Genomic DNA, 72,089 nt, shown 5'->3' on the forward strand with positions numbered 1-72,089 from the left:
ATTTATCTGCCACTGAGTTCACTGTTAGTTCTGTGCTTGTCAGGGAAGAAGGAGCCGACCAGAATCCAATATACTATGTCAGTCACGCCATTAGAGGAGCATAATTGAAATACAGTGAGGTGGAAAAAATAGCACTGGCCATGGTGATGACTGTCTAGAAGCTGAGGCCTTATTTTCTCTCACATCCCGTTGTTGTGACACACGCCGAAGTCTCAGGAAGAATGGTTAAATGGACTGTAGAGCTCGGGGAATATGACATCGAATATAAACCTCGAGTTGCTATAAAAGCCCAAGTATTAACAGACTTCTTAATAGAAATGATTCAACCGGGAGAAGAAGAGGTATGGAGGGTTTTTGTTGATGGTGCATCAAATTTATCGGGATGTGGAGTTGTGGTGGTCCTGATTGCCCCATCAGGAGAGAAGATCATGCTGGCTCTGAGGATCGACTCCAGGGTCACTAATAATGAAGCGGAGTATGAGGCCATTCTGGCAGGGTTGCAGGCTGCCCGAGAAGTCGGTGCTTCCCGGGTCATTATTTATTCTGACTCTCAGCACACAGCAAATCAAGGAAACGTATGAGGCCAAGAACGAAAAAATGCTCAAGTATCTGAGGCTCATCACGGCCCATGCAGCAGTCTCTGACCTACTGGAGCATCGAGCAAATTCCTAGGGAGTAAAATGCAGAAGCTTATACCTTAGCCAAATTGGCTGCTTCCATGTCAGATATAAGCACTCGAGAAGTTCTCTGTTTTACCCGGTTAATGCTCTCTATTGATGAAGAAATGCCCCCGATTCAGAGAAGCTCGTGGATGACCCCTCTCGTTGAATATATAATCCATGGCAAGCTCCCAGAAGATCGGGCCCGAGCCGCAAAAATCAAAAAACAAGCACCTAGGTTCGTATTTTTGAATGATGTTTTATACAGGCGATCATATCAAGGCCCATTGCTCAAATGGTTATCAGAGAATGAGGTAGAGTATGTCCTCCGAGAAATACACGAGGGGTGCTGTGGTGAACACCTCGGTGGGACTGCCCTGTCTCGGAAAGCTATATTGGCCGGATTTTGGTGGCCCCAAATGAATCACGATGCTGCCTGACATGTTAAAAAATGACAGGGTTGCCAACACCATTCTAATTTCAATCATCGCCCACCTGCTAACATGCAACCACTCTCAACATCATGCCCTTTTGATCAATGGGGTTTGGATATTGTGGGTCCCTTCCCAATAGCCCGAGCACATAAAAAGTTCTTTCTTGTGACTGTGGATTATTTCTCCAAGTGGGTACAAGCCGAGCCATTAGCCAAAATTACTGAGGAAGAGGTCATGAAATTTCTTTGGAAAAATATTGTTTGCAGATATGGCATCCCAAGAAAATTAATTTCAGATAATGAGAAGCAATTCCAGAGAAAGAAAATCACCTCATGGTGTCAAGAAATGAAGACCGTTCAATCCTTCACCTCAGTAGACTACCCCCAAGCTAATGGCCAGACTGAAGTGACTAATAGAATCATTGTGCAGGCGTCGAAAGCCCGGCTCCATGGAAATGGTAAAGATTGGGTGGAGGAACTACCGAGTGTATTATGGGCATATCGAAGTACACCACGATCATCTACTCGGGAAACTCCCTACAGCCTAGTCTATGGATCAGAAGCAGTCCTACCTATGGAGATTGGGCAATCTTCTACTCGGATAGAATCTTATTAGAGCAACAATGATCAGTCCCAGGCCATTGAACTTGATTTAGTTGATGAAAGGGGAGACCGGGCAGCCATTCGAATGGAAGCTTATCGCAGCCGGGTGATGAAATCCTACAACAATTATGTTCGATCACAAGATTTTCGGGTCGGGGACCTAGTCATGAAAAGTTCAAACTAGTGGGTGATGTAGGGAACTTAGAAGCAAGGTGGGAAGGACCCTTCAAAATAGTTCGAAGAGTCAGCTCGGGGGCAGCTTATTATCTCAAAGATTCTCAGGGACACACTCTTAAGAGGCAATGAAATGCTTTTCATTTGAAGAAATATTATATTTAAAAGCACTTGTATCTACTGTTTCTACATCAAATAAAGAAATTATCCTACGAAATGTCTACTAAGTCCAAGGACACGCACTCTGGCCCAGGGACCCTCACCCTGGCCCAGGGATCCGCACCTGGTTATATACAAAGTCCAGGGACCCGTACCCTGACCCAGGGACCCGCACCCTGGTTATCTACAAAGTCCAGGGACCCGTACCCTGACCAGGGACCAGCACCCTGGTTATTTACAAAGTCCAGGGACCAGTACCCTGGACCAGGGACCCTGCACCCTGGTTATCTACAAAGTCCAAGGACCTGTACCCTGTCCCGAGGACCCGCCTGGTTATCTACAAAGTCCAGGGACCCGTACTCTGGCCCAGGGACCAGCACCTTGGTTATCTACGAACTCCAGGTAGCCGTACCCTGGCCCAGGGACCCGCACCCTCGTTATCTACAAAGTCCAGGTACCCGTACCCTGGCCCGAGGACACGCACCCTGGTTATCTACAAAGTCCAGAGACCCGTACCCTGGCCCAGAGACTCGTACCCCGGTCGTATATTAAGTCCAAGGACCCGTACCCCTGTCATATACCAAATCTAGGGACTCGTACCCTAGCCCGAGGACCCGCACCACAGTTATCTGCAAAGTCCAGGGACCATTACCTTGGCCCGGAGACCCGCACCTCGGTTATCTCCTAAGTCCAGGGACCCGTACCCTGGCCCGTGGACCCGCACCTCGGTTGTTTAAAGTACCCGCACCTCGGTTGTTTAAAGTTGGGATCCGCATCTTGGCTAAAGGAACATGTTCCTTGATTATTTATCAAGACCAATTTCATATTAAACCCCCGGGCTTATGCCCCCTTTATGAATGTGTATTAGTGAAGGTGGGATAAAATTCACAAAGTTATTAAAGAATTCAAGTCAATTCACAACACTGGAAATATTTTGAAGCAATTATCAAATGCAAGAAAAGGTAATATTTCATTGAAAAGGAAAATATTTACAAGGTGCCTGGAAGCCCGGGAATAAAAAAAACAACAAACAGAGAAATCCTATTCTACTTTGGGATCTTGCTCCTTAATCCCCTCTCCTCATCTGGAAGAGAGGCTGCAGCTTTAACTAAGTCTGGGAAGTCCTCCCGGTCAGCTGGGACAAGGCCCGCCTCTTCAAACTGCTCCAGGCACTTATTGAAGCCTTGTTCGAAGTAGGGGAAAGCTTTGTCAGCCACCATCTTCTTGAACTCAGGGGACATCAGGAATTGAGCCATTTGTTCTTCCTGGGCAGTCTTTATAAGGCTTATAGCTGCCTGGAAATCTTCGGCCCGGACTCGGGAGGAATTTGCCTCTGCCCTAAGCTGGCTTTACTTCTGCCTGAGCCTCAACAAGCTCCGCCTGGTCCAGGTCCATTTGCTGCTGCCAGCAGGCTTTCTCCCGGGCCAAGACATGCTCATGGAGGTCTTTCATTCGGTTTACTTCCTCTTGGAGCTTGGCATGAGTCTCCCGGGCAGAGGTGGCTTGTGTGTTGGCCCTTTTGGCAGCCTGAGCTACTCGCTCAAAGGAGACCATAAGCATTCGCAAGCCCTATAAACATGGAAAGTTAAAAATTTTATACATAATTGAATGATAACAAGTAAAGAGACTTAAGGAGAAGGACCGGGCCACTCCTTCACATAGCATCTCGTTTGAGTGGAGTCCTTGTAGATGCACCACCTCATCAGGACACAGAACTCCAAAGATCATCTTCACGAGATCCGATCTGACATCGTCCCTGAAGATATTAGGGAGGATCCAGGGTCTTCCACCGGAGGGACCAGCAGATGACCCGGTGAAAGGAGGAGACCAGACGATCTCCTCGGGTACATCCTCCACCACCGCTGTCTCTAGGGCCGGCTAGGTTACGGCTTTTCTCTTGCAAGTATTCAGAGGAGCCGAGTCCTCCTCATGGGCGGTCTCCTCCCGAGGAGGGGTCGTCTCTGCCCGGGCCTTATTATCCGTCTCGACCCGACGCTCCTCAAGTTCTCGGGCCTCAGCCTCAGCCTCCGCCCGGGCTCGACGTTCTTCATTCTCCTGGACATCATTGGCCCTCTTATCTGCCCGGGCCTTTTTCTGCTCGGTCTTTTTCTTGGCAACAGCCTCGAGTAGACTTGCCTTTATCATGTATTCTTCTACTACATAAAAGTCAAGAGTTAGAAAAATAAAATACAAGTTAAAGAGACAGAGGGGGAAGTAATTTACCGGCTTGTGACTCTGCTGGAACAAATGCATCTATGACCTGGTCCACAGGGTCTTCGGGCCGGGGCCCTATCCCATAATGAACCAGATTCCCCGCCCCCCCAATTAACACGGATGAGAGGAAGGACTGACTTTCCAAGGCTTCTCGGGTATGAACGAAAGGGGTAAAAAGTTTAAAATCCCAGGGGAGCTCTGGTTGCTTTGGCATTGAATGTAGAAAGCCAGTCGAGCAAGTAAGGGGAGTTGTGATTTGCAAAAAGAAATTTTTTTTCTTCCACCCCTTCATGGATGAAGGGATGTCGGTCAAAAAACAGTAATGCATCCGGACCATGAAGGAAAAGACCATGTCATTGAATCGGCAAGAATAAAAATAATGAGAAATAGAAGAATTGATGGGGATGTTCCTCATGCGGAAAAGGATGAAGGTGGCAGCCATAATCCTAAAGGCCTTAGGATGGAGGGGATTAATCGGGAGCTCAAATAACCGGGCAATCCCTTCAAAGAAGAGATGAACCGGAAAACGAAGACCACTCTTAAGTTGTTCTAAGAAAAAGGTCTGGAAGTCGGGCGGAGGGGTGTCCGGGTTACGTTCGGCCTAGGAATTTTGATTATATAGGTGGATGGGATGGAGCCTAAAGATCTTATCTCTTCTAAGCTACCCGAGCAAAGGGTAGAATTCATGGTAGAGAACCAGAAGGGCCCTGCTACCTTGTGTTTCCCCTTGCCAGGGATACTAGAGGGTCGAGAGGAAGAGGCCTTAGCCTGTTTTTTAGAGAGAACTCGGGAGGAAGGGATGGGGATACCTATGGGAATATGGACAGAAGTTTCAGAAGGGGTCGGGGAGTGATCCTCCGATTGACCCCTGACATTTTGGCAGAAGTGGAAGATGTGGAGTGGGACATGGTGAAAAAGGATAAACGAAAGTGAGAGGCACTTACGGAGTGAATGTCGTGGTAAAGAACTGGTCGCAAAGATCGCCGGAGAAAAGATTTGCACACCGGTAGGTTCGAGAGAAAAATTGGCAAGAGTTGGCCGCTTTTTTGAATTTGAAGATGATTTTCGAAAGACTCTGATGCTATTATATATAGGCGGTAGGAAGTGATCTTGATTGTTGATGGGAGGACACGTGGACGACCTAGATATGCCTCGGAAGTTGTACCGGGCAGTCGAAAAGACAAGTGCGGGATTCGAGGTGTCATGATGATTTATCTTCTCGGAATACGAAAAGTCTCTGACAAGAACTTAATGCTAGGGCTTACGTCAGCATCGATAGGGTGATGCTATCCTTAATATCTCGGGAAAATCAGATAGCAACATGTTGATCGTGACCTGGCACATAAGACTGATCGGGACAACGAGTACACTCTAGCTCGACTATTTAAGGAGGGAGTGATGATACCCTGGGATGTCCCGGGCCATGCATAGTGCCCGGGTCAGGAGAATGGAGTATTCCCGGGTAAACCTTCCTGGGATGACTTGGCCATGGAGCCGGTCAGTGGAACACCAGGAAAGTCACCTGCCCGGCCTATTGGATACCCGGACTATCTTATAATTTCCCGAGAAGCATCCTACTCGAGCCACCTCGATACGAGTGAAGCATTTTAATGGCGCCGACTTGATAGAGTATGCACAGCCGACCTATCTCTGACAATAACTTAAATGTTTGACAAAATCGAGTGGGCTGAATGTGACTAGTATGAGATTTGACATGTCAGAACAATAGGGTATAATCAGCTGCTCTACTACAATTAATGCTCAACACAAAAAACGAGGTCATCATTGCATCCTCTACTATAAATATCAGGTTTTTTACTTGCATTTACTCTCTATTAAGATATTAATTCACACATTGAATACTCTCATTTATTGCTCATTTACTCTCCACTCTCCACACCAATCCCACAGCCATCACTTGGCTACATTGGTTTTCTTGCTTGAGTTACCTGCTGACTTAAGCATCGGAGTGGTCACGCTAGACACCCCTCCGGCGCCCATTCACGTGGTTCTTTCTTGTTCACAGATCTCTCAAATTACTCAGGGAAGAAAGAAGTTCAGTTCAAACGTTCAACTCATACTTCATTCAACATCTTGATAGCAAATCTGGCAGAGTACCCGACCCGACTCGCCCTTTTTTGCCCGGGTTGCATCAGTCATATTTGGAGTCAATTGCATAGGTTCATGATTTAGTACATGTGAAAGGTTCGGCGTGTAATTTCGCAGCATCGATATATGGAACACATTGCGTACTCTAGATAGCATCGATGGCAATGCCACTCTATAGGCTAGTGTTCCAATCCTCTCCAAAATCTCAAACGGGCCTATGAATCTTGGACTAAGTTTGTCTATCTTGCCAAATCGCATAACATCCTTCAGAGGTGCTATTTTCACAAAAAAGTGTTCTCCTATTGCAAACTCTAGCACTCTTCGTCGCTTGTCAGTATAGCTCTTTTGTCGGCTTTGTGCAGTCTTCATTCTATCTCGAAATTTGACTACTAGCTCGGTTGTATGCTCGATGACGTCAGGATCAATTTCCCTTCTCTCACCAACCTTGTCCCAATCAATAGGTAATCTACATTTTCTTCCATATAGTGTCTCGTAAGGAGCTATCCTTATAGATGATTGATAGCTATTATTATAGGTAAACTCCACTATAGGCAATTTTGGTTCCCAACTCCCTTGAAAATCAATGACACAAGCTCGAAGTAGATCCTCCAAAATTTGAATAACTCTCTCTGACTGACCATCGGTTTGCGGATGAAATGCGGTGCTGAATAATAATTTATTCCCCATTGCTACATGCAGACTCTTCCAGAAAGATGCCGTAAATATCGGATCTCTATCAGAAACAATAGATACGGGAATCCCATGTAGACAAACTATCTCTGGAATATATAACTCAGCATACTGTGTCATGGTGAATGTAGAGCCCAAATTCAGTACACGTATAACCCATGCATTTATTTAATTATTAAAGCATATAATTAATTTTAAAATGAGCCTTAGCCATGATGATTTATTTAAATGCATCATTTTAAATTATTTATGATTATGAGATGCACGTTAAAAATGTTTTTCGAGTTTCATGTTTCAGGCGAATATTCGAGGCAGGATCGAGGAAATGACCGGTGACGATTTTGGCAATTTTAATATCGTATTTTATTTTAAGCTAAGTTTGGGGCGTTTTAAATAATTTATTGAGTTTTAGAATTTTTAAGCTTAAATCACTTATTTAGTGATTTTTAGAGTTTAAACTTTTAAACTTTTCATTGTGTGGGTGTTATTTTAATTGAGGAGCTATTTAAAATTAATGTTTATTTTACTTTAATTAGGGGAGAATTAGAATTTTTAAATTAGCATGTTAATTATTGAATTAAGCAATAAATCCCCCCCCCCCTAAATTAATTATTAACACACGCACACACACATTCTACACACTAGAAAGCGTGAAACACACACAACACACACTACACAACTCATTTTCAGATTTTAATTGAAAGAAAACTAGGGTTCTTTGCAAGAAAAGCAGCCGCCCTTCCGTTCGATTTTTCCAGCAAGTTCTCGTCGGTTTTATTGAAAGGTTTTAGCGTCACAATCGCCCCGGATCAACCTCGTTTCTATCTCCGCTTCGGTATCGCCTGTTCGGTATTTTTATATATCAAAAGGCACGTATAATCTCTCTTTTCTGCGTCGATCATGTCATAGTATGTGTTGCGTTGTTTTTATGCGTAAAATCCATGTATGATGTGTAGTAGTTCGAGCAGGAAATTTATCGATGCGTTTTGAAATAGTTTTTGGATCTAAAATCCCGTTTTTCACTGTATTTTGAGTTACTGCGATTTTTCAATCGAGAATCTGAGAAAACTTTCAACTAAACAAATGTATAAATTTTCGATACCTTCAATTTGATATAAAATTCGAGTTATTTGGATAAAAATTGAGTGAGTTATGGTGTTTTTCGTGGGACTGCTCAAACTGCGACTTTTACGTAAATTGTGTTCTTGAAGTTTTATTGTTGCAGGCTTCGTTGGAGATCGATGGGTGATCACTGCTGCGTGTAGGTATATTTTTATTGATGTGGGGATGGTTATTGACAATTCATTTCGAGTCGTTAGGCAATTGTGAGATTGAGTAGTCGTTTATAACCGTTTTGTTGTCAAAGATCTTGTTTACGGGTTTATTGTGTACTTGTAATTGCGTGGTTGTTTTGGAGACGTTTGGAAGGTTAGGTGGAGTCGAGTCAATGCCATAGTATCCTAGGACGAGTCTCGAAGCATTTTTCACAGTTGGTGTGATCGAATTTGGGGAGATTAAGTTTCTAAGGCGTGGAGCACAATGCACTCGGCGCCCGAGCGGTACTTTCTTACCGCCCGAGCGTCACTCCTTCTGTTCAATGTAGGCGGCCAGTAGACCTGGCGCCCGAGCGGTAATATATTATCGCCCGAGCGCGGCCCATTCTGTGGGGATGTTTCATTTTGCCCTTCTCTTCAAGTTCTAATAGTGAGTTCATGTCTTTTATGGTTGGGAAATGTTCACACGACATCTTAGAGTTTGTTTCAGGGTTGATGTCCTGGTTAGTATGATTAAACGAGGTCAAGTCCCGAGTGAACTAGAATGTCATAAGCTATTTATGCACTTCGGTGGTGAGCTCGAGTACCTACGTCTATGTTATGCAAGATAAGTTTTGAAATTCATGTTAGGGTGCAGAAACGGCCCCAAATGAAATCCAACGAATCCCTCAACGCCAAGTAAGTATGTTGACGTGAAAAGAAAATATTTTAAGTTTTTGAGGTATGCTAAATGTCTTGTGACCAAATTACGTTTAGGATTGGAAAGCGTTAAATTATGAACGGGGACCAATCCGCCCGTTAAATTATGAACGTGTTTAGATCATGGTTGGGAAGCGTTAAATTATGAACGGGGACCAACAAGCCCGTTAAATTATGAACAGGGATCTCATGTATGTGGCAGTGGATACGTATCTGTCATCCCGGTACTGTGGTTTGTCTGATCAGGCGTTTATTATATATGGGTCACATGCTTTGAAACATGCCTCTACGCAAAATGAAGTATGTATGTTTAAGTATGTTCAAGTATGGAATCATGTTTATGAAAGTTTCACGTTATGACACGTCTAAGATATGTACATATGTTCAAGTTAATCCAAGTTCAAGTTTAAGTATGTACGCTCTATTTTGAAATTGCATGTGGTTTTATTATTTAGTATTTGTTACTCCAAGTTTATACGTGTTGAGTCTTTAGACTCACTAGACTTGATCGATGCAGGTGAGGATGTCTATGAGGAGACAGTAGGTGGGGGACCAAGGAGCAGGCTTGGACTGAGCGGGAGGCTAGACCCGAGGACCGCCCACGTTATTTTAACATTTTTATGCAAGTTTAAAATACTCTAATTTTATGTTTTGATGTGAGATGTTTTGAGCCAGCTTTTCTTTTAGCAAAATTTTTATTGGTGATGGATGATTTCCAAGATATTTTTATGAACGATGAGTTGACGACCGTATGGATGTTTATATTTAAGAAAATCTTAAATTTTTCCGCAAATTTTTAAGTAGTAAAAAGTACGGTACGTCACAGTGAATGTCTTCTTAATAGGTAGCAAATGCGATATCACCTATATAGCATTAAACCCATTAATAGTACTCGGCAATCCCACAACAAAGTCCATAGTAAATATTTTCCCATTTCCACTCGGGAATTGGAAGTGGCTTAAGCTTCCCCGCTGGTCAATGATGCTCTGCTTTTACTCGTTGACATGTCAAACACTCGGTCACAAAACGCAGAATATCACGCTTCATGCCCGATCACCAATATAATAATTGAATACCTCTGTACATCTTCGTGCTTCCAGGATGAATGGAATATGGCGAGTCATGAGCTTCCTTCATAATGAGCTCCCTCAAAGAGTATTCACTAGGAACCCATAAACAATCTTGATAAAGAACAATACCATCCACCTCATAATACAAATTCCATCCCTTGTCTTCATCTCTCACTCTCCACTTTTGCAATTGCTCATCAGAAGACTGTCCCTCAAGGATTATATCTCTCAAATTCTATTGTAATGACAGAGTGGCAAGATTAGGGGTAATAATTGCCGCTTTTCGACGTAGCACGCACTGTAATCTCAAACCGCTGTATCTCAGACTCCAGTGGTCTTTGAAGTGATAAATGAGTAATAACTGCCGCTTTTCGACTCAATGCGTTCGCCACTACATTAGCTTTTCCTAGACGGTACTAATGTCGCAGTCTTAGTCTTTCACTAATTCAAGCCATCTTCGTTGTCTCATATTCAACTCATTTTGGGTGAAGAAGTATTTAAAACTTTTATGGTCGGTGATAATCTTGCACTTCTCCCCATATAAGTATTGTCTCCAAATCTTCAATGCAAAAACTACCGCTGCTTGCTCAAGATCATGAGTGGGGTAGTTCTTCTCGTGAACTTTCAATTGTCTCGACGCATAGGCTATAACTCGGTCATTTTTCATTAGAACTACTCATAAGTGCATTTTTTGCACTTAAATTATCCTTATAATGCAGATAGATTGTTAGTTTTCTGGGGCAGAATTATGCGTCTTCTGTTATTTTTGATGAACTTGCAGGAATATAGGTGAAGCTGCAACATGCGCGTGAAAAGGAACGAAAGTGGCGCTTTGAAGAATATGGTGAACAATGGACAAGCTTTTGTGGCAGGAAGACCCGCACATATGCGCGAGTCATAGGCGCGCATGTGCACGCAAGGAAGGAATGATGGATGAACAAACAGAGGACTCCGCGCATGTGTGCGAAGTAAGGGCGCGCATGTGTGCGTGCCGAAGAGTAGACTGCCCAGCAAGACAGAAAGATGCACACATATGCGTCGTGTTAAGGCGCATATATGCGCGCGGCGCGATTTTTCAGAATCAAATAGGTCTCGACGTGGGATTTTGAAAGAGATTCGGAAATTTTGAGATAGCCGACATAGTAGAGAGAAAGAGGAGCAAAAAAGTCAGAACACACGGACGACGGAACGCGAAAAACAGAGATAGAAGACGCTGGATCCGGACACAGATACGCGCTTTCATCTTTCCTCAACACTTTCCAAATTTGGTTCTTTACTTTTACGTTTTTAATGATTACAAACAGGTGTTGTATTGATTTATATTCGAGTATGAACTAATTTTATTTTCTAGAGATTGACGTAGTCTTGGTTGACCCTATGCTAGTGACGTTTTGAATTTTCATTGAATTAATTCATCGTGTTAATTTGTTATTTCTTGGTTTTAATGCTGTTGGATTACTGGTCATAATTCGATTGATCAAATCATTGAGATCTAACACTCGACAGAGGGGATTTAAATTAGGACAGTGTAAATTGCATCGTCAGATGTTTATAACGTGCGCAAGACGTATAACTCTGGTGAATCCATAAAAAAGAACAGTTTGCATTTATTACGTGTTACGTGATTTTGAATAGACATATTAAAATCAGTAATAGGTAGTACATTTCTATTTATCACTTGAAAAATGGAATAGGAGAATTGCGAGTTCTTGGTTAGTAAACATGATGTAATTTAATAATATGTTAGTCAATTTTAATTTAGTATAGGGGAAACCAGATGAAATCATATCTCTAGATTTATTTACTCATTGAATTTCTACTGCGTGCTAGAATTACAGGAATTGTTATTTTCTTTGAATTGATTATAAACCAACATTTTGATTTTCTAAATAAAGTTGAGATATGTCAATTATGGTACTTAATATAGAGTTATAAATAATTACTCCTCGTGGGATCGATATATGTTCTCAAACCAGTATTAAAACTGTTTAATTGCATATTAATATTGTTACTAAGTAGTCTTGACTTTAATTTAGATTTTATTTTATTTATATATTTTGTTACGTTATAATCTTTTCTGTTTTGCAGTGCATGTTAAGATCGCACAACCCTGATTTCCTTATCTTTGATCCGGAGATCGAAAGAACTATGAAAAGACTAAGAAAAGCGAGAAGGGAAGAAATCCAAACAATGGCTGAAAACAGAGAGGACGCGAGATATGACCCGCCAGACGCCATACCTATCAGAGACCACTTCAGACTAGTGATCAACAATCATTACTCTGGTATTGCAAGAGGGACCATCAACGCCAATAATTTCGAGTTGAAGCCTGCTATGATCAATATGGTTCAGAAAAATCAGTTTGCTGGAACTGCCACTTCTGATCCTCATGTTCATTTAAAGACATTCCTGGAGATCACGGATACGGTAAAAATTAATAATGTTTCTGATGATATTATTAGATTGCGCTTGTTTCCATTTTCTCTCAGAGACCGGGCGAGAGGATGGCTCCAATCACTTCCCTTGGGAAGTATCACTACATGGCAGGAGCTGACGACGAAATTTCTTTCTAAATATTTTTCCCCAGCAAATTCTGCGCAATTGAAGATTGAGATCAGTACTTTCAGGAAAACTGACTTTGAGCATCTTTATGAGGCGTGGGAAAGGTACAAGGAGTTGTTGTGGAGGTTCCCGAATCATGTTTTTTAAAACTGGGTACAGATTGAGCTTTTCTATAATGGGTTGAATGTTCAGACACAGACAATAGTGGATGCAGCGGCAGGTGGCACGATCTTTGCCAAATCTCCTGCTAAAGCCTACGACTTGCTTGAGCAGATGACTATTAATAGCTACCAATGGCCGTCTGAGAGGTCAGGAGTACATAGGACTACTGGAGTTTATGCTTTGGATCCTATCACATCACTCACTGCGCAAGTATCAGCATTGACTATACAGATAGCGACTACGAATAAAGAGGGTACATCAAACACTGAGAGACCGCCGGTTGGTGTTGAAGAATCACATTTTCCTGAAGAAGTCCAATACATCAAAACAGGAACTTTGGAGGATATCGAGGTAACCCTCCCCCTAATACTTATCACCCTGGATTGAGAAATCATGAGAAATTTTCATATGCAAATAATAAGAATGTATTGAATCCTCCACCGGGGTTAATTACATCAAATGGGAAAGGGAAGCCATCATTTGAGGATTAGGTTGGGACTTTTGTTGTTGAATCTGGCAAGAGAATGGCTAGGACTGAATCTAGGCTTGACAACCTAGAAACCCACATAGCAAGTATTGGTGCTACCTTGAAAATCCTTGAATCGCAAGCGGGGCAGATAACGAAGCAACTCACGTCTCAACCGTCAGGCGCAGTTCAAAAGACTGCATACCCAAATCTAAGAGAAGTGAATGCCATTTTTATACATCGTGAAGAGATTGGTGTGGTAAGCAGAGAAGATAAGGAGGTTGAACCCACATCTGTCCGGGATGAAAAGCCAACTCCTCCCAAAAGAGCCCGAGGTAAGAAATATGAGAGGTACGATTTAAAACAATATATTGATATTTCTTTAATTCCCTACCCCAGATATTTTTACAATTACAAGCTAAATTTCAAAAGAAAAAAGGCATTGAAGATCTCAAGAACCTACACACTAATAATGAGTTTGCATATCAGGTGGAAGGTGAATTTACCGAAGGGACACGAAGAAATCCTCCATAGAAGTTGCTAGATCCCGGTGAATTTATTATGCCATGTGAAATAGGGGGTCATTTAGGGGAAAAAGCTATCTGTGACTCAGGAGCGAGCTTAAATATAATGTCAAGTTCTATCTACGAGAAACTTTGATTGAGCAGGATAAAACCCACCGTATTAAGCTTGCAGCTGGCAGATAAATCGGTGAAGGTGCCATTGGGCATTTTGGGAATATGTTGAACTTAAGATTGACAAATTGAAAGTTCTAGCAGAATCCGTGGTACTCGATATGGAGAATAATCAGAACGTTCACGTCATTCTAGGACGACCATTATTAGCTGCTGTTGGAGCCATCATTGACGTGAAACGAGGAAAGATGACCATGGAAGTTGAAGGTCAAATGGTGGCAATAAGGGCATCTAAGAAATCATAAGACCCACCATGAACATGATTAGTTACAGTCGGGCTGATGAAAATAAACCAAGCGTTGTGTGGGACGCAACCCACATTTATTTTTAGCATCATTTTTATTATTTTATGTTAATTCCTTAGTTTATTAATTTTAATTTTCTCTATTCAAGTATTAATTTGAATTGTTTTATTTTTGCAGGTATATTAAAAAAATCGAAAAACTTATGGACAGTGTGCATTGCTCATATGCGCGATTTATTTTCGCGCACATGCGCGACACAGGCAGAAGGTACTGTGCATATGCACATGAAGACAACACCCCCAACTCAGAAAGCAGAGACCTTCACGAATATGCTCCACTCATGTGCGCGCATATGCGCGAAAGACCAAATGTCAGGCAGAGACATCGGCGCATATACGCCACTCATGGGCGCGCATATGCGTGCAAGACCGCACGCGGGACAGTAGCCTTTGCGCATATGCGCCGCTTTAAGACGTGCATATGCGCGCAACCTGTTATAAGAAAAAAAATGGGATTCGCGAAACCCTCTTCCGAATTTACACATCAACCCACCCTCCCTCTCAGCAAGCCTCAAAGCCGCCTCCCTCGGCCGAAACACCAAACGCCACCGGTGCCCCGCCCTACAAGTTGCACTCCGAAGCTTAATTCACCGCCACAATTTCCGACACACTCCGATTTCTTATCGTTTTCTCGTGCAAGTAAGGTGTTATTCAAATTTTTTTCTACTCTTCAGACTATTTGGAATTTGTGCTCGATTTATTTGGGGAGTGTTTGATATCGTCAATTTGTTACTTCTCGTTCTAAAGTAGTTTGTTATTTGGTTTGCACGTTCTATTGCTAACCAGATTAGTTGGTGGGTGAATTATATCTGCTATACACGTTGGAGTACGATTACCGGATTTTGAGCTTTTCAGTTGTTGAATTAAGTGTGTGGTGTAGTTTTGCATTATTAATTGATAGGGCACCGAAAAAGAAATCAAAGAAGTGTGCCTCTTCTTCCGCAGCACCGATTTTGGAATGAGGAAGCCCAACAAATTTATGAGAGCTCGATGACTCGGTCTATCATCCCGGAGAGGGGATTTAATTCATCGATTCCACGTGGTGTGATTGTGAATGAACTGGACGAAGACAATGTGTTGAATTTGCTCACCCTCCTCTAGATGTTGTGATCTCAGTTGTGCGATAGTTCTATGCTAATCTGTGAATACGCCATGACGAGTCGAAAGTATTGGTGAGAGGTAAATTGGTATCGTTTGACTCTCAAACGATAAACATGATCTATCAGATGCCTAGCGCCGACCAAGACGAGTACAATGAATTTCTAGAAGAGGGGGTTGATTATTCAGAGGTCATTCGGACCGTATTTCAGACAGGTGCTGCATGGAAAATGAGCTCGAGTGGTCCAATTTCTCTAAAGAACTCCGATATGGGCCCCAATGCAAGTGCGTGGACATCGTTCATATTAGCCCGAATTCTCCCGTCCTCGCACTACCACGATGTTACAAAAGACAAAGTTGCACTCGTCTTTGCTATTTTGATGGGCAAATTGGTTGACTTGGGGAAAATAATTTATGGATCGAATATGAGAGCGGGAAAAGGGTTAGCCACGGTCACACTTCCATGCCCTCATATTGTTACCGAGCAATGCCGATAGGCCGGCGTGGCATGGTCATCTGATGAGAAAGTTTTAAAGCCGAAGGCCCCCATTGTTTCCTTATTTGGAGCTGCCTCTTATATTCCCCACGAGTATCCAGATGAAGAGGAGCTCCCACAGCCACAGTTTCCACCGCCACCACCACTTGAGGCAGCTAGACAATGCAGGAGAGACCGATTTCGTAGACTTGAGACAGAGATGGAGGACCAGAGGATGTTACTGATTGAGCAGCGCCAGGTGCTGGATTCGCTTCAGCACCACACTGACTATTACATGGGATATATGATGAACTTCACTGCCGTGCTTGCTCAACGGTTTCCACCTATAGGTCCAGAGGATCCGACGTTTCTCCAGCGACCGGTTTGGCCACCATAGTAACCTGGAGCCCCTTACCAGCCCCCACCCCAGAACATGGACGAGGATGACAACGATGGTGACGGCGAGCACTGACGCTCGTTGTGGGAGGTATGATTGTTCCGTTCTTTCATGATTATACATTGAGGACAATGCATGCCTTAAGTTTGGGGGTTATTTAATTTTGTTGTTTATATTTTAAAAAAAATTATTTAATTTAGTCTTTATGTCTTTTTTTAGTCGTTAAATTGTTTTTTTTAGAGTGTGGAATTAAGGTAATAACCAAACAATGATGAGAGTTGATCCGAAACACATGTTGTTCCATGATTACGAAACTAAATGCATGATGTCTTTACTTACAGTTTACCCACTAATTCACGATTGCTATGACTGTTGATACATCCGATGTCAAGAGATTGTTCATGTGATTTGCGATTTGGAATGTATGAATGGACTCCAAAACCTGCATGTGATTACTTGTTGTTCAGTTACATGTTCACTAACACAAAAATGATTTAGGCAGTCTTTGATTTATGTTGGGCCTGTTTTTCCTTTAATAATTTGTCAATTGTTAGCCCTTTGAGCCTAAATGAGAATGAGATGTGTGATTTGTTCTATTTGAATACCCGAAAACATGATCTATCTGTATTTGTTGATTGGTAAATTGAAAGTAGTCTAGAACTTGGTTTGGCACTCTTCGAGGCGAGATACGGGTACTGTGTGACTTAGGGATGATTTTGGCACCCTAGTGTCCCATGTTTGAGCTTAATGAAAATCGAATGGAGTGTGCCAAGGCACACAAAAGCCCCATTCGTATTAATTCTAAATCCCTACGTCAACTACAAACTTTTGAGCATATACACTAGTACCTACCGAAAACTGAGAGAAAACGAACCTGTGTATCACTACAAATGTTCTTCTCCCTTGTGCGCGTATAAGAATTTCTATGAAAAGAAGAAAAAAAAGATGTTGAGAAAAGGGAGAAGAAAAAAGTTGAATAAAGAATAAAAGAGTATGACATATTGATGTGAAAAAGAGGACAAAATGGTGAATATGTTGTGGCAAAGCAAGTGGATGTGAAACAAGAGGAAGAAGGAGAAGCGTGTTGAAAAATAAATTGGTTTGTTTCTCTCACTTTTGATTCCCTATCTTCATTTGTAGCCATTAGCCATAGCCTAACGTTATAAGCTTAAAAGAACTATTAACCGAGTCACACGTACCCAATATACTAGTGGAGAAGAGTTGTCAAAGTTAAGCCTATGGACACTTGAAAAAGGCCGTCGATAGACATAGAATTTGATGGTGTAAATGTGCGCATCTCATGATATCGGACTTTGTTTGGTTAATTATTGTCTTCATATTGTCATTTTGTTTAACCAAATGTTACCCTATAAGTCCTGTTGATTTGTGAAGGTAAATGTGTGTCTCAATGGTTTTGCTAATTACATGTGCGTCGAGGAGTCCAGAATTTTATGAGATAAAAAGTTATGAACTTATCTTGGAATTTTGATTGGGTAAACAAGAATATCAAAACACACGCGCACGTGAACTATGAGTAATGTGGCATGTGTTTGATTCAATATGATGGGGACTGTAATCTTTGAGGCTAGTGGTCATCCTTTTATTCCACAATTCTTGTTCGTTCAGTTACTTTCTTTAGGATGTGTTGAGTCTAGTCTAGTTAATGTTTTATTTATTTTATTTTGCTCGGGACTAGCAAAAGTTTAATTTTGGGAGGATTTAATAAGTACATTTTGTGCAATTAAATTATCTTTATAATTCGGATAGATTGTTAGTTTTCTGGGGCAGAATTATGCGTATTTTGTTATTTTGATGAACTTGCAGGAATATAGGTGAAGCTGCTACATGCGCGTGAAAAGGAACGAAAGTGGCGCATTGAAGAAAATGGTGAACAATGGACAAGCTTTTGTGGCAGGAAGACCCGCACATATGCGCGAGTCATAGGCGCGCACATGCGCGCAAGGAAGGAATGATGGATGAACAATCAGAGAACTCCGCGCAAGTGCGCGAAGCAAAGGAGCGCATGTGCGCGCACAGAAGAGTAGACTGTCCAGCAAGACAGAAAGATGCGCGCATATGCGCCTTGTTATGGCGCGAATATGCGCGCGGCGCGATTTTTAAGATTCAAATAGGTCTCAACGTGGGCTTTTGAAGGAGATTCGGAAATTTTGAGAAAGCCGACACAGTAGAGAGAGACAGGAGCGAAAAAGTCAGAACACACGGACGACGAAACGCGAAGAACAGAGATAGAAGACGCTGGATCGGACATGGATACACGCTTTCATCTTTCCTCAACACGTTCCTAATTCGGTTCTTTACTTTTACGTTTTTAATGATTACAAACAGGTGATGTATTGATTTAAATTCGAGTATGAACTAATTTTATTTTCTAGAGATTGACGTAGTCTTGGTTGACCCTATGCTAGTGACGTTTTGAATTTTCATTGAATTAATTCATCGTGTTAATTTGTTATTTCTTGGTTTTAATGTTGTTGCATTACTGGTCATAATTCGATTGATCAAATAATTGAGATCTAACACTTGACAGAGGGGATTTAAATTAGGAGAGGGGAAATTGCATCGTCAAATGTTTATAACGTGCACAAGACGTATAACTCTGGTGAATCCATAAAAAAAGAACATTGTTTGCATTTATTATGTGTTATGTGATTTTGAATAGACATATTAAAATCAGTAATAGGTAGTACATTTCTATTTATCACTTGAAAAAGATAATAGGAGAATTGCGAGTTCTTGATTAGTAAACATTATGCAATTTAATAATATGTTAGTCAGTTTTAATTTAGCATAGGGGAAACCAGATGAAATGATATCTCTAGATTTATTTACTCATTGAATTTCTACTGCATGTTAGAATTACAGGAATTGTTATTTTTTTTGAATTGATTATAAACCAAACCTTTAAACCAAACCTTTGATTTTCTAAATAAAGTTGAGATATGTCAATTATGGTACTTAATATATAGTTTTAAATAATTATTCCTCGTGGGATCGATATCTGTACTCAAACCAGTACTAAAACTTGACATCGTATACTTGCGGTAGTGAAAATATGCAACAACTGCACCCAAACCAAGTTTAGAAGCGTCGGTATAAAGAGCATACTCTCCTTGCCCCGATGGCATAGATAACACTGGTGTTGAAATCGAGTCTTGCTTTAACTTGTTAAAACTGTCTTGGCACTCGGATCCCCATACAAACTTTGTTGTCTTCTTTGTCAAGGCGTTCATGAGTACCGCAATAGATGAGAATCCCTGAATAAACTTTCGATAATAGCTCACTAGTCCCAAGAAACTTCGGATCTCGGTTAGACTCTTCGGTACTGGCCATTCTTTCACTGCCTCCACTTTACTTGGATCAACCTCGAATCCATCTTTATAAAGGATGTGGCCTAAGAATGCCACGATATCAAGCCAAAACTCACACTTGCTGAACTTTGCATATAATTTCTTATCTTGCAGTATTTTTAGTGTTGTCCTCAAATGCCGATTATGCTCTTCCTTATTCTTCGAATAGATCGAAATATCATCAATGAAGATTATAACAAACTGATCTAGATACGGCGGAAATACGCGATTCATGAGATCCATGAAGATCGCTGGAGTATTGGTCAACCCGATTGGAATGACCATAAACTCATAGAGCGCGTATCGTGTCATAAACGTTGTCTTATGAATATCGGACTCTTTCACCTTCAACTGATGGTATCCAAAACGAAGATCAATTTTCGAGAATATCAATGCTCCTTGCAACTGATCAAATAAGTCTTCAATTATTGGCACAGGATACTTATTCTTGATAGTGAATCTATTCAGCTCTCGATAATGATACAGAGTCTCATACTACCATCTTTCTTCTTCACAAACAAAATCGATGTGCCCCAAAGAGAATAACTAGGGCAAATAGAACCCTTGTCTAGCAATTCTTGGATTTGATTTTTTAATTCTTTCATTTCAGCAGGTGCTATACGATAAGGTGCTTTAGAAATAGGTACAGTGCCTGGCATCAACTCAATAGAAAATCCCATCTCATGGTCAGGTGGAATGCCAGATACGTCCTCAGGAGAGATACTAGGAAAGTCTCTGACAATATCAACATCCTCTAACTTCTGACTGATAAGAGCATGTGCTGTAGTGATACATGCTAGAAAAGCTTGGCAACCTCATCTCATAAGTTTCCTCGCACATAGACAAGAGATAATGTGAGGCATTTGTTTGTTCCTCGCCGCCTCAAAGACAAAATAATTCCCTCTAGGTGGTCGAATAGACACTGATCTCTGACGAAAATCTATCGAAGCTCCATTCGCTTATAACCAATCCATACCAAGTATAATGTCAAATTCAGGCATAGGGAGTATGATAAGATCTGCCCGAACCATATCTTTAAATAAACGAAGCTCCAGATTCTTCACAATACTAGACGTGATCATTTTGTCACCGGAAGGAATAGAAACTTTGAAACCCAATCCCATATCAACAGGTATAATATTCAGTCGCTTAACGGAAGTCTCAGATATGAAAGAGTTTGTAGCTCCCGTATCTAACAGTGCATAGGTAGGTAGCTACACCTAGAATGAATATCCTCCCTGGGGCGAAAACGCTTTTAGATTTATTTGTGTTGAAGCTTAAGAAATTTGTATGATTAATATCCCCAAAATTTTTGAGGATGAATGATTGGATCCCACTGTTCCTAGGAAGATTCATAATTTCCCCCTTATAATTTATGATTAATTACATTTTTGACCCTTCAATTCTTCGATATTTACATTTTAGTCCCCAGAAATTTTTTGAAAATTGCAAATTGACCCTTAAAATTTCAGAAATTTTGATTTTTGATACCTTAAATTTTGGAAGTTGCACTTTTGGTCCTTAAATTTTTGGAAATTACAATTTAGCCCTTTAAGTTTTCGAAATTTTCATTTTTGTCCTCAAACTTTCGGAAATCACAATTTACCCTTTAAGTTTTCGAAATTTTCAATTTGTTCCTAAAACTTTCGGAAATCACAATTTAGCCCCTAAATTTCGATAGATTGCATTCGGTCCTCATATTTCAAAAATTTGCATTTTGGTCCTTAAATTTTTGAGAATTTGCATATTAGTCCCTCCAAAATTTCGAAAATTCCTAGTCATGACCTTGGTTTCTAATCTTCCTCAATTTAAGCCCTAAAACTTTCATTTGAAAATGATTACCTACTTGGCATACTTAAAGCTCAAAATTCAAGTTCAATTTTATAGTTTCCAATGTCATCCCTTAATTCCAACTAAGGTAGAGCATACAACCTAATTTCCTCTAGGTTATATTAATCCCAAATCAATTCTAATAACCAATTTAACATTTTGTGCAATAAAGGCAATATAAAAACGTTAAATAACTAGGTTACCGGTGATAAAGGTCGTGTCTGCCTCCTCTTTTCAGCCTCCTCGACATGCATAACATAAGCTCGTTCCACAGTGGGTGCATTCTTCTTTGGGCAATCCGCAGCTTTATGTCCTTCCTCCTTGCACATGAAGCATCTAAAAGATCCCCACATGCACTTGCCATAATGTAAGCGATTGTACTACTCGCATGGCAAACTCTCTGCAGGTTTTGGTGATCCAGGTTGTGGTGGCTTTGGTGGTCCTGGATTCTTAACTTGACCTTGGGGCTTTTGCTGCCCTTGAGGTATAGGAGGTCCCACATATGACTTCTTATTCGGCTGAGAGTGCTGCTGGTGTTGCTGTCTTTTCCGTTGCACCTCAAAATAAATATCTTTCAAGGCTTGCTTGGCTTGAAATGCATAGGCAGTGGCAGCAGCATAATCCAAGGGAAGCATCATCATCGCGTCATGACGTATAGTAGGTGGTATACCATCCAGAAAGTTTCTAAGCTTCTCAGCAGCATCCCTAGCAATAAGGGGTACAAAGTGACAACCCCTATCAAACTTTCTCACAAACTCAGCCACAGAAGTTTCTCGCTGACGGAGATCATAAATTCCCTCTTCAATCGTCCTCGGACGTCAGAAGTAAAGTACTTCTCATAGAATATTTCCTTGAATCGAGCCCAAGTAAGAGTAGGATACCATGCTCAGCTCCTTCCCACCATAGACAAGCATCATCTCTAAACATATAAGTGGCACACCTCACGTGGTCAACATCTCCCTTATTCAAATAGCGAAAGTGCACCTCAAGTGCTCGAATCCAAGCCTCAGCAGAAAATGGGTCAGTGGTGCTGTTGGAACTTTTCAAGTTTGCAATCTTGATTTCGATGATAACAAAGCTTGTTAATTGTGTTACTAATGATTTACCTTAGTTGTGCAGCATATAAGATCATTCGCAAGTTGTTTACATCGCAAAACTAAAGACCCAACTGATCGCACAAAATGAATCAGTTCAACTGGCTACGTCATTTGAGCAGTACAGCTGATTGACCAGTTGATAGGTAATTCAGCAGGAAAACCTCATAAGCCTGGCCAGCCGAAGGAGTGTTCAACTGATGAAGAAAACCAACTGATCAGTCCAACTGAACGAGTGTGAAATCAGTTCCACTGATGAGTCAACTGATTTCACCAGCCCAACTGAAATATCAATTCAAACAGACCAGTTCGAAGCATCAGTTAGAATCCTTCAGTTATGGACGATGATATATTCCTTCAAGTGGATTCCAGCTGTGCGAGAAGATACAAAGCCATTGTCCAGTCAAAGGACAATAATGGACGTTGCATCAGAGCATTAAAGACAAAACGCTTCAGATAGATAGTCAAAAAGACGAGACACATAGTCCAAGAAGATGATTCAAATGCAACGGATACAATTAATGAGTCTCACTGTACAATCAGCCTCTTTCGGCTATATAAAGAGAAGATCAGTGAAGACTCAACACATATATAGTGGTGAGACATTCTTGAGAGTGAAAAGAAAAACCGAAAAGGGCACGCTCAGCTTTAAATTAGCTTGTCGAAGCATTTAAGCCGAGAGGGAATTATTCAACGTGATATCTGCTTAGTTTAGAATCCTTTTATCCCTCAGTGTGTGAGAACGTTTCTATTCAGTTCTCACACACATTCACTCTCAAAACCACCCAAATACAGTCTTGCACAAAGACGTTAAACTTGTGTATATAGTCTTTCTCACACAGACGTTAAATAAGTGTTGACTGAAAGTGTTGTTTTCAGTCGTAGCTAGGAGTTCAGTTTATGCAGTAGATAAGTCCTAGTTGAGTGAGCTTGTACACGTAGTTGTATAAATCAAAGTCTTCTAGTGTATCCTATCCGTGGAGATAGAAGGGGTGACGTAGGAGCAGTTGAAGTCTCCGAACATCCATAAACATATCTTGGGTATTTAACTGATTAACTGTCGCTTTAAAATTGTTTTGATTAGTTAGACTGTTCGTGTGTTCAGTTGTTACCATAACTGAAATACAAGAATGCAAAAAATAATATGTGTTCTTTCAGTATGTCAGTTTACACAAGTTAAAATATTTTCTAACATTTCAGTTTTCTTTACGAAGGATTACTTCGAGTTTCTTCTGCTTGGTTTAAAACAAAACTCGATTTAATTCATCGGTGTTAATATTCTTAGAGCACGAGCTATTAAAGCTCATTGAAGGTTGTTGTGTGCGAAATGCCTTCGAAGGCGCTAACACACACGGTCCATCAGTTGGTATCAGAGTGGGTTGTTCTTCGAATAATATTTGAAGAAAACTGTGTTTTAAAAGGTATTACTCTAAAATAGTTTTAAAAGCTATTTGAAAACGTTTATACGATTTTAAAAACTATTTGAAAATATTTATATGTCGCTCTTCGGTAACGAGTTGAGAGGATTGGTCCTGCAATTTTCATTATGGCCACTTCTCCAATTTCCTAACCTCGGAGATCTTAATCAGCTTGCAGGGGACTGAGGAACATTTTCAAAGATGAACATCTGAATTGCTCACTGAACAAGAAATCAGTTGCAAACCTACCAAGTCATTTGTTCTTCAGACGAAACTCATCTATGTTGGGATGTTGGTCGATCCTATCACCAGCTGAACTCCACGTGAGCCTAGTCAGAGTCTGCTCGACCAGTTGGTTAAGCACAGAGGACAAGTTCAAAGCAGTTTTACTCGTTTCTCTAGCAAATTGAACTCACAACTGATGCAACAGTTCAAGCAGTCAAGACAACCAGCTGATGGTATATCCAGTTCTGTCACAGAAACCAACTGATATCTAATTTTATTTAAAATATGCTATTGTTGTAGCGATTTTTCTTTTCTCAACTGATGTATGTACTCATATGTAAATACATGGAAGTTTATTCAAATAAAACATCATGATTATTCAGTTATGTCTCGTTGTGATTGAATAGATATTCTCAGTTATCTTGTCTATAATGCTTGAATGATTAAATGACTAATTAAATAACTCTCAAATACGGGATTTCATTCAGTTCCTGAGGGAAGCGTTCTTTTTAACTGAAAACATAAATTAAAATCCAGTTACTCTCTCAGTCAACTAATAAATACTATTTTAAAATTCTCTTTTTGTTTCTACTCAGATTTAAAAAAAGATTTTTCTTTTGTATTAAAATCTTTGTGATTCAGTTGTTAAGGGGGAGCTTTCGACAATTTGAAATTACTAACTCTTAAACTGAATATATTACGCTTAATTGCTAAAGTTTTGAAATCACCAAAAAGGGGGATATTTTTTGAACTTTTCATGTTCGCAATCTTGATTTTGATGATAACAAAGCTTGTTAATTGTGTTACTAATGATTTACCTTAGTTGTGCAGCATCTAGGATCATTCCCGAGTTGTTTACATCGCAAAACTGAAGACCCAACTGATCGCACAAAATGAATCAGTTCAACTGGCTACGTCATTTGAGCAGTACAGCTGATCGACCAGTTGATAGGTAATTCAGCAGAAAAACCTCAGAAGACTAGCGAGCCGAAAGAGTGTTCAACTGATGAAGAAACCCAACTGATCAGTCCAACTGAACGAGTTTGAAATCACTTCCACTGACGAGTCAACTGATTTCACCAGCCCGACTGAAATATCAGTTCAAACTGACTAGTTCGAAGCATCAGTTAGAATCCTTCAGTTATGGACGATGATATATTTTCGAGTGGATTCCAGCTGTGCGAGAAGGTACAAAGACATTGTCCAGTCAAAGGACAATAATGGACGTTGCATCAGAGCATTAAAGACAAAATGCTTCAGATGGACAGTCAAAAAAAACAGACACATAGTCCAAGAAGACAATTCAAATGCAACGGATACAATTAATGAGTCTCACTGTACGATCAGCCTCTTTCGGCTATATAAAGAGAGATCAGTGAAGACTCAACACATATATAGTGGTGAGACATTCTTGAGAGTGAAAAGAAAAACAGAGAAGGGCACGCTTAGTTGCAAATTAGCTTGTCGAAGCATTTAAGCCCAGAGGGAATTATTCATCGTGATATCTGTTTAGTTTAGAAGCCTTTTATCCCTCAGTGTGTGAGAACGTTTCTGTTCAGTTCTCACACACATTCACTCTCACAACCACCCAAATAAAGTCTTGCACAAAGACGTTAAACTTGTGTATGTATTATTTCTCACACAAACGTTAAATAAGTGTTGACTGCAAGTGTTGTTTTCAGTCGTAGCTAGGAGTTCAGTTTAGGCAGTAGATAAGTCCTAGCTGAGTGGGCTTGTACACGTAGTTGTATAAATCAAAGTCTTCAAGTGTATCCTATACGTGGAGATAGAAGGGGTGACGTAGGAGCAGTTGAAGTCTCCGAACATCCATAAACATATCTTGTGTATTTAACTGATTAACTATCGCTTTAAAATTGATTTGATTAGTTACATTGTTCGTGTGTTCAGTTTTTACCATAACTAAAATACAAGAATGCAAAAACTAATATGAGTTCTTTCAGTTAGTCAGTTTACACAAGTTAAAATATTTTCTAACATTTCAGTTTTCTTTACGAAGGATTATTTCGAGTTTCTTCCGTTTGGTTTAAAACCAAACTCAATTTATTTCATCGGTGTTAATATTCTTAGAACACGAGCTATTAAAGCTCAATGAAGGTTGTTGTGTGGGAAATGCCTTCGAATGCGCTAACAAAGTGACAACACCTATCAAACTTTCTCACAAACTCAGCCACAGAAGTTTCTCTCTGATGGAGATCATAAATTCCCTCTTCAATCGTCCTCGGACGTCAGCAGTAAAGTACTTCTCATAGAATATTTCCTTGAATCGAGCCCAAGTAAGAGTAACGTGAATAATACCATGCTCAGCTCCTTCCCACCATAGACCAGCATCATCCCTAAACATATAAGTGGCACACCTCACTTGGTCAACATCTCCCATATTTAAATAGCGAAAGTGCACATCAAGTGCTCGAATCCAAGCCTCAGCAGCAAATGGGTCAGTGGTGCCAAAAAATTCCTTCGGCCCTAGCCTCCGGAACTGATCATAGATATCATGTTGTGGCCCAGGAGCCTACTGAAATTGCTACTCAAAGGAACGAGCCATGTCCTCAAGTGCACGTGTAGCAGCATCCCCATTAGGAGGCATGGGTGCATTAACATGACGATCCTCAACATTCTCTGTCTGCCTATCAGCAATAGGTGCGCGTCTAGGAGGCATTATATCTGAACGTTTTTCAAATTATAAACGTAACCAACATGCATTTAAATCTAAAGTTTCAATCATGCAACATATACCAATCCATTTTATAATTTTAAGCATATAAAACATATATTCTCATAAAGCTTTTAAACATGTGACATAAACATATAATTCAGGTAATCATGCAGGTATCATCATAAAGATCATATAAAGCACAAAAACTTACAATTTAGAGGCTTGACGACTGAGCTTCCCGACACTGATGGTGGCACAACCGTTTACAGGAACATTGCTCTGATTTCAACTGAAACGTCCAGTACTCATTTAATTTAAAATGTACTAGAAATTATTTTCTTTCCTCTCATTAATCGGCCGAATTTAGAAATATATATGTATATATATATATATATACAAAATTTAAAATTCCATGCACAGTTTTAAAAATAAAACATCCAACCATACTTGAAATTCAAAGGAAATAGTTTAAAAACATAAAATCGTCATACGTTTACAAATCCAAACTTAGCAATAAAGCTAAAACTAACAACCTCTCAAAAACCACTCAAAATCATAATAAAAGTCGTAAAAATCCTTAACATAAATTTTTAAATCATAAGTGCGGAAAAACTAGCGCTGGTCTTAGGATTATATGCACCTTCAGTCCTGTCAGATCAACCATCAAGACCTTCAATATCATTATTATTAAACTCACCTGCATCGATCATATCTAGTGAGTCTAAAGACTCAGCAAACCATAATCTTGATAACAAATAATATGTATACAATCACATACAACAGTGAAAATATTTTTACGTAAAATAACATTTTCACAATCATGCATAAACATAAACATTTACATATCATCATAAACATATTCATATTCATCATAAATGTATATGTTTTCCTTTTGCTGAATTCAATTCATTAATTGTGACTTTCGTATTCGTATTAGGGGTCGATGGATTCATCTACATGTAACCATAGTACTGGGCGACGGAGATATCAGCGACACTCTCACCCGTCAACTGAGCCTTGGCCTTACGTATTCACATATCACCGTATTCGTATTAGTCACAATTACTTCACTTCCTTCAACATTTCATATTTTCATCACCTTATAAAATTAATGCATATAATAATCGTTTTTCTTTTAAACCAAGAATGAAAATCTCTTTTAACGTTAACGTTTCATCAAAAAAAATTCCATAATCATTTAAAATAATAATTTTAATACATAAAACAGCATTCAAGATACTGCCATGACGTTTACTAATTTTCAAATGTAAAATTATCATTTTACCCCTAGACGTAAAATTTAACGATTTTGACTTTTTTTTAATTCCATTGACTCAAGACCATCCCAAATAATTTTTTAAGCTTAAATTTAATTTATCATATTTTTATTTAGCTTAAATTCGAAGCTTTTTTATTATTCTTTAATTATAAATTTGTAATGCGTTTTAATCCCGAATTAAATTCAACCTTATTATAAAATTCCCAAATTTTAAACATACACCTTTTAAGTTTAATTAGCCCTCGTGAACCATGATTTTATCCATGTTGAACCATGTTTCAAAACTTAACCATTTCAAAATGCTATGACGAACCTTAAGCTAAAACCCATGAGCCAACTCCCGGTTTCCATGAGCAAAGCCCGAGCCACCTTGAGCCAACTTCTAACCAGACCTCCCCTGGACCCTACTGAACCCATTGGACCTCTAGGACTAGACCTTGGCCCGCCCGAAGCTCCCTGTACCAGGTGAGTGCTGTGGCCGAGAAACCTTACTAGACTATGATTCTTCGCGGCCCAACCAGGAACTTCCCCCTCGAGCCCACACCGAGCACAACCCCTATTGAACCTTCTCAAGACCCTCACTGACCTAGCCTTGACCCATGACCCCAGCCGGGAGCCCTCCTGCACTGATGTCACCCTCGGGTAGCTTGGGGAAGCGTCCTTGTTCGCTTGGACTCTTCCCTAGCTGACTAGCTTGAGTCCTAAAGTGGCTAGGACTCCTCTACTAACCCAACAATGTCCCAGCCCAGCCCTGGTCAAGCCAAAGCCAAGCCATGCATGGTTGTCCTCATACCCAAACCCTTGGTGATAATACATGCAACAATCGGTTAAATCTTGTTCTTAGCTTGGTGCTGCCTCAAACCATGCATCCAAGGACTCATAATTTGCGTAATAATGTTCCATAAATGATCCATAATCATGGCAACCCCTTCATATAATTAAATATCAAGTTTTGATGCAAAAATCACGCCTCAAACATCCATAAATGCATAAAAATGAAATGTTCAAAAGGGAAACTTGTTTTTCATGCAAAACATAATCAAATACTTATTATGGTGTGACGGATGATTAAAGGAAAGAATTATGGCATGTATTTGCGTATTTAACGCACGAAAATCTGTTGACGATGCGAAGAACGACGACGATAAAACCTTGGGCTGAATTCCTCAAGAAAAACCGAAACTCCCTTGCTGATGCTTCATGTATGCGTGTGTTATTGTAAGGAAAAGAGTCCTTGTGAATTGTTTAGGGGTGTGAGCGTGTATTTGATAAAAGATGGGATAGGGATTTTGGGCTTTATTATTTAATAAATAATAAGTGTGCAAGCTTGGTCACATTAGAAAGCTATACTAGGTCCAATAATCCCATTTGTACATTTAAAAATTATTTTGTTTAGGAAAGTCCATTTATTAGCCGAGTTGTCAAAACGTTCGTTTTTTTTTTTAAATCGAATACCGACAAAACTTGAGTCTCGGCCTATAAAATCATCTCAAAACTCTTTATTTTTAAAAATACAAAAAGCATCAACCTTATTTTAAATAATTAAAACAATTATTTAATAAAATTATTTTCTATTTTTCAGCCCTCGGTATGCATTCCTTGATCGTAACGTGAATAACATTTTTAAAATACATTTTAATACATTCAAGTAGAAAACTACTTAAAAAGAATATAAATATATCAACCTAATCAATTTATCAATTAAAATCAATTCATTAGTTATTTTTCATTTTCCTAGATTTGCATGCAGTTGGATTACGTCATCTTAATTTTGGACCTTGCAATACTATTTTTAGGTTTTACGTAGACGGTTTACGATTTTATGTTTTGCCCTGCGTTTTGGAATTTAAGTAAAATATTTGGTTAAGTTATTTTAAAAATTACAATAGCATATAATATATATGAATATAAATTTCTGTCGAAGCCTTAAGGATTTGGAAAAAAATAAAATTTTCTAGTATATTTTAAATAACAAAGAGAAGTAGGAATTTCAATTTATATCAGAGCAACGTTCTTGCAAAGGGTTGCGCCACCACCAATTCTGGATAGCTCAGTTTTCAAGCCTTAAGTTTGTAAGTTTAAATGGTTTAAATGATTTTTAGGATGGTACCTGTATGTTTACATGGTTTATATGCTTAACTTGCATGTTTAAATAATTTTTGAAGTTAATTAATATTTATGCTTAAGTTGCCCGATAAAGGATTTTTATATGGGTCATGGTTAGAATCTTAGATTTAAATGCATGTTGGTTATGTTTAGAAATTTGGAAAACGTTCAAATATAATGCCTCCGAGATGCGCACTTACTACCGATAAGAAAGCCGACACACGAGGATCATCAAGTGAATGCACCCCCACCTCCCAATGGGGATGCTGCTACAGGTGTTCTGGAGGGTATGACACATTTCTTTGAGCAGCAGGCTCAAAAGGCTCCGAGACCACATCATGATATTTATAATCAGTTCCGGAGGTTGGGTCCGAAGGAGTTTTCAAGCACCACTGACCATTTGTTGCTGAGGGTTGAATTAGATCCCTTGAGGTGCATTTACATTATCTGAATGTGGGGGATGCTGATCGAGTTAGGTGTGCTACTTATATGCTGCAAGATGATGCTTCTCTTTGTTGGGAAGGAGTTGATCATTGTGTCAATTTAGCCACCCTCACTTGGGTGCAATTCAAGAATAGTTTCTATGAGAAGTATTTTACTGCTGATGTCCGATGACACTTGAAATGGGAGTTAATGAATCTCTGTCAGGGAGACATGACTGTGACTGAGTTCATTAGGAAATTTGATAGGGGTTGTCACTTTGTGCCCCTCATTGTGAGAGATGTTGCCGAGTAGTTGAGGCATTTATTAGATGGCCTTCGACCTACTATACGCCGTGATGTGATGTTGCTGTGATTGATAGATTATGCAACTGCCACTGCTTATGCTTTCCAAGCTGAGCAAGCCTTGAAGGATATTGATTTTGAGATGTAGCGCAAGAGGCAGCAACACTAGCAGAACTCTCAGCCAGTCAAGAGGAAATTTACGGGACCTCTCAAAGCTCAAGGGCAACAAAAGCCCCAAGGACAGTGGAAAAAATCGGGGCAACATAAGCCACCACTTTCTTGAGCCCCATAACCTGAAGAGAGGCCACTGTGCAAAGAATGCAATCGCCCACACCATGGCAAGTGGGGAACATATAAATGCTTCATTTGCAAGGAGGAAGGACATAAATCCATTGAATTCCCAAAGAAAAAAGGTTCAACGGTTGGCAGAGCTTATGTTATGCTCGCTGAGGAAGCAGAGGCAGAGCCAGAGCCAGACACGACTCTGATCACTGGTAACCTAGTTTTTTAACATTTTTATATTGCTTTTATTGCATGAAATGTCAAATTTCTTAGTAGAATTGATTGCGATAATGAAGAACTTAGAGGAAACTAGGTTGCATGCTCTATTTTAGTTGGACTTATGAGATGACATTGAGAATTATATAATTGGACATAAATAAAAGCTTTAATAATGCAAAATAATGAACTGAACCAAAATAAGAATTTTGGAGCTTAAAAATGGAGAAAATTAGAATTTGGGGCATATATTGCATGAAAATCAAAATTTAGGGTCTAAAATTCAAAAAAAAAAAACGAGAGTTAAAGGGTCAAATTGCACTTGGCCGAAATTCGAAGGGGATAAGGTTGAAACTGAGTGAATTCGAAATTATTTGGGACTAGGATGCATTTTTTGAAAATTTTAAGATGATACATGAGGATTTGGATGTTGGCTTTAAAGTTTCCAATTTTCCTGGTGATCAGATGATTACCACGAGCATTGTGAGGAATCTGGAACTTTGTTTACTGAAAGATGTGGTTCGGGCAGATCTTATCGTACTCCCGATGCCTGAATTCGACATCATTCTTGGCATGGATTGGCTATCTTTGAATGGAGTTTCGATGATTTTCGAAAGATGTTAGTATCTATTTGACCACCCAACGAGAAATCTTTTGTCTTTGAGGCAGCAAGGAACAAGCAAATGTCACACATTATCTCCTGAATATGTTTGAGAAAACTTATGAGACGGGGCTGCCAAGCTTTACTAGCATGTATTACTTCAACACTTGTTTCTGTCAGTCAGAAGTTAGAGGATGTTGAGGTTGTCAGAGACTTTCCTAGCATCTTTCCTGAGGACGTTTTTAGCATTCCACCGGATCGAGAGATGGAATTTTCCATTGAGTTGATGCCGCGTGCAGTGCCAATCTTTAAGGCACCCTATTGTCTAAGAGACTAGCACCGGCTGAGATGAAAGATCTGAAAGATAAAATTCAGGAGTTGCTGGACAAGGGTTTTATTCGCCAAAGTTGTTCTCTGTGGGGCACACCAGTATTATTTGTGAAGAAAAAGGATGGCAGTATACGACTCTGCATTGACTATAGAGAGTTGAATAGGGTAACCATCAAGAATAAGTATCCCCTGCATATAATCGAAGATTTGTTTGATTAGTTGCAAGGAGCTTAGATTTTCTCGAAGGTAGATCTTCTTTCGGGATACCACCAACTGAAGGTGAAGGAGTCCGATGTTCATAAGACGGCTTTTGGGACTCAATATGGGTACTACGAGTTTATGGTGATGCCATTCGTGTTGACCAATGCGCTAGGATCTTCATGTATCTCATGAATTGCGTATTTCAGTCGTATCTTGATCAGTTTATCATAGTCTTTATAGAAGATATTCTGATTTACTCAAGGAGAAAAGAAGATCATAGTCAGCATGCACTTAAGAACGACACTACATATAATGCAAGATAGAAAAATTTTCGCTAAGTTCACCACGTACGAGTTTTGGCTCGAGAGAGTGGCATTCTTAGGCCACATTATCTCTAGAGATGGAGTTGTGGTCAATCTCAGCAAGGTCGAGGAAGTTATAGAGTAACCAATACCAAAAGAGTGTAACCGAGATCCGTAGTTTCTTGGATCTTGCTGGCTACTACCGGAAGTTCATTCATGGTTTATTTCCTATTGCATTACCCCTGACCGTCTTGATTAAGAAATATACGAAGTTTATTTGGTGATCAAAATGAAAGGAGAGTTTTGAGAAGTTGAAGCAAGCTTTGACTTCAGTGCCAGGTATATTGATGCCATTAGGGCAAGGAGAGTATGTTCTCTGTACAGATGCTTCAATGCTTGGTTTAGGCTCAGTCCTGATGCAGAATGATCGAGTGATATATTATGAATCTAGACAGTTGAAGGTTCATGAGAAGAATTACCCAACTCATGACTTCGATCTTGTAGCAGTAGTATTTGCATTGAAGATTTGCAGACATTACTTATATGGGGAGAAGTGCAAGATTTTCACTAATCATAAAAGCTTGAAGTAATTATTTACATAGAAGAGTTGAATATGAGGCAACGAAGATGGTTAGAGTTGGTGAAGGATTACGACTAGGATATTGGCTACCATCCGGGAAGGCTGATGTAGTCCCGGATGATTTGAGTATAAAGTCAACAATTATTACTCAATTATCAGTCCAGAGACTATGGCAATTTGCAAGCAAAGATTCCGCGATTCGAGCTTGCAGTGTATTCTAGGGGCGAGGCCCCTAATCTTTATACTATGACAATACATTTGACTTTGAGGGATAAAATCAATGAAGGTCAGTCTTCTGATGAGCATTTACAAAAATAGAGACTTAGATATGAATCTAAAGGCCAGGGTTGTATTCCGAGGAGGATGACATGGTTCGATATAGAGATCGACTTTGGGTTTCTAGTGGCGATTAACCGAGAGAGGTTGTTATGAAGGAAGCTCATAATACCCCGTACTCCATTCATTCTGGATGTAAGAAAATGTATAAGGATTTGCAATCATTATATTGGTGGCCGGGCATGAAACGAGACATCTTGCATTTTGTGTCCGAGTGTTTGACATGTCAGCAAGTTAAGGTAAAGCATAAGAGGCCACCCGTCACTACAACAAAAACGCCAAACGACAACGGATAAAATCCGTTGTCGTAGGCCATTTTCGACTGTTGTAACTGAGGGTGTTGTTAAAAGTGTCTTCAACGACAACGGTTTTAAACAGTTGTCTTTTCTACCAACGACAACGGTTTTGCAACGGTGTTAAACCGTTGTATTTTCTACCAACGACAACGATTTTGCAAGGGTTTAAAACCGATGTCTTTTATACCAACTACATCGGTAGTATAAAAATGCTATTAAAATTTGCGACGGCATTGAAAACCGTCGCAAATGAAAACCGTTGTCGTAGATGCATTTTGCGACGGTTTGTAAAAACCGTCGCTAATATTTTTCCGACGGAATTCCTCAGAAACCCGTCGCTAAATGTAGCGACAGTATTCATGTGGAAATACAGTCGCTATTTTGTGACGGTTTACAGGTCCGTCGCTAATATTTTAGGTAAAAAAAAAAATTAAGAATTTTATAAATCTGTGTTGTGAATTGGTACAATCTTGTGAGAGATAAAAACTTTAAGTGTCGTGAAGTGATAAAATCGTGTTAAAGATAAAATTTTAATTGTTTTGAAATGGTAAAAAAATCGTGTAAGAGATAAAAATTTTAAGTGTTGTGAAGTGATAAAATTGTGTAAGAGATAAAAATTTTAAGTGTTATGAAGTTGTAAAATCGTGTAAATGAGAAAAATTTTAAGTTTGGTGAAGTGAAGTGGAAGAAAATGGAGTGAATTTTTATGTATTTATAGAGAGTGGTGGAAGAAAATGGAGGGAGAATCAGGCGGGATCGAATTTTTGAACTTTGCGACGGGTGTTTGCTAAACCGTCGCTAATTTTAGCGACGGGAGTTTGCGTATCATCACTATATTCAATATAGCGACGGTTGTAAATGATACGTTCGCAAATAGTAGCAACGGTTCTTGTTTAAACCGTCGCCAATATGAATGTAGCGACGGTATATATTAAACCGTCGCTACAAATGGAGGGAGAATCAGGAGGGATCGAATTTTTGAATTTTGCGACGGATTTTGGCTAAACTGTCGCTAATATTAGCGACGGTATATTGTATACGGTCGCTATATTCATTATAGCGACGGTTGTAAAAGCTACGGTCGCAAATAAAACCGTCGCGCTTTTACAACCGTCGCGAATAGGAATTTAGCGACGACAAATATAAAACCGTCGCTAATATTAGCGATGGTTTTTTCAACCGTCGCTAATTAACGTTGTGTTTTGTCCTAAAACCGTCGCTAATTAACGTTGTGTTTTCTAAAACCGTTGTCGATTGTCCAAAAATACACGCTAATAGACAACAGTTCATTAAACCGTTGTCGTAAACGTTCTAAGACAACGGTTTTTAAAAACCGTTGTAGTGTATTATAATACTACAAATTATTTTAAAAAAATTCTACGACAACGGTTTTTAAAAACCGTTGTCGTAGCTCGAAGAAAAACCGCTAATAGACAACGATTTTTAAAAACCGTTGTCGTTGCCCAAAAAAACACAATAATAGACAACGATTTTTTAAACCGTTTTCGTAGGCCAACAAAAAACAAGCTAATAGACAACGGTTTTTAAAAACCGTTGTCGTAGGCCAAAAAAAACACGCTAATAGACGACGGTTTTTAAAAACCGTTGTCGTAGCTCGAAAAAAAATGCTAATAGACAACGGTTTTTAAAAACCGTTGTCGTAGGCATAAAAGGACACGCTAATAGACAACGGTTTTTAAAAACCGTTGTCGTAGCCCAAAAAACACACGCTAATAGACAACGGTTATTAAAAACCGTTGTCGTATACCAAAAAAACACGCTAATAGACAACGGTTTTTAAAAACCGTTGTCGTAGACATATCAATGACAACAGTTTTTAAGAAACTGTTGTCTATGAGCGGGTTTTTTGAGCCTACAACAACGGTTTTTCTTGAATCCGTTGTTAAAAGACAAAACACAACGCTTTTTATAAAAAATCGTTGTCGTTGATGTGTTGTTGAATAAAGATTTTCTTGTAGTGCGTGAAGCTTAAGCCACTTCCTATTCCCAGTATAAATGTGAAAATATAACTATGGATTTTGTAGTGGGATTGCCAAGAACTATCAGGATTCAACGCCATTTGAGTGATATTTGATCGTCTTACAAAATCAGCGTACTTTATACCTATTAAGACGAAATTCACCATGACTCAGTACACAGAGCTGTATATCCGAGAGATAGTCCGATTGCATGGAATCCATGTCTATTGTTTCAGACAGAGATCCTAGGTTCAAATCATGTTTCTGGAAGAGTCTGCATGCAGTGAAGTGAACGAAGTTGTTGTTCATCACAACGTTTCATCCTTAGTGGAGTTCCAAGGAAGTTAGGAAGCGAAGTCACCTCTAGTGGAGTTCACCTATAACAATATATACCAAGCGTCTATAGGTATGGCTCCTTACGAGGTATTTTTTGGGAAGAAATGTAGATCACCGATACATTGGGAAGATTTTGGTCGAAGAGGAGAATTCGGTCCGGAATGGCTCAAATAGACAACGGAGCTATTAGTCAAAATCCTAGATAGGATGAAGACTGCTTGTTGCGTATTTTTTTGATTGCTCGCAAGCGCACAACGTCAAGTTATAGTAAAACGCATTTTTGAGTGCAAGTGTCGATCCCACGAGGAGTGTGTATAAAATATATATCAATGCTTGTAATTAAAATAGTCAAGACTTTATCTAGAAAAATCAATAACTAGATTGGTTTGTTTGAACGAATTAAATGAAAACAAAGAATTAATCTAATCACAAAGTTGAAGAATAACAATTAGAGAAAATATCTAGAGAAATGATTTCACCAAGTTTCCACGACAATTATTCCCAGTTAAATTTATATTCCTGAATTCCAATTATTTAATGGCTAAGAACACTAAATTATGTTATTTTCCCTTTCCCAAGTGACGAATAAATTGTATCAATCAAACTTCGATTCCTAATAAAATTTAAGTTTAATTGGTAGATGCAAACGATCTTCTTACCTAAGCCTCACTAAAGTTATACGCCTTCCGGACGATATAAACATTCAACAATTTGTTTCCAATGATCTATAATCCTAGTCCCTCTCCCTAGTAATAGAATTAATTAAACAACACACAATTTATGGCCAGTAAATTGCAGTGAGAGAAACACAATTAAATATAAGAATGGAATTCGATCATATAAAATAACCACGTCAAATTATCGTATACACAAAGCAACATCATTCTTTAGACTGCAGAAATAGTTCATCACGAAATCCAAGCGAAAACAGGACATGTTGAACGTTTTAGACATCGTTAATAAAGAAGCGGAAGAAGAGATGAAAAATCAGAAGTGGCGTCTCCATCCCCGGATTCGTTGTTCTTCGTCTTCGTGATATCTCTTCGTCCGTCTTTCCGGTTGTGCGTGTGTACTGCGGTTCTCGTCTGTCAATTTCTCTCACAGCGGCTGACTTCTTTTCTGACCTAAGAATCGCGCAATTTATAACTTTCTGGAACGCGGCGCGCACGGTTGTGCGTGATCTCGCGCGGCCGCGCTCAAGCTTCTGGTCGCTAGCTCTTTTCTGCGCGCGCGGCTGCGTGAGAAGTGGCGCGGTGGCGTGCACCATTCTGCCGTGTGGCTTGTTGCTGCACGTGCGCTCGCGCGTGATGTGGCGCAGTGGCGCGCAAGCTGCTGGTCTCTCGCCTATGTTCCTGCGCGCGCAGTTGCACGTGAAGTTGCACGGCCGCGCGCACGCCTCTGCCTGAATTCTAGCATGTATGCGCGTGACATTGCGTGGCCGCGCGCGCACCTCTGTCCGATTGCATGCTAGCGGCTGTGTACTTCTTGGTCCCTTTTTGCCCACCGCTCTGTTTACTTGGTCCACTTGACTTCGTTTCCACTTTTTCTCCATACCTAAAATGACAATCAAAACAAGCCAAAAACGCATAATTTCATTCGAAACTAACATAATTCAATATTTTCAGGTATCCATAGGCTTTACTTGAACAAATTTTCTCCACTAGTATATTGGATAAATGTGACAAGGTTAATAGGTCTTGTAGGCTTGTAATGTTAGGCCATGGCTCACGGCTACAATAAAGGGTATGTAAATCAAAATTTGAGAGAAATAATCAAATATTCATCATTTTCACTATCATTTCATTCATCATCACTTTATTGTTTTCTTCCTAACCATATCCTTCATTTTCCAATTTTTCCTTTTTAAACACTTTTGTTTGATTCATTCCTTTGATTGTTTCTCTTTTCCTTCTTTTTGTCTATTTTCAACTCATTTTTGCACACTTCAATTTTTCTTTTTTCTTTTCAAGGAGTGTTTGAATCATTACAACACCCATGAACTTATTTCTCTCAAAATTAGGTAAGACAATAAGTGTATAAGCTTCATTAGGCAGTTGTTGTGGGCTTGCAGAATATATACAAGTGAGGGCTATTGTGTGTCATTGACACACACCACTTGATTCTTTAGTAGGCTCAAAGTGGGATACTAGGGATATTTCATTTTCGTTTGGTAGGCTCGAAGGCTCAAAACGGCTCCAAAGATCGCCTAAATCATTCTATAGTCACATATTATTCGTATTTCGCCTCGAAAAGTGTTCAAACAAGTTCTAGACTTCTGTCAATCCATTAGTCAACTCATACAAACCAGTCACATGCAATTTTCAATCAAAACGATATATGAAATAGGTGCACGAATAAAATTTAAGCATCTCAATTAACTCGAAGCTCAAAGGCTACAATTGAGAGTAAACAAAGAACACAGGCCCAAGGATATTGTGAAAAATTGCCTAAATCATTTCTATGATTGCAAAAGTGTCAATCAATGTCATGCAAGAATTACCAAGAATCAGATCTCCATCGTCTATTAAGCATCGAAGGCATGAAACTTTCTCTAAGCAACAATAGTATCAACAAACACGACAGTGCAAAATAATTGTGACTCCTAAGTTATCATGAACACATATATACTTCAGGACCACAATTCAATTTTCATCATCGGCTACTCATTTTACTTATCCATGACTCTTCCTAACAAATCTGGCATGCAAAAAATAAATAAAAAAACCTAAAGAAAGAAAAAATCAATTTAACTACTAAGCAGTAAAAAAAAATAAAAAAAAATTTCTAACAAGCAAGCAATTTCACCAAACACCCCCCCCCCCCCCCAAACTTAAAGTATGCATTGTCCTCAATGTATAGAAATAAAGAACACGACAACACATACCTCGCGCACGGGTGTCAGAACTCGGGGCTCGAGTCATCGTTCGCAGCATCTTCAGCATCATCGTCCATGGGCTGTGGCGGTAGATCTGGTGGTGGGTAAAATTAACAACTAAGGGAGTAAAATAAAATAAAATAATAAAAACAAAAAGAATGCTAAAAAATAATTATGTGTTGCCTCCCACACAGAGCTTAGTTTAACGTCATTAGCCCGACTCTCAATAGTCATGTTCATGGTGGGTCGTATGATTTCTTGGAAGCCTTGAGTTCTACCTTTTGACCATCAACCTCCATGGTCAGTTTTCCTTGTCTCAAATCAATGGCGGCTCCAGCAGTAGCCAAAAATGATCGTCCTAAAATAGCACGAACATTCTGACTGTTCCCATGTCAAGGACCACAAAATCTGCTAGAAGCCTTATTTTATCAATCTTAAGTTCAACATCTTCCACAATACCCAGCGGTGTCCTGGCCGATTTATCTGCCATCTGCAAGCTTAGTCCTGTGGGCTTTATCCTGCTCAATCCAAGTTTCTCGTAAAGAGAACTTGGCGTTTATATTCACACTTGCTCCTAAATCACAGATAGCTTTTTCCACAAATTTACCCCCTATTTCACATGGTACTACAAATTCTCCGGGGTCTTGTAGTTTTTGAGGAAGATTTCCTTGCTTCCCCTTATCATCTCGTCCAATAAATGCCACATCTTCCTGTTCTGCAGACTGAATAGTAGAGTGTAGGGTCTTGAGATCTTCAAGACCTTTTTTCTTGTGAAATTTATCTTGTAATTGTAAAAATATCTGGGGATAGGGAAGCAAAGCAATATCAATACATTGATCAAAATCATAACTCGTACCTTTCTTACCTCGGTTTCCTTTGCTTGGATTCGGCTTATAGTCCCGGATGGGTTTCCGATCAATTTTTTTCTCTTCTCCTTCTATCATCCCAATCTCCTCATGATGTATAAATATAGCATTCACTTCCCTCAGATTTGGATTTGCAGCCTTTTGTATTGCGCCTGATGGTTGAGACTTGAGTTGCTTCGTTATCTGCACCACTTGCGATTCTAGGATTTTCAAGGTAGCACCAATACTTGCCATGCGGGTCTCTAGGTTGTCAAGCCTAGACTCAGTCCTAGCCATTCTCTTACCAGATTGAGAAACGAATGTCCCAACCAAGTCCTCAAATGATGGCTTCCCTTCCCCATTTGATGTATTGAACCCCGGTGGAGGATTCAATACATTCTTATTATTTGCATATGAAAAATTCTCATGATTTCTCAATCCAGGGTTATAAGTATTAGGGAGAGGGTTACCTCGATATCCTCCATAGCCTCCAAAGTTTTTGTTGTTAATGTATTGAACTTGTTCAAGAAACTGTGGTTCTTCAACAACAAGCGGTGGTCCCTCAGTGTTTGATGTACTCACTTTATTCATGGTTGCTATCTGTGTAGTCAACGCTGAGACTTGCGCTGTGAGTGATGTGATAGGATCCACGGCATAAACTCCAGCTGTCCTCTTTACTCCTTACCTTTAAGACGGCCATTGGTAGATATTAATAGTCATCTGCTCGAGCAAATCATAGGCTTGAGCAGAAGACTTGGCAAAGATTGTGCCACTTGCTGCTGCATCCACTGTTGTTCGTGTCTGACCATTCAACCCGTTATAGAATAGCTCAATATGTACCCAGTCTTCAAAGCCATGATTCGGGCACCTACGCAACAACTCCTTATACCTCTCCCACGCCTCGTAATGCTGCTCGAAGTCATTCTGCCGGAAGGTACTGATCTCAGTCTTCAACTGTGCAGACTTTGCAGGGGGAAAATATGTAGACAGAAATTTCGTCGCCAACACTTGCCACGTTGTGATGCTCCCCAGCGGCAATGATTGGATTCATCCTCTTTCTTGGTCCCTAAGAGAAAAAGGAAACAAGCGCAATCGAATTATATCATCAGAAACACCATTTATTTTTACCGTGTCAGTGATTTCAAGGAATGTTCTGAGATGTAGATGAGGATCTGCAGTAGCGGTTCTAGCAAACTGGTTTTGTTGAACCATATTGATCAGAGCAGGCTTCAACTCGAAATTATTGGCATTTATGGTCCCTCGAGCTATGCCAGAATAATGAGTGTTGATCACTGGACGGAAGTGATCCTGATGGGTATAGCCTCTGGCGGGATGTGTCTGTCTTCCTCTCTGTTATCATCCATTGCTTTGATTTCTTCCCTTCTCGCTTTTCTTAGTCTTCTCGCAGTTCTTTCGATCTCCGGATAAAAAATTAGCAAGTCAGGGCTGTGCGATCTTAGCATGCACTATCAACCAGAAAAAATAAACAACCCTATAAATATAAAATAAAAATAAAATAAAGCTCTAAATTAAAATCTAGACTAATTGGTAACAATATTGATATAAATTTAAATTTTGACACTCCTCGGCAGCGGCGCCAAAAACTTGTTGCATATTTTCTTGGTAGCTTGCAGCGCACGACGTCAAGTTATAGTAAAATGTATTTTTGAGTGCAAGTGTCGATCCCACGAGGAATGTGTATAAAATATAAATCAATGCTTGTAATTAAAATAGTCAAGACTTTATCTAGAAAAATCAATAACTAGATTGGTTTTTTTGAACGAATTAAATGAAAACAAAGAATTAATCTAATCACCAAGTGGAAGAATAAAAGTTAGAGAAAATATCTAGAGAAATGATTTCACCAAGTTTCCACGACAATTATTCTCAGTTAAATTTATATTCCTGAATTTCAATTATTTAATGGCTAAGAACACTAAATTATGTTATTCCCCATTTCTCAAGTGACAAATAAATTGTATCAATCAAACTTTGATTCAATTATCCCTAATAAAATCTAAGTTCAATTGATAGATGCAAACGATGTTCTTACCTAAGCCTCGCTAAATTTATACGCCTTCCGAACGATATAAACATTCAACAATGTGTTTCTGATGATCTATAATCCTAGTCCTCTCTCCCGAGTTATAGAATTAATCAAACAACACACAATTTATGACCAGTAAATTGCAGTGAGAGAAACACAATTAAATATAAGAATGGAATTCGATCATATAAAATAACCACGTCAAATTATCGTTTACACAAAGATACATCATTCTCTAGACTGCAGAATTAGTTCATCACGAAATCCAAGAAAAAACAAGACATGTTCAACGTTTTAGATATCGCAACACAGTAAAATAAAGAAGCGGAAGAAGAGATGACAAATCAGAAGTGGCGTCTCCGTCCCCGGATTAGTTGTTCTTCGTCTTTGTGATCTCTCTTCGTCCGTCTTTTCGGTTGTGCGTTTGTTCTGCGGCTCTCGTGTGTCAATTTCTCTCATGGCGGCTGACTTCTTTTCTGACCTAAGAATCACGGCAATTTAGAACTTTCTGGAACGCGGCGCGGACGGTTGCGCGTGATCTCGCGCGGCCGCGCGCAAGCTTCTGGTCGCTGGCTATTTTCTGCACGCGCGGCTGCGCGAGAAGTGGCGCAGTGGCGCGCACCATTCTGCCGTGTGGCTTGTTGCCGCACGCGCACGCTCGCTCGTGATGTGGCGCAGTGGCGCGCAAGCTGCTGGTCTCTCGCCTATAATCCTGTGCGCGCGGTTGCGCGTGATGTTGTGCGGCCGCGCGTGCACCTCTGTCCGATGGCGTGCTCGTGGCCGTGCACTTCTTGGTCCGGTTTTGCGCACCGCTTTGTTTTCTTGGTCCACTTGGCTTCGTTTCCACTTTTTCTCCATATCTAAAATGACAATCAAAAAAAGCCAAAAACGCATAATTCCATTAAAAACTAACATAATTCAATATGGATTCTAACATAAACTAAGTGCAAATCTTGCACTTATCACTGCTCAAATTCGCGAGAAAAGATACGCTGATAAGAGACGAAAAGAGCTAGAGTTTTCATAAGGTGACCACGTATTCTTGAAAGTAGCACCTATAAAGGGTGTTATGATATTTGGCAAAATAGGAAAACTCAATTTGAGGTTCATAAGACTATTTGAGATTTTAGAGAAGATTGGGACATTAGCTTATAGAGTGGATTTGCCACCGATGCTAGCTAGAGTATAAAATGTGTCCATATCTCGATAATTTGAAAGTACATGTCGAATGCTTTGCATGTACTGAATTATTAACCTCAGCATCTGACTCCTAATATGTCATACGAGGAAAGGCCTACACAAATTCTAGATATGCTAGAAATAATGCTCCAGAATAAGGTCATTCGAAAGGTCAAAGTCAAGTTGCTAAATCATTCGGAGGAGGAAGCTACTTTGAAAATTGATATTAACATGAGGAGTCACTCCCGGAGTTACGTCCCCGACCAATCCACCATTCAATCGGCTTTAGGCTCCTCTGGGGCTTCGTGGCACTATTTCTGTAATTTTTAAATTCGACGAAGAAATTTCATTTAAGGGAGAGAGGAATTTTAAGTCCAAAATGCGATAACCTAATCCAACTGCATGCATGTCTAGGCAAAATGGAAAATGCTTAATTAATCATTTTAATTGCATTGATTAAATGTGGTAGGCATGTTTACATGTTTAAAATATGATTTTCTATGAGAGTGCATAAAACTATGTTTTTAAGGGATATTTGAGACGCAATCGAGGAACAGAGACTGGGGACCGTAAAAGGAAAATATTTTTATTAAATGATTATTTTTAATTATTTAATATATGGTATATTTAATATGTTGTTTTTAAAAAATAGGATATTTTGATGTGTTTTTAAATGTCGAGTCGTATTCTAAACCGGTAATCTATTTTTAACGAAAATAAAGACTTTTGGTAACTCGACTAATATTTTCTAAAACTTTCCTAAATGAAATAGTTTACCTATACAATAATGGGTCTATTGGGAATATTATACTAAGGTTATTTGGCTTAAACTATTATCCAATTATTTATATCAAGATTGATGCTTCCAAACCATAAACCTATGTTAAAACTCATGCCTACGTTAAAACTCACGCCTCCTACATCTAGAATCCTAGGGTTTCTCTTTATCAGCACACACAGACAAAAACACACACACACACATTTTCAAAGCTTTTCACGTGAACGTTGAGGAAGAAAACGCAACAAGACTCTCCCGTCTCTCCGCCAACGTTCTTCGTGTCTAAAATTGTTTTTCATGCCTGAAACACTCAAAGGCGCGCCTTAATCTTTCCTTGCTCATAGTTCATACCATATTATCAGTGAATATATATATGTTTTCATGAAAATTATGATCTCCTCTTATTTATTTTCGTTTTTATGGCATATACATGATAAAACTTGGGTTTTCATGCTTTCCATATCTTGTTATTGATGCACAAAGGGGCTACCGAGTTACAGCTATTAGGAGTGCCAATTTTGAGATGGTTTAGCGACTTCTAGATGCATGGTTAAGGGCTGGAAAAAGAGGATGAGAGGGGCTGTACGTTTTTGGGATTCAAAGGGGATTGGGGTTCGGCTTCCTTGATCCATGAAAGGTGCGATGTTGGACTATATACAGGGGCTGTACGTTTTTGGGATTCTATTATTAAATTATTTTGTATTTTAATTGCATGAATTAATTATGTTGTGCATATTTACATGTTTAAAATATATTTTTCTACATGGTTGCATTAAAATGTATTTTTAAAGGTTATTCGAGTTGCGATCGAGGAACGGGGACCGATGGCGGAAAAATAGAAAATGTTTTCATTAAATAATTATTTTTAATTATTTAAAATAAAGGTGATGTTTTTTTCTTATTTTTGAAAATAGGGGGTTTTTAGGTGATTTAATACGCCGAGACGTGATTTTTATCGGTGTTGGTTTTTCAGCAAACATATGAACTTATGGGCAACCTGGCTAATAAATTCACAAAGTTTTTTTAACAAAAACTTTGAAAACATTTTTAATTAAGGCTAATGGGCTTAATTTAGTGGCTTAATAGGCCTATCCTAATTAGCAAATTAAATTAGCTATTTAAAAGTTTTTAGTCACCCAAAACCCTACACAAGCAAGTCATTCTCACGGCCACACTCTTTCAATTTTTGAAAATTCTCCCCACCCCTCTCATAGACCCCACAGCACACACACCACACCAAGGAAGGAAGAATTCGAAGGTTGAAGAGAAATCAAAGCCAAGGTGTCCCTCCGTTCTTCGTCGTCAACGTTTATTCGAGCGTTTATAACGCAAAGGCACGCCATACATCTCCTTGTCTCATCCATCATATCATATTATTGTTTAAATATTGTATGCATGAAGAACAGATTTATTTTTGTAGTGACCCGTTCCAGAATCACCTACTAATCAGAACTCAAGCATGCAAAATTAACATTTAAAACTGAATCAGGTAAACAGCGGAAAAACAGTAATACAACCCAATCGAATCTGTAAGTACAAAATACTTAAACAACCAGATCGAACTAAATATCAAGAACAAATACCAACAACTATAGGTCAACCTCTGCCAGCTCCCTGTCCACTCCCTCTTGGACCGTCCAACCTGAGACCTGCCCCATCGAATAGGGTGTCCAAAACAGAGATAAACCGAGGACGTGAGCATAAAACGCTCAGCACCGAAAGCATGAGTATACAAGACTATGACATGCATGTATGCAAAATGTACTGGATACCAGGATCTGGGTATAACGAAATACTGCTCAGGTAAATGACGTCAAGGTATGTAGCACTCTGCGCCGTCGCACCAGGAGGTGGCTCCCATACCAAAATAAACCTGTGGATATACCGGTGACCTGACCACCGTCGGCCAACGGGGTCCAACCATCCACAACAAACGAGGGCTGAGCACCCTCTCAACAGGCTATCTCAAAGATAATCAGGCTCAACATGATTATGCAAATGCCGCATAATAAACCATGCATCATATGACAGATAATAATGCAACATATAAACATGCAACACATAGCAAAGTATACTCAATCCTGCTATCTCGGATAGTACTTTCGTACCTCAAACCAGTAGATCCTAGCAATCAGCCCTAGAATCAAGCCTGCGTCCGTAGTCAGCCCACTGATGCCGCTAGCTCCCAACTAGAGCACAACTCCGCTACAAAACCAGTAGCTCCCCGCTAGTGCCTAAACCTCGGGAAAAGACTAGAAACCCATCAGAAACGACTAAAACGCTCTGGAACACTCGGAATTGGCGAGTAACAAATGAAGCCTCGCGCCTCTATTTATAGACAACGATCGGTAGATCCGACCCACTTCGGACGATCCGATCCGGCACACTTCGGACGATCCGAACCCTGATCGGACGATCCGAATCCTGCATGTCTTCCACGTGTCCAGCCACCTGTCTTCGGACGATCCGAACCCTGATCGGACGATCCGAACTTTGCATGTCTTCCACGTGTCCAGCCACCTGTCTTCGGACGATCCGAACCCTGATCGGACGATCCGAACCCTCTTCAGACGATCCGAACCCGGTTCGGTCCTTCCGATCCCAACGAAATATAATTAATCCAATAATTAACTCAAATTAGGCATCGGGATACTACATTCTCCCCCCCTAAAAAGGATTTCGTCCGCGAAATCGAGTCTGAAAAATGACAATTTTGAACAACAATACATTCAACTTAAGAATGAATTACAACTGAAAGCACAACTGAAATTACAATCATAACTGAAAATACTACAACTAGAACAACTCTGGATGCTCTGACCGCATGCGATTCTCTAGTTCCCAAGTAGCTTCTTCAGTACCTCGGCGCTGCCACTGCACTAAGACAAGAGGAATAGTCTTATTCCGCAGTACCTTATCCTTCCGGTCTAAGATCGAAACCGGTCTTTCCACAAAAGACAAATCCGGATTCAGCTGAACTTCTGTCGGATGCAAAACATGAGACTCATCCGCTACGTATCGTCTCAACAAAGACACATGAAACACATTGTGAACACTAGACAGATACGGTGGCAAAGCTAATCTGTAGGCCAAATCTCCCACACATTCTAAGATCTCAAAAGGACCAATGAATCTCGGAGATAGCTTACCCTTGAGTCCAAATCTCAGAATCCTCCGAAAAGGTGATACCTTGAGAAACACTTTCTCGCCTGCATCAAAATGAAGAGGTCTGCGCTTGGTGTTCGCATAACTCGCTTGTCGATCCTGAGCAGTCTTAATCCGCTGTTTTATCACAAGAACTTTGTCCATGGCCTGCTGAATCAATTCTGGACCCTCGACTTGTCGTTCTCCGACTTCCTCCCAGAACAGAGGAGTACGACAACGTCGACCATACAATGCTTCAAACGGAGACATACCAATACTCCTATGAAAACTGTTGTTGTAAGCAAACTCTATCAGTGGCAAATGATCCTGCCAAGCTGGCCCGAAATCCATCACACAAGATCTCAACATATCCTCAAGAGTACGAATAGTCCTCTCTGACTGACCGTCAGTCTCTGGGTGATATGCAGTACTCAAACTCAAGGTAGTGCCCAAGGCTTGCTGAAAGCTGCCCCAAAATCTAGATGTAAATCGAGGATCTCTGTCACTAACGATACTCACGGGCACACCATGAAACCGTACAATCTCTTGAATGTACAACCGTGCCATCCGATCGAAAGTGAAATCTCTGTTATACGGAAGAAAATGGGCAGACTTAGTAAGCCGATCCACTACCACCCAGATAGCATCTCTATTCCCCACAGACATAGGCAAGTGAGTCACGAAGTCCATCGTGATATGCTCCCACTTCCACTCCGGAATAGGAAGATTCTGCAACAAACCTCCAGGTCGTCGATACTCAGCCTTCACCTGCTGACAGACTAGGCACTTGGACACATACTGATAAACATTACGTTTCATACCTTTCCACCAAAATCGAGTCCTCAAATCCTTATACATCTTGTTTCTCCCCGGATGAACACTCAACTTGCTACGATGAGCCTGGGATAAAATCTCCTCCCTCAAAGTGTCATCTTCCGGTACAACAACACGACCAGATAAGCACAAAAGACCCTCGGACTGATAGTGGAATCCAGAAGTATTATCTCCATCAGCCAGCCGAGCTAATTTCTGAATCTTAGAATCAGACATCTGAGCATCTCTAATCCGAGAATACAAAACTGGCTCAGACAAAATAGTAGCTATACGGATACTCTCCGTTCCCTTCCGATGCTTACAATTGAATCCCATCGAACAGAAATCTTGAATAATCCCAGATACAGCACAAGTCTGAAGAGCAGATAATCTCACCTTGCGACTAAGAGCATCGACCGTGAGATTCGCAGATCCTGGATGATACTTGATCTCACAATCGTAATCCTTGAGTAGATCCATCCAACGACGCTGACGCATGTTCAACTCAGCCTGAGTGAACAGATACTTCAAACTCTTATGATCGGTGAAAATCTCAAATCGCTCACCATACAGATAATGGCGCCAGATTTTCAAAGCAAAAACGATCGCTGCTAATTCCAGATCATGAACAGGATAGTTTTCCTCATGAGGCTTCAACTGTCTCGACGCATAAGCAATCACATGCTCATTCTGCATCAGAACACACCCTAGTCCCTGTAAAGAGGCATCGGTGTAAACACTGAAACCACCAGATCCAGACGGTAAAGCCAAAATAGGCGCAGATGTCAAACGTCTGCGAAGTTCCAAGAAACTCTCTTCGCACTCTGATGTCCACTCAAATGAAACATCTTTCCGAGTGAGCTGAGTGAGTGGCTTAGCAACCTGAGAGAAGTTGACAATGAAACGGCGATAATACCCAGCCAATCCCAGAAAACTGCGGATCTCGGCTACTGTCGTCGGACGCGACCAGTTCAATACCGCTTCCACCTTGCTCGGGTCAACTGAAACTCCCTTGCTAGAAATGATATGACCAAGGAATACAACCCTGTCAATCCAAAACTCACATTTACTCAACTTCGCATAAAGCTGATTCTCGCGAAGTGTCTGTAAAATAGTCGTTAAGTGTTGTACGTGTTCTTGCTGATCATGCGAATAGATTAAGATATCATCTATAAACACCACAACAAACTTATCCAAGAATTCCCGAAAAACCCGATTCATCAGATCCATAAAAACTGCTGGTGCATTCGTCACCCCAAAAGGCATAACCAGAAACTCATAATGCCCATACCGGGTCCTGAATGCAGTCTTCGATATATCTCCCTGATGAACCCGAAGCTGATGATAACCAGACCTTAAATCAATCTTGGAATACACAGAGGTACCTTGCAGTTGATCAAATAAATCATCAATCCGTGGCAACGGATACTTATTCTTTATCGTAGCACGATTCAACTGCCGATAATCTATGCAGAGCCGCATAGAACCATCCTTCTTTTTGACAAAAAGAACTGGTGCTCCCCACGGGGACACACTGGGTCGAATATACCCCTTGTCAAGAAGATCCTGCAACTACTGTTTCAATTCTTGCATCTCTGATGGAGCTAAACGATAAGGAGCTTTAGAGATTGGTGCCGTGCCTGGCACTAAATCAATGCCGAAATCCACTTCCCGAACGGGAGGAAAACCAGGAATCTCCACGGGAAAAACATCCGGAAAATCGCAAACCACTGGAATGTCGCTGATACCGACACTATCTGCGGACGAATCAATAGCATAGATAAGGTAGCCTTCCCCGCCCGACTCTAAAGCACGACAGGCTTTCAGAGCAGAAACCACGGGCATCGGGGGTCGCGCTCCCTCTCCATAGAAAAACCAACTGTCGCCCTCAACTGGACGAAAATGCACAAACTTCTGATAACAGTCCACAGTAGCTCTAAACACAGTCAGCACATCTATTCCCAGAATGCAATCAAAATCCTCCATCGCAAGAATCATCAAATTAGCAGTTAAAACATTACCCTCAAACTCTAGAGGACAACCCAAAACTAGACGTTTAGCTAGCACCGAATGACCCATCGGTGTGGAAACAGATACTACAACGTCCAAAGAAGTGAAAGGTAATGCATGACGCTTAGCAAATCTCGCAGATATGAATGAATGTGATGCACCAGTATCAATGAGAACGTAAGCAGGTAATCCACATAATATAAAAACACCTGCGATAACTCTCTCGTTCTCCTCAGCAGCCTGATCCTGGTTAAGAGCAAAGACCTGCCCTTGAGTACGCGGTCGGAGGTTAGAACCCTGAGTAGACTGTCCTTGCTGTGGCCTCTGATGAACTGAAGCCTGAGAACCAGATCCTGATCCTCCGCCCGTCTGTGGACAATCTCTCTTCATGTGGCCCATCTCACCGCACTTGTAACAAGCACCCGCAACCTTGCGACAACGCTCCATCGGATGATCCTTCCCGCAATGCTGACACGGGCCCTTCTTCTTCCCAAAATGGTGAACTCCTCCAGATCCAGAGGAAGAAGAAGTAGATCCAGCCTTCTTGAATGCTTGGGCGCGGGGACCCAAAGAACTAGTAGGATGAGCAGACTGCATGGCTCGACCTCTCAGCAAACTGCCCTCAGCCTGGCGACAACGGTTCACAAGGCCCTCATACGATGTCGGATCATCGCAGACAACAACCCGATCATAAATCTCCTGATTGAGGCCCTGGAGAAAATGGTTATACTTGGCCCTAGCATTGTCACTGACATGTGGAACATACGGAAGCAACTCAAAGAACTTCTGCTGATACTCATCAACAGACAAACTTCCCTGCTTCAGATTGATCAACTCAATCGCCTTGGTCTGCAGAAGGGCTGGCGGAAAGTAAAGCAGCATGAAAGCGGCTCGGAAATCGGCCCAAAGAACTCGACCCTGTCGCTGAACTATCGGTGCAGAGGTAGACCTCCACCACTTGCGCGCACCACCCTCCAGCAAGAAATCAAGGGTATCAATCTGCTGTTCCGCCGAGCACTGAAAAGTCTTGAAGCAGCTCTCCATCCTCTCAAGCCAGTTCTCCGCAACATCCGGAGTCTCACCGCCCGAAAGAGGTTTTGGCCCCATCTGCAAGAACCGATGCATACTAAAACTCCGAGGCTCATCACGACGGTGTTGACGACGTTCTCGATGCTCTCGACGACGCTCCCGATCGTCGCGGTCTCCCCAGCGTCCAATGCTGCCATGACTACTAGCATCGTCGTCAAAACCAGACATCTCTTAGCTACAAAAGTTACCAGAGATTAAACCCAAAAGAACAGTTCCTAATCCCAAAATCTTAATGCATGCTCTGATACCATAAATGTAGTGACCCGTTCCAGAATCACCTACTAATCAGAACTCAAGCATGCAAAATTAACATTTAAAACTGAATCAGGTAAACAGCGGAAAAACAGTAATACAACCCAATCGAATCTGTAAGTACAAAATACTTAAACAACCAGATCGAACTAAATATCAAGAACAAATACCAACAACTATAGGTCAACCTCTGCCAGCTCCCTGTCCACTCCCTCCTGGACCGTCCAACCTGAGACCTGCCCCATCGAATAGGGTGTCCAAAACAGAGATAAACCGAGGACGTGAGCATAAAACGCTCAGCACCGAAAGCATGAGTATACAAGACTATGACATGCATGTATGCAAAATGTACTGGATACCAGGATCTGGGTATAATGAAATACTGCTCAGGTAAATGACGTTAAGGTATGTAGCACTCTGCGCCGTCGCACCAGGAGGTGGCTCCCATACCAAAATAAACCTGTGGATATACCGGTGACCTGACCACCGTCGGCCAACGGGGTCCAACCATCCACAACAAACGAGGGCTGAGCACCCTCTCAACAGGCTATCTCAAAGATAATCAGGCTCAACATGATTATGCAAATGCCGCATAATAAACCATGCATCATATGACAGATAATAATGCAACATATAAACATGCAACACATAGCAAAGTATACTCAATCCTGCTATCTCGGATAGTACTTTCGTACCTCAAACCAGTAGATCCTAGCAATCAGCCCTAGAATCAAGCCTGCGTCCGTAGTCAGCCCACTGATGCCGCTAGCTCCCAACTAGAGCACAACTCCGCTACAAAACCAGTAGCTCCCCGCTAGTGCCTAAACCTCGGGAAAAGACTAGAAACCCATCAGAAACGACTAAAACGCTCTGGAACACTCGGAATTGGCGAGTAACAAATGAAGCCTCGCGCCTCTATTTATAGACAACGATCGGTAGATCCGACCCACTTCGGACGATCCGATCCGGCACACTTCGGACGATCCGAACCCTGATCGGACGATCCGAATCCTGCATGTCTTCCACGTGTCCAGCCACCTGTCTTCGGACGATCCGAACCCTGATCGGACGATCCGAACCTTGCATGTCTTCCACGTGTCCAGCCACCTGTCTTCGGACGATCCGAACCCTGATCGGACGATCCGAACCCTCTTCAGACGATCCGAACCCGGTTCGGTCCTTCCGATCCCAACGAAATATAATTAATCCAATAATTAACTCAAATTAGGCATCGGGATACTACAATTTTTCTGTATTTTCGGAATATGACATACACATTGGGGAAAACTTAAGATTTTTTATGCAAACTCATTTTTTTATCATGTAAACGGGCTGCCATGTCTTAGGTATGAACTAGTTGTGTTTATGCATGATTTAAGGTCCTAAAACACTCACTAGACTCACGGCAAGCACCAAAGAAACAACCCGCAACTGATAATAAAAACAAGTCGGGACCCAAATCGAAACGTCTTGATCATGGGGCTCGGTTTAAGGGAATATCGATGCATGTCCTAGCTTGGGTCAAAGCTGGGCTCGGCCAGGCCTGGTAGGGGCTTGGCTAGGGTCGTTTTGAGAGGATAGGAGGAGCCCTAGGGCGGCTGGGCACTGCTGCATGTAGGGGAGAAAGGGAGATGCGCGAGACCCACTTGAAGAAGAAAGTGGCGTGCTGCTGGTGCAAGCGCCTAGGCTGGTGCGCGGGTTCAGGCGATGGCTAGGGTGGTCTCGATGATGGCTCAGGGTGGTCCAAAGTGGGTCAAGGAGGCTAGGGCTCGTTGGTTGCTGCTGCAAAGAGTCCCACGCAAGTAGGACTCTCGCGCACACAAGGGGATGCGCAGGTGCTGTCCAAGTACAACACCTTCCTGCTTGGTTCAGGGGCTCAGGCTGGGGGTGTCTCGGGTCTGGGACTGGTCTAAGGTCAATAAGGGTCATGGGTGCTCAATGGTTAAGGGCTAGTAGTGTCCCAAGGCAGCTAGAAACCTGTTACGCTTAGGACACGGACACACTAGCAAAATTGGGTCAAGATTCAGTGGGTTTTTGAGCGGGCCAGGGCTGGTTCCTTAGGCTGGGCTTGGTAAGTAGGGTCCCTAGATGGGTTGGCTAGGTTTGGCTTAAGGTGGCTCGGGCGTGGCTCGAGTAAATTGGAAGATGGCTCGGGTGGTTCGTTAGGGTGTCAATTTCGAAAATTAAAAGGCAAAAATAGATCCAAGGGTCCACCGGGGTGGCTCATGACTTCGAAGGGTAGAATAAATCTTAAAAATGTTATGTGTAAAATTTGGGATCAAAATAACGAGTTTTGGATTTATTCGGGATTTAATCACCGCACAAAACGCTAATTAACGAATAAATTGAAACGCCTAGTTTAGGCTTCATAAAATTATGAAAAATTATATTTAAACTTAAATAATTATTATAAGTCTAACTTTTAATTTGGGAATTTTCTATTAAATTTTGGTTTAATTCGGGATTAAAACTCACTGATACGTCTTATTTAAATATTAATTTAAAAGTCCTCGATTTAAGCTAAATAAAAAATATGGGAAAATTCATGTAGGCTTAAATAATTATTTGGGACATGTTAGAGTCAATGAATTCAAGGAAATGTCAAAAACGGGAAATTTTATGTCCAGGGGTAAAACGGTCATTTTACACCTAGAAATTAGTAAACGTCATGGCAGTGCCCTAAATGATATTTCTATGATATTATGATTATTTGGAAATGTTTATGAAATGTTCATGATTAAATTATGATTTTTAAATGTCTAAGGGATTTTTATGATTTAAGGTTGACGTTTAAAAGACGTGTTGCATGCTTTGTTTCAAAATCAAAATGTTATGTTATGCATGATTTTTCTAAAGTGATGGAAATGAAAAATGTTGAAGGAAGTGAAGTGATGGTGACTAATTCGTTAATGATGGCGATGTCGTGAGGGTGATGGTCCCAGTGGGAGCCCGACGATCGTGTTTCTATTATTACCAATATGAGGTTACGAGGATATGAGGTTTGAGGTAAGAATGGGAATATCGTGTGGGGAGAAGGCCCCAGAGGATCCCATTTATGGGAGAAGGCCCCAGAGGGATCCCCGACGATCATATTTCTAATTGATCATGATAGGCCAGGGCCCAGTTGACCGGTGAGAGTGTTGCTGGTGTCCCCCGCCGCCCAGTACTGTAGTTACATGTAGATGGATCCATCGACTTTTGAGATTTGAGGAAAGTCACAATTAACGATCTGAATTCAACAAAGGAAAAAGGAAAATGTTTATGATCATGAAAAAATGTTTTATGTGATGTCTTGTGGAGGAAAAAAGGAAAAATGTTAAGGTTTATGAAATGCATGTCATGAAAATGTTTATGCTTAAGTTTATGCATCATGAAAATATTTATGAAAATGGTCATGTTTGAAGTGTATGCATCTTCATGAAAACGATATTTTAAGTACAAGTATTTTTCACTGTTATATGTTGACTCTATTACGAATTATTTGTTATAAAGATTATGGTGTGTTGAGTCTTTAAACTCACTATGTGTGATGGATGCAGGTGAGGTTGAGGGAGGTCTTGACGGATGATTTGACTTGACTGATGGCGCACACAACCCGAGGACCAGAGCTTCTATCTTTCCGCATTTACGATTATGACTAATGATTTATGTTAGGGATTTTTAAGATTATTTATTTATACTTTTGAGAGATTTTTGAGAGGTTTAGTATGGGCTATTCTTTTCAAATTATTGCTTTCTAGGTTTGGTACAACAGTTGACGATTTCATTTTATGACTATTTCACTTGATTTTAAAATTCTAGATATTTGGTATTTTATTTTAAAAGGGTATAAATATTTTCATGTGGAAAATGTATATGGCCGAAAATTGAGTGTTATAGAAAAAAAATTCTAGTACTTTTAAAGAAATAAAAAGGGCAAGATGTTTCAGTTAGTATCAGAGCAAAGGTCCTGTAAAGGGTTGTGCCACCATCAGTGACAGAAAGATCAGTCTTCAAGCCTCAAATTGTAAGTTTACATGTTTTTTATGATTTTATGATGTTACCTGCATAAGTACATGACTTATATGTTCACGTCACATGTTTAATAGCTCTATGTGGATATATGAATTATATGTTTTAGAATTTTTATACGTCATACGATATAAAATAAGATATTATTTGAATTCAACGCATGTTGGCTTCGTGGTGGAATTGGATTATGTTGATTTTTGGGTTTTAGTATTAATGTTCTACTTTTTGGGCTATAAGTTTATCATGAATATTATAAATGTTTTGGGACATGTAGATTTTCTAAGAAAATATTTAAGATTCATAGTTACTAGTCGAATTAATTTTTGGGATTAGACGTAAGGAATAATGATTCGAGGATTTACAACGACTTTGGGAATAAGAAAATGTATAAATTGAGATTTTAAGTTTTGATGAAAAAATAATATTGGTTATAGGAATTGATTTTTGGGTAAATAAGTTTAAATTTTTGAAATTATATTATGTGAAACCAATAGAAGGAAATTAAGAATGTCAAGAACTTATGGGTTAATCGTAGGATTTTCGAAGTTAAGGACCAATTAAGATAATTTTGAGGAAATTAAGAATTTATTTTGCAAATATTAAGGAATTTGTGGACTAGTTTAGCAATAAGCGATAATTAAATAGTTTAAATAATAAGAATTCTGAGGATTTAGACTTTTAAGAATATTTGGAATCTTGGGATATATGGTTTTAGTATTATAAGGAATCTGAATCAAGGGTTTTTAACTATGAATCGATATTAGACTTAAGCGTTAGCGGATGCGTTTGGAATTTTAAGATTAAAATTTTATAAGTTGATAATATTTTAGGTATAAAATAAGGAAAGTAATATACGATAAGCATGGTCATCTATCTTTTTATATTGGGAATTTTAAGAAAAGTTGAAATTCGAGGTTATAATAGTATATCACTAAGTCATTATGGGTTTTATTAAGTTGCAATTCACAAATAAAGATTTAGAAGGAAAATTTATTGGGATCAAGGAGACATAAGGACATTCTAGAATTTAAGTTTTATCAGAGTAGCAGCGGAAGCGTGGATTTTTGGGATACTAGAATTAAGACTAAACTTTGTTGTTATTAAGGGTAAGCGAATTTCGAGGACGAAATTCAATTTAAGGGGGGATATTATAACGCCCCAGAAATTTTAAGGTCCACGTAAACCACATGCATGTAATTATTAAATTATTTTGTATTTTAAAATTATTTTATTTGCGTGAATTAATTATGTTGTGCATATTTAAATGTTTAAAATATATTTTTCTACATGGTTGCATTAAAATGTATTTTTAATGGTTATTCGAGTTGCGATCGAGGAACGGGGACCGATGGCTGAAAAATAGAAATGTTTTAATTAAATAATTATTTTTAATTATTTAAAATAAGGGTGATGCTTTTTATTATTTTTGAAAATAAGGGGTTTTTAGGTGATTTTATACGTCGAGACGTAATTTTTATCGGTGTTGGTTTTTCGGCAAAAAAACGAACTTATGGGCAACCCGGCTAATAAATTCACAAATTTATTTTAACAAAAACTTTGAAAACATTTTTAATTAAGGCTAATGGGATTAATTTAGTGTCTTAATAGGCCTAGCCTAACTAGCAAATTAAATTAGCTCTTTAAAAGATTTTAATCACCCAAAACCCTACACAAGCAAGTCATTCTCACGGCCACACTCTTTCAATTTCTGAAAATTTTCCCCACCCCTCTCATAGACCCCACGGCACACACACCACACCAAGGAAGGAAGAATTCGAAGGTTGAAGATAAATCAAAGCCAAGGTGTCCCTCCGTTCTTCGTCGTCAACGTTTATTCAAGCGTTTATAACGCAAAGGCACGCCATACATCTCCTTGTCTCATCCATCATATCATATTATTGTTTAAATATTGTATGCATGAAGAACAGATTTATTTTTCTGTATTTTCGGAATATGACATACACATTGGGGAAAACTTAAGATTTTTTATGCAAACTCATTTTTTTTATCATGTAAACGGGCTGCCATGGTCTTAGGTATGAACTAGTTGTGTTTATGCATGATTTAAGGTCCTAAAACACTCACTAGACTCACGGAAATCACCAAAGAAACAAGCCGCAACTGATAATAAAAACAAGTCGGGACCCAAATCGAAACGTCTTGATCATGGGGCTCGCTTTAATGGAATATTGATGCATGGCCTAGCTTGGGTCACAGCTGGGCTCGGCGAGGGCTGGTAGGGGCTTGGCTAGGGTCGTGTTGAGAGGATAGGAGCAGCCCTAGGGCGGCTGGGCACTGCTGCACGTAGGGGGGAAGAGGAGATGCGCGAGACCCACTTGAAGAAGAAAGTGGCGTGCTGCTGGTGCAAGCTCCTAGGATGGTGCGCGGGTTCAGGAGATGGATAGGGTGGTCCAGGTGATGGCTCAAGTTGGTCCAAAGTGGGTCAGGGAGGCTAGGGCTCGTTGGTGGTTGCTGCAAAGAGTGCCACGCAAGTAGGACTCTCGCGCACACAAGAGGACGCGCAGGTGCTGTCCAAGTACAGCACCTTGCTGCTTGGTTCAGGTTCTTAGGCTGGGGGTGTCTCGGCTCTGGGACTTGTCTAGGGTCAGTAAGGGTCATGGGTGCTCAATGGTTAAGGGTTGGTAATGTCCCAAGCCAACTATAAACCTGTTACGCTTAGGATACAAACACACGAACAAACTAGCAGAATTGGGTCCAGATTCAGTGGGTTTTTTAACGGGCCGGGGATGGTTCTTCGGGCTGGGCTTGGTCAGTAGGGTCCCTAGATGGGTTTTCTAGGTTTTGCTCGAGGTGGCTTGGGCGTGGCTCGAGTAAATTGGGAGATGGCTCGGGTGGTTCGTTAGGGTTTCAATTTCGAAAATTAAAGGGCAAAAATAGATCCAAGGGTCCACGGGGGTGGCTCATGACTTGGAAGGTTAGAATAAATCTTAAAAATGCTATGTGTAAAATTTGGGATCAAAATAATGAGTTTTGGATTTATTCGGGATTTAATCACCGCACAAAACGCTAATTAACGAATAAATTGAAACGCCTAGTTTAGGCTTCATAAAATTATGAAAAATTATATTTAAACTTAAATAATTATTATAAGTCTAACTTTTAATTTGGGAATTTTCTATTAAATTTTGGTTTAATTCGGGATTAAAACTCAGTGATACGTCTTATTTAAATATTAATTTAAAAGTCCTCGATTTAAGCTAAATAAAAAATATGGGAAAATTCATGTAGGCTTAAATAATTATTTGGAACATGTTAGAGTCAATGAATTCAAGGAAATGTCAAAAACGAGAAATTTTATGTCCAGGGGTAAAACGGTCATTTTACACCTAGAAATTAGTAAACGTCATGGCACTGCCCTAAATGATATTTCTATGATATTATGATTATTTGTAAATGTTTATGAAATGTTCATGATTAAATTATGATTTTTAAATGTCTAAGGGATTTTTATGATTTAAGGTTGACGTTTAAAAGACATGTTGCATGCTTTGTTTCAAAATCAAAATGTTATGTTATGCATGATTTTTCTAAAGTGATGGGAATGAAAAATGTTGAAGGAAGTGAAGTGATTGTGACTAATTCGTTAATGATGGCGATGTCGTGAGGGTGATGGTCTCAGTGGGAGCCCGACGATCGTGTTTCTATTATTGCGAATATGAGGTTACGAGGATATGAGGTTGAGGTAAGAATGGGAATATCGTGAGGGGAGAAGGCCCCAGAGGGAGCCCATTTATGGGAGAAGGCTCCAGAGGGATCCCCGACGATCGTATTTCTATTTGATCATGATAGGCCAGGGCCCAGTTGACCGGTAAGACTGTTGCTGGTGTCCCCCGCCGCCTAGTACTGTAGTTACATGTAGATGGATCCATCGACTTTTGAGATTTGAGGAAAGTCACAATTAACGATCTGAATTCAACAAAGGAAAAAGGAAAATGTTTATGATCATGAAAAATGTTTTATGTGATGTCTTGTGGAGGAAAAAAGGAAAAATGTTAAGGTTTATGAAATGCATGTCATGAAAATGTTTATGCTTAAGTTTATGCATCATGAAAATATTTATGAAAATGGTCGTGTTTGAAGTGTATGCATCTTCATGAAAACGATATTTTAAGCACAAGTATTTTTCACTGTTATATGTTGACTCTATTTCGAATTATTTGTTATAAAGATTATGGTGTGTTGAGTCTTTAAACTCACTAGGTGTGATGGATGCAGGTGAGGTTGAGGGAGGTCTTGACGGATGATTTGACTTGACTGATGGCGCACACAACCCGAGGACCAGTGCTTCTATCTTTCCACATTTACGATTATGACTAATGATTTATGTTAGAGATTTTTAAGATTATTTATTTATACTTTTGAGAGATTTTTGAGAGGTTTAGTATGAGCTATTCTTTTCAAATTTTTGCTTTCTATGTTTGGTACAACAGTTGACGATTTTATTTTATGACTATTTCACTTGATTTTAAAATGCTAGATGTTTGGTATTTTATTATAAAAGGGTAAAATATTTTATAAAAATATTTTCATGTGAAAAATGTATATGGCCGAAAATTGAGTGTTATAGAAAATAAATTCTATTACTTTTAAATCAATAAAAAGGGCAAGACGTTTCATAATCCCTTGCCTGGAAGGCATCGCTATAACTGGTGCTGCAGTAAGTGTTTGCTTCAACTTATCGAAATCGTTCTGATACTCGACACTCTACACAAACTTGATATTTTTCTTCTTCAAAGCTGTCAAGGGCATTGCAATAGACAAAAATCCCTTGATAAATTGCAATAATAACCAGCCAAGCCTAAGAAACTGCGAATCCCGGGTACATTCCTAGGCACTGACTACTCCTTCACATCTTCGACCTTAGACAGGTCGACCTCTTGTAACGTCCTGAAAATTTGAAGGTCCACGTAAACCACATGCATGGAAGTTATTAAATTTCTTTTCTATTTTATTATATTGTTTTAATACATTAAATGCATTTTATTCCATGAATTTGTGTTTTAATTCATGGTTTATTTAAAGTTTCATGCATTAGGATTTTAAATTGCATTTCGCGCTCGAACGAGAAACGGAGACTGGGAAAGGATATTCAGGAAAAATATTTTTATGGAATAATTATTTTTAATTATTTAATATAAGGTTTTTTAATTATGATTTTTAAAAATTGGCTTGGTTGGGTATTTTTACCCTCTGGGTTATATTTTTAACCGGTGCATAAATTTTATCGATTTAGAGGACTTTTTGAGGATTCGAGAAATATTTTCAAAAACATACCTAAACAAAATATTATTCGGGAGTATTTTTGGGCTTGATAGGTTTATTTTAATGATTAATGGGCTCAAAACCCTTTAATCCATTTAAACTTTTATTTAGGGGCCATTAGTAACTTAATTACCGTATAAACTAAAACCTAAACCTATTTTTTTATCATTGGACGCCCACTTCAATTTCCATCAGCCATTCTCACGTGAACACAACAGTTCCTCTCCTTTCACCAGCAAAGTCAAGGCAAGAAAGGAGCTAAAGACTAAGACACATTTAATATGCAAGAAAAAACCCATGAACTAACCAAGATGATGCCTTGATGATTGGATATCCTTGACCACATTGATGGCTTGGCTTGGGATTCAAGGTGGGTGTCCAAATGGAAGGTGAAAAGGCATCCTTCACCTACGAATAAGACCTACACATGCTGAATAAACCACGCCCAAAAAGCCACAAAAATTTTCGGTTCTCTCCCTTCCACAAAGAAACTCTCGGCGCCGAAAGTAAGGAAGAAGAAGGAAAGATCGTGCTAGCGATTTCATACTAGAATCGTTAGTAAAATTGCTGTGAAGTTCTGTCCGAGTTCGACCATCATCTGTTCAAGTTTCAACAAGGTTTCACACGTCCGATTTTGAGCAACTCTCAAAGCATACCTTCAAATTCTGTAAGTGGGTTTTTGTTACACACTTTCTTGTATTTTAATCTTTGCATAAAAATAACATGACATGCTTGTATGTGTTTCCTTATTTTCGAAAATCAATATCTATGTAATTTAAAATTTCGATCGATGTTCTTTCCGGTTTCGATATTCTTTGACTCCACTGAATTCCTTTCAAACTTCTGATAATTTCTGTTTGATAAATCTGAATTCTGTAATACACTGTTACAAATCGAATTAGATATGGAACGATAATTTTAATTTTGTCTGGCCCCCTCAATGGGTATAAATTGTGTTCTAGCCTAGCCCCTTAGAGGACTAACGAATTGGGGACATTTTGACCATAAAAATGAGATGAGTAACAGTGTTGTTTTTGTTCTGATTTGCTCTTAATCATGTGATAATCTTCGTCTAATATTTGATTTATTTCTGTTATGATAAGTCAATGTAATAAGTTTTGAAATTCTATTAAAAGATGATTTAAAATTATGTCTATATGTATTTGTTAAAATCGATCGGCCCCCACTTTTTGAGTGTTTTGGGCCCTTACATCTCTCACCAGATAAGAATGAGGAGGAACATGAGGCATTCTGGGGATGGTGATCGAACGAAAAAGAACAAGGATCAAGATTTTTAAGCTTTCTTTTTTCGCTTCCGCAAACTATTGATTGTAATTTTATTCCGTTGTCAATTGTAAAGACAATATTCATTTATGAAAAAGACTAATTTATTTGATACGAGGCTTATTGTTTTCAATGTAATTGTTAAACAATGTCGGATGTCACCGATGCTTCGGTCTCCGGGAATGACATATCGCCCTAGCGCGAAGCTCTCTATCCGAAATTACCCATGTGGTGTGCTGGGACGGTCCAAAAAGACTGCTCTAGCGTGAGCACCTCTGCTTCTTAGTTCTCAATTTTTTTATTAATAAAAATAATAAACAAAAACAATAAAATTATATCGAAAAACTAAACTAAATAAAAATAAAACTATTAGTAAGGGAAAGAAGTTAGTTCTCAATTTATAGTCTGGAGCTAGACTGTAGGTCCCTCTCAGTTCTGATTGTTTTAGAATCGAGAGATTCCAATTTGTGGCTCCACTGTGACACCCAGATAATGCTTCAACCGTTGAGTATTGACTATGAATGATTCATTCTTCTCATCCTTCAAAGTTATGGCTCTCGAGTGGAACACCTCGGTAATCATGTATGGGATAGTCCACCTTGATTTGAGTTTGCTAGGAAATAGACGCAACTTGGAGTTGTACAGCAGCACCGCTTCACCTTTTTTGAATTCCCTCGGCATAATGTGCTTGTCGTGTTCTTGCTTTGTACGCTCTTTGTAGGTCAACGCCAGTCATGGGCTTGACCTCTGAATTCGTCCAATTGGTCCAATTGCAGCAACCTGTGTTCACCTGCAAGAGCAAAATCAAATTTTTGTGCTTTAGTTGCCCAATAAGATCGACGCTCTAACTCAACCGATAAATGACACGCTTTACCAAAAAACAGCCTATAAGTTGTAGTGACTATAGGTGTCTTAAAAGCACTCCTATACGCCCAAAGTGCGTCATCTAACCTCAATAACTAGTCTTTTTGGTTTACTTCCACAACCTTCTCCAGAATTCTCTTGATCTCACGATTTAACACCTCAACTTGACCACTTGTTTGGGGGTGGTAAGGCATAGAGAACTTATGAGTGACCCCATGTTTGCTCAAAAGTTTTTCAAAATGTTTATTGCAAAAATGGATGTCACCATCACTAACGATTGCTTGTGTATTCCAAATATACTAAAAAACATTCTTTAAAAATTTCAGTACCACTTGAGCATCATTCGTGGCATATGATTCCGCCTCCACCCATTTGGAGACATATTCAATTGCAACCAAAATGTATTTTTTTGTGAAACAAGTTAAAAATGGTCCCATGAAATATATCCCCCAAACATAAAAAACTTTGCACTTCATAATATTATTCAAAGGCATCTCATAGCGATTAGAAATGTTACATATGCGCTGGCATCTATCACAAGCAAGGACAAAGGAACGTGCATATTTAAAGAAAGTTAGCCATATTCAAGTAGCTTAGATGTCGTCCGTGTGGGTCCAAAATGCCCACCTACCTCGCGTTTATGACAGTGACTAAGAATCGACCCTATCTCTTCCTCTGCCACACAAGTGTTTTGTGAGGACCGGGGCCTAAAAGGGCGGGGAGTGATCGCCGGTGCCATGAGGGGGCACGGACAATGAGCGGCTCCTGGCAGGCTTCTATGTGGAGGGAACATGAATGAACCATTCTTACACCGGAAGGAGAGGGATTCCGAGACTGTTCAATGTAATGGACTGTACAGTTGAAGAGGGCTTAAAAGATTTGATTGGTACTACTCATATCACAAAGGTGCATCTTCTTTTCGGTAGCTCATCACATAAGAACTCTAAAGTTAAGCATGCTTGACCTGGGGCAATTTTGGGATGGGTGACCTCCTAGGAAGTTTCCCATGGTGCGTGTGAGAGAGGACATAAGCACGCTGAAAAGACCCGTCTTGATACAGTGAGGACAGTTGTCGAATCTGGGGCATTACAGTTGGTATCAGAGCCGACCTCTCCGAGTACGGTGTGGTTCGGGGACGAACCAAGCGGAAGCTGGTGGGCATGTGAGGCCCGGGGCCGAAGAGGGCGGGAGGTGATCGCCGGTGCCATGAGGGGGCACAGACAATGAGCGACTCCTGGCAGGCTTCTAGGTGGAGGGAACATGAATGAACCGTTCTTACACCGGAAAGAGAGGGATTCCGAGACTGTTCAATGTAATGGACTGTACAGTTGAAGAGGGCTTAAAAGATTTAATATGTACTACTCATATCACGAAGGTGCATCTTCTTTCGGTAGCTCATCACATAAGAACTCTAAAGTTAAGCGTGCTTGACTTGGGGCAATTTTGGGATGGGTGACCTCCTGGGAAGTTTCTCAGGGTGCGTGTGAGTGAGGACATAAGCACGCTGGAAAGACCCGTCTTGATACAGTGAGGACAGTCGTCGAATCCAGGTCGTTACATGTTTATCATGGAATATGCACAGATTTTGAACAAGAAAGGTTCCTCCCAAAAATAATATGTCATGTCCGAAAATAATTTCTTTCTTTGGTGAAATGTTAAATTCTGAGGGTGTGAGCCTATAACAAGAAAATTAGCAAAATCTTCATATCATGGACAATTTTTCATTACTAACAACTACTCATTCCGAAAACCAATCATTTATCTCATCAGTTCTACATTCTTTGCCAACATGCTCAAGCCTAGAAAGATGATCAACTATCAAGTTCTCTACATCTTTTTTATCTTTTATTTTGATGTCAAACTCTTGAAGAAGTAAAATCCACCTAAGCAATCGTGGTTTGGCCTCTTTCTTAGCAATCAGATACTTAAGTGCAAAGTGGTCAGTAAATACAATGACTTTTGACAAAACAAGGTATGAATGGAACTTATCAAGAGCAAACACTGAAAGGGATCGATTATGGGTGCTCGGAATGCGCAACGGAAGTTTTAAAAATCATTTACTATAGCAAAACCCAAGCACCCCTCACTTTGTGTGTAGCAAATAACAAACAAAACAAAACAAAACACAAACATACATAGTGTGTTTTTGGAATTTTACCTATTAATCACAAAGATTGATGATGACTCCAACTAAGTTGTTAAACAAATTAGCTCTTCCATTGATAGACAATCTAAAAGCTTCCCTGGAGCAATCATTGGTCAAAATCAAACCCACCACCAACAATCTAGAACCACCTTACACTTGCACTAGGAAATGCAAGGCATTTTTCATTGAGAATTTTGCCATCAATTCATCAAATGAATAAGCTAAATTTTTAAGAAAATGAAGCAAAAAATTTCGGCCATCATGCTTGGAGAAGAGAGGGAGAGTTTTTCTTGGTGCTTGAAAGAGATGAAGTACATGTGCAAGACATGCCTTGTTTATTTGAAAAAGTTGTCTCCAAACTCTTCGCCTCCTTTGCATGAAATTTAGGCTTGTAACATGTACAAAGCCCATGGACTATTATTTAAATATCTCAAACATATTTGAGATCAATTAAATCTTTACTTGAAAAATTTACTCAAACTCACTGGTTAAATAATTATTTCCAATTGGGTTCTACAAGACCCAATGTTATTTAATTAATTCAAAACTTAAATTAATTTAATTATTTGGACTATACTAGGTCCACTAGTGTTTAATTAATTTAATTTAGTCCATAATAATGTTTATGAAAATCACAATTTTCAAATACATTATTTATTTGAGCCATCTTTTAACTTAGGAACACTTCCACAAATTAAAAGTTACAGTCTTCATAATCCTCTTATAGAAATCATTCTTATATTATTCTTTGCGCTTATAAACTTCTTTATAAGACTTTCAACACATTAAATATTTTTCTTCCCAACGGGATCTAGAAAGTTAGCATTTGTGTGATCCTCAATGGTTCAATGATGCAACTAGAAATGGGTTCACATCTCTATGTGATTCGGGAATAAACATGTCCTTATATGAGCATATCTCAATTGCTCCATTCTTATTTATCAACTCCTTGATAATAAAAACGTCAGAACTCAAGTCTGAAAGTACCCAACCAATCATGTTAAACCCCTAGCAGCATCGCTTTCATGATTCCCTAGGTATCAAATTATAGTGTCTGCAAGAACCATTCCATTATGGTTAGCGTACAGTACGGTCCCTTCATCTCATATATCCCGATTGATTCGACAACTATTAGTATATCGAGAGCTATCAAAGAATCGATACTATGCGTCATGTCATAGTTGCATCGATGGTGTAATCTAAGAAACCTCTTTCTTAATTACCACCAACACTCTGATCAGATATTTCAAACTACATACACATGAGATCACATAAGATATTCATACCCGAAGGAAAGCAGTGAATCCCCGATTGCAAATGCATTGACTCCTATATGTTTCCACAAAACACTCAACTTTGCCACCTGATGACCCCATATGAGTCGCTAAACAAGTCAAAGTGCAATGCTAGCATATAAAATTACAATGTTTTCCCGGGTCATAAGGACTAATGGTGTACAACCACAAACGAGGACGTTTCCACTCGATAAGTGAGAACCACATGGAAAGTCCTTTATGGAGGGTTGTTCAGTGCACTCTACCAGGAGAACCTATCTGCATGCTCGGACATTACAATGACCCATACCAATGAAACATGGTACTCACATCGCAGATACTAGTCTCAAGCTCGAGTGGCCTTTCTCCTTTTTAGCGGCGGCTGAATCGACTACAATATTCCAAATATGAGTTTCATGATACTCATCATATGAGAATCTCATATTCGTTATATTATTTTTACATTCAATGACTTTATCTATGCAACTAGAATGTGTATATAGATAAAGACGTGCCAAAACAATAATTTCAAATATTATAAAAATAAAGATTGTTTATACGTAGAGTTTCAAAGTGAACTATCAGCCAACACTTGGCTCGACGGGCACCTACTCTAACAATCTCCCACTTTTACTAGAGACAAATACCCATATGCTTCAAACCCATCGATTCACAATTCTTCTCAAATAATGGTCAAGTTAAAGGCTTAGTTAGTGGCTCAGCAACATTATCTACGGAGTCGATTTTGTCAATCGAAATTTCTCTTCTTTCCACAATCTCTTGGAGGATGTTGTACTTTCTCAATACATGTTTGGATTTCTGATGAGACTTGACTCTTTCGCCTGAGCAATGGCTGCCGTGTTGTCACAAAACACCCGGACTAGAGCAACTCCATTAGGAATGACGCCCAACTCTTGAACGAAATTCCTCAACCAAACAGCCTTTTTTGCTGTAGCTGATGCAGCAATGTATTCGGGCTCAGTGGTGGACTCTGCAGTACTGTCTTTCTTGGAACTCTTCCAAGAGACAGCAGCACCATTGACAGTGAATATAAACCCAGAGGTTGACTTTGAGTCATTGATATCGCTTTGGAAGCTAGAGTTGGTATAGCCTTAAATTCAGTTCTCCACCTCCATAGACCAAGAACAACTTATTGGTCCTTCTCAAATACTTGAGGATGTCTTTCATAGCTTTCCAGTGTGGAAGACCAGGATTTGATTGATATCTACTCCCTACACTTAGTGCAAAAGCCACGTGAGGACGCGTAGATATCATCTCATACATGATACTACCAATTGGAGATGCATGAGAAATGCTTGTCATCGCCGCTATCTCTGCATCAGTCTTGGGAGACATAGACTTGGATAGGGACACACCATGACACATTGGTAGATGTTCTCTCTTGGACTCATCCATCGAAAACCTCTTAACGATGGTAACAATGTATGTGGACTGGGTGAGACCAAGAAATGTTCTTGATCTATCTCTATAGATCTTTATTCCCAATACAAAAGACACTTCACCCAAGTCCTACATTGAGAAATTACTCGCTAAACATATTTTAGTTGATTGAAAAATCCTTACGTCATTCCCAAAGAGTAGAATGTCATCAACATAAAGCAACAGGAATGTCACAACACTCCCACTGACCTTCTTATACACACAGTGTTCCTCTGGATTCTTAGTAAAACCAAACACTTTGATTGTACCATCGAATATGAGGTTCCAACTCCTAAATGCCTGCTTTAGACCATAAATATATTTCTGAAGTTTTCATACCATATGCTCACTTCCGATAGATGTAGACCCTTCAGGTTGAGACATGTAAATCTCTTCCTTAATATCCCCATTAAGAAATGATGTTTTTACATCCATCTGTCATATCTCATAGTCATACCATGCAATTATGGCTAGCAATATCTTTAAGGGGATCGGTTACTGTTCCTGGATACGCAACGGAAGTTTCAAAAATCATATTTTCAAATAACAAAACCAAGCACCCCACTAGATGTGTAGCAAATAACAAAACAAACACAAACATAGGGAGTTTTTAGAGATTTACCTATGACTCCAACTAAGTTGTTAAACAACTTAGCTCTTGAATGGTAGACAAATCTACAAGCCTCCCTTGATCACTCCTTGCTCAAAATCATCCCGCCACCAACAAGCTAGAACCACTTTTACACTTGCACTAGAAAATGCTAGGCATTTTCATTGAGAAGTTTGCTTACAATTCATCAAATGAATAAGCAAAATTTTTTAAAGAAAAAAAGAAGAAAATTTCGGCCGAGAGGAGTGGGCGGAAGGAAAGAAAAACTTTCTTGGTAATTGAAAAAGTTAAAAGTTGCACGTGCATGACATGCATTGTTTATTGAAAAAAGTTGTATCCCAACTCTTCACCTCCTTTGCATTCAATTTTTTTATGCATATAACATTTACAAAGTCCATGGGCTTTTATTTAAATATCCCAAACAAATTTGAGATCAATTAAATCTTACTTGAATTTACTCAAGCCTACTAGTTGAATTATTATTTCTAATTGGGCTCTACAAGACACAATGTTATTTAATTAATTCAACACTTGAATTAATTTAATTATTTGGAATCTACTAGGTCCACTAATGTTTAATTAATTGAACACTTGAATTAATTTAATTTATTCCATAACAATGTTTATGAAAATCAAATATTTTCAAATACATTATTTATTTGGAAAACTTTTAATTTAGGAACACTTCACCAAATTAAAAGTTACATTCCCCATATTAAAGTCATACATCTAATTTTTCTTTTGCTTATAAACTCCATAATAAGTTGTTTGACACATTGAACTAATTTCTTTTTCAACGAGATCTAGATAGCTAGTACTTGTGTGGCACTCAATGGTTCATTGATACAACTAGCAGTGGATTCACATTTCAATGTGATTCAGGACTAAACATGTCCTTATATGAGCATACCCTAGTTGCCTCATTCTTATTTATCAACTCCTTGACAATAAGAACGTCAGAACTCAAGTCTGATAGTGCCCAACCAATCATGTTAAACGCCTAGCAGCATTGCTTACATTATTTCCTAGGTAACAAATGATAGTGCCTGGAAGAACCATTTCATTATGGTTAGCATATAGTACGGTCTCTTCATCTCATATATCATGACTGATTCGACAAATATTGGTATATCGAGAGATGTCAAAAAATCGATACAATGTGTCATGTCATAGTTGCATCGATGGTGTAATCTAAGAAACCACTTTCTTAATCACCACCAACAATCTGATCAAATATTTCAAAATACATACACATGAGATGATATACCCTGAGGTAAGTGGTGAATCCCCGACTACAATGCATCGACTCCTATATGTTTCGACAAAACATCCAACCTTGCCACCTGATGACACCATAAGAGTCGGTAAACAAGTCAAAGTACAATGCTAACATATATAGTCTCAATATCGTCCCGAGTCATAAGGACTAATGGTGTACAACCATAAACTAGGATGTTTCCACTCTATTAGTGAGAACCGATTGGAAATTTCTTTATAGAGGGTTGTTCGGTGCACACTACAAGGACCACCTATCTACATGCTCGGATACTACAATGTCCCCTACCAATAAAACATGGTACTCACATCACAGATACTAGTCTCAAACTCGAGCAGCCTTTATCCTTCTTAACGGTGGCTGAATTGACTAGAAACTATTTAGAATATACAGTATATCAAATATGAGCATCTCATATTCTTTCTACTATTTGTATATTCAAGAACTTTATCTATGCAACTAGTATGGGTACACAGATAAAGACGTGCCAAAACAATAATTTCAAATATAATTAAAATAAAGATTGTTTATACATAAAGTTTCAATGTGAACCATCGGCCAACACTTGGGTAGACAGGCACCCACTCTAACAATCTCCCACTTGCACTAGAGCCAACTATCCATATGCTTCAAACCCATCGATTTGTGATACTTCTCAAATAATGGTCAAGCTAAAGGCTTAGTTAGTGGATTAGAAACATTATCTGCGGAGCCGACTTTGTCAATCGACACTTCTCCTCTTTCCACTATCTCTCGAAGGATGTGGTACTTTCTCAATACATTTTTGGATTTCTGACGAGACCTTGGCTCCTTCACCTGAGCAATTGCTCTCGTGTTATCACAAAACACTGGGACTGGAGCAACTCCATGAGGAATGATGCACAACTCTTGGATGAAATTCCTCAACCAAATAGCCTTGTTTGCTGCAGCTGATGCAGCAATGTATTCGGCCTCAGTGGTGGAATCTGCAGTACTTTCCTGCTTGGAACTCTTCCAAGAGACATCAGCACCATTGAGCAGGAATATGAACCCAGAGGTTGAATTCGAGTCATCGATATTGCATTGGAAACTAGAGTCCGTATAGCCTTCAATTCAATTCTCCACTCTCATAGACCAAGAACAACTTATTGGTCCTTCTCAAATACTTGAGTATGTCTTTCACAGTATTCCAGTGTGGAATACCAGGATTCTATTGATATCTACTCACTACACTTAGTGCAAAAGCCACGTGAGGACGTATAGTTATCATCTCATACATTATACTCCAATTGCAGATGCATAAGGAATGCTTGTCATCACCGCTATATCTGCATCAGTCTTGGGAGACATAGACTTGGATAGGGACACGCCATGACACATTGGTAGATATCCTCTCTTGGAGTCATCCATCGAGAAGCGCTTAACGATGGTATCAATGTATGTGGACGGGGTGAGACCAAGCAATCTTTTTGATCTATATCTATAGATATGTATCCCCAATACAAAAGATGCTTCACCCAAGTCCTGCATCAATAACTTAATCGATAATCATATTTTAGTTGACTGCAACATCCCTCCATCATTCCCAATGAGTAGAATGTCCTCAACATAAAGCCCCAGGAATGTCACAGCACTCCCACTGACCTTATTATACACACAGGGTTCCTCGGGATTCTGAGTAAAACCAAACTCTTTGATTGTACCATCGAATCTGATGTTCCAACTCCTAGATGCCTACTTTAGACCATAAATAGATCTCTGAAGTTTGCATACCATATGCTCACTTCCGATAGATGTAAACCCTTCTGGTTGAGATATGTAAATCTCTTCCTTAATATCCCCATTAAGAAATGATGTCTTTACATCCATCTGCCATATCTCATAGTCATATCATTCAGCTATGGCTATAAATATCCTTATAGACTTGAACATTACAACTGGAGATAATATTTCCTCGAAGTCAACTCCTTGTCTTTGAGTATAACTTTTTGCTATCAATCGTGCTTTAAAGGTCAATACCCTGTCATTCGCCCCAAGTTTCCTCTTGTAAATCCATTTGCACCCTAAGGGAACAGTTCCCTCATGTGGATCCACAAGATTCCACACTTGGTTCTAATCCATGAAATTCATCTCAGATTCCATAGCTTCAAGCCACTTGGATGAATCAGCATCAGATAACGCTTCCTTGAAGGTCATTGGATCACATCCATGGTTAGGCTCATCATGACCCTCTTCAAGAAGCAGACCATACCTCATAGGTGGTCTCGAGATTCTCTCGGATCTTCTAAGAGCTTGTATCTCCTCTCTTGGCTCTTCGGGTGTGGGTTCTACAATCGTGGGTGTCTCTCAAACCTTTTCGAGTTCTATCATCTCCCTTTTCTATCCAATAGAAATTTCTTTTCCAAAAATGGTGCATTCCTAGAAACAAACACCTTTGTTTCTTGGGGGTGATAGAAATATATCCAACTG

Source organism: Primulina eburnea, chromosome 7, assembly GCF_022965805.1.
Source record: "Primulina eburnea isolate SZY01 chromosome 7, ASM2296580v1, whole genome shotgun sequence".
NCBI lineage: Eukaryota > Viridiplantae > Streptophyta > Magnoliopsida > Lamiales > Gesneriaceae > Primulina > Primulina eburnea.